The sequence below is a fragment of the Erpetoichthys calabaricus genome, chromosome 8 (genome assembly GCF_900747795.2).
Source record: "Erpetoichthys calabaricus chromosome 8, fErpCal1.3, whole genome shotgun sequence".
NCBI classification, from domain to species: Eukaryota; Metazoa; Chordata; class Cladistia; order Polypteriformes; family Polypteridae; genus Erpetoichthys; species Erpetoichthys calabaricus.
The window spans coordinates 62,244,936-62,317,024 of record NC_041401.2 but is presented as its reverse complement, the minus strand read 5'-3'; the positions used below and the strand labels follow the sequence as shown (position 1 = coordinate 62,317,024).

Here is a 72,089-nt window from a genome sequence, read left to right as displayed (position 1 = left end):
TGATATGCCGAATGTAAGTTCTTCCTGTGAAATTTCTCTGTAGCCATTGGGATGTGGTAGACATCAGGCAGAAAAGCAGCACATTTATGAGGATACAGAGTGAAAGGTGCTTTATAACCAAGCACATCTCAAATGGTGTGTTCTTTTAATTTTGTAGCAAAATGGGTATAATGTGTGGTTAGTGCCATTCAGAATTGATTTTGATACTGCATTTTTTTTTATTTGTATTTATTATATATCCACCCATATTGTCACCCACGCATCCAGTTCAGGACTAAGTAACAATGGACCGTGAGCAAGGCACAAAGACCCTCATAACAGTCCATTTAAAATTGTCTAACACACACCTGTTAGGGATGCTGGATGTAAGCCAATACAAGCACTGGAAGAAGCCTGCAAAATCTGCAGCCAAACCGGAACTGCCACCCTGGGATATCAAAGTGTTAAAATAAGCAAAACCAAAGACAACCTGAAAGGCAAAGGGGAAAGTCTGGGTTTCAGGTGAGGTGTGACAGTTAACAGTGACAAAGCTAGGGAGACAACCGCACAATTAATTGGGCACCGAGTTCTTTAAACTTTGGAATTGTGAGAAGGCCAGCATCTGGCACAACGATTAGAGGTAAGCGTTGATAATTGATTAGACACAGTGGTGAGCGAGACAGCTTTTTACTGTTAGTGGGAAAGGTGTGAAGATAATTACATATCAGTCAAGCTAGTTGAGGGCCAGTAGAATCGACATTTTGGGTCCATGTTAAACCTCAGGCAGTAGCTGGAGAATGTTAATACTTCAGAATGAAGGACAATTGCAAAAAGACTAATATTAATCCAACCAATAGGAAATGGAGACAGGACAGATTGTTTCTTTATCAAAGAAGGTTAGGTAGAGTTGGACTGTGGTGGCATTTAATAAGTTATAGAACGATGTTTTGAAATCAGTCAAGAATTTACCTTAAAAGTTTACAATGTTGGCTAATGGCTCCAAGATGACTGAAGACAATGGGCTATTCATGTAAACAGGTACAATTCATCTAGAAATAGTCACGTTTTTTGATTTGAACTATCAGCTCCAAGTAAAGCAATTCAGTTTTGTTAGCGTTCTTCAGGATATCATTGTGACAGGTAGCAAACCTGTGGTAAGGTTCTGCGGTTATCTATTGACATCAATAGTGAGGCATTGTTCTATCAACAAAAGTAATTTGCGTGGCAGCAAAAACACTTTTTACAAGAACCAAATGTAGCTTAAACAATGGCTGGCTTAAAGTGTACTCTTGAATGAAGAGCACAGTGAAATCTCATGGATAGTACACCATCTGGTGGGCAGATGTGAAAATCTGACTTTCTGGGGGTTTTTGAGACCTGAATGCAGCACAATTAAGACAGATTTTATTTTCATGCTGTAGTCCTTGAATAACTTGTACATAAAGTGTTTTGAATTGCCACACTAATCACGCACAGCATTAAATTAGGCACTGTGTCATATGTGGATTGAAATAAAAAGATTCTCATCATTTGCTAAATACTAATAAATGCAACATTACCCTGAGATTTGGGACATAAACATCACTCTCTTTTAGAACTCTTTTCCCCTCGTGCCTATAAAATTTCATGATGTTTAATTAACATTGAGCTTTTAGTAAATAGCATTTAAAAAGAGTAATGTGTGAAAAATAAGGGAGACTGACCTAATCACTACCATTCAAATATTAATTTTAAGATTCTACGTTCCACCTTAGATTTCTGTTGGTAGCTGCTGTGTTACTGTAAACTGATCATTTTAACAAATTGTGTATGTTTAAAATATTTTTACCTTTTAGTCATTTACTTTTTAGTTCAGTTCAACATATTCTATATTCTTTTAGCCAGCAGCCTTACCACATGCACTTCGGAGACGGTCATCCTCCTGAAGCTAAGCATGTCCTGGCTCAGGGAGAACATGGATGGGAGACCAACCAGGAAAAGCTTGGGCTGCTACTGAATGAGATGTTGGTTAGGCCAGCAGGGGTCACTTACCCTGAGGTCTGAATGTGGCTCTCAGTGCCACAGTGTAGTGACAGGGACACTGTGCTGTCCTTCAGATGAGATGTAAAACTGAGATCCTGACTCTCCTTGGTCATAAAAGACCGATGGGCATCCTTTATAAAGAGCAGAGTATATCCCAATGTTCTGGCTGAATTGCCCACCACAGTCTAGTCATTCTGGCCCCCTAATATTCCCATTACTAATTGTCGCCCTCTCTCTTACCCCTTCACCACCCTAACAGCTAATGAATGTGTTGTGAGCGTACTGAAGTGAAAATGGCTGCCATCACATCATCCAGGTGGATGCTGCACATTAGTGGTGGTTGAAGTGGCTCTTCATTCACTATGTAAAGTGCTTTGAGTAGTAAGAAAAGTGGTATATAAATGTAAAGAATTATTATTATTTTAAAGAACATTTCCATCTATTAGTGCAGTGCAGAAAACATAGTTAAAACAATAGATTAGTTGTGTAGTTAAAATCAAATACACAGTGAAATTCAACTAATACTCCAATATAATCTGAATATAAACATGAAATATGTAAAAAATAAAATGTAAATTTTCTGTTATTCAGATACTAATAATAATCTAATTAGATTCCTAACGCATCAAAAAGAATTCTAGTCTCCAATAGTAGCTGACTTCCAAACTCACTATGCAGTTTTTTTTCTCTGCACTTCATTACATTTTAGGTAATTTCTGGAAAATTCCAGCAGGATCCCATAAGGTTCCGTCAGTTTTATCATTGAGAATGAAGTATACACAGCAAAATACACAACCAATCAGGAATCACACTAAGCACGATTTTGTTTTGTTTTTTTCTTGCAGTGTTCCTGGAAGTAACTGTGAAATTTATTTGCTTATTTGATTTCTTTTGTCTATAAAGACCTTACATCACAGGCGGCTGGCTAATGATTGGTCACAGTTTGTATTGTCATGCTGATAGAAGCCTGTACTAAAGCATTATTCCTGTGCACTTGTAACACTCACTTTAATTGTTTGGATTGGGTTTGTTATGTGCAACACTCATTTTTTGCATAAACTGAAATAGAAAGTTCATTTGACCAAAGGCAAAGTTCAGATACTTACAGCAGTGCTCTGTGTGATACCGAACAAAGTACCGCTCACTGGTAAGTATCAAAGAAAATGTGAAAGAGGACATTCTGCATAGTTGAAGGCAGAAACAAGAAAAAAAAATAACTCAAGCAAGTGTGTTAAAAAGCAGCAAAAAAGAACAATTAGAACCACAGCAATTTACTTCATACCTAGACTGTAAGTAAGAGACACAAACATTATGTTCAATGTACAAGCACCATCTCCTTTAGGGTTCTTATTTGTATTTGAAAAATATCAGGAATCAGTTTGTTGTCTTCATTATAAAGGCTTACTAACAGCCAAATAAAAAACTATTACCAAAATGAACAGTAGCTCCACTAACAAGAGTACACTCTACTGAAGGTTCCATAGCCTTGATTCAAATGTTAAAATTGATTTAGCCAGTCTAATGTTGGTCAGAAGGTTATTTGAGTTTGGATGTCCAGTCTCAGCAATTGTAGTCATCCTTTGAACTTTAAGAAGACCTGCATTTTTCAGGTTGTACTTTGGGGTATATTTATTAATATGCCGTGTAATGTAAGGCAGAAATAGAACATTTGAGGCTTTTGTATGTCAAATGGAGGACACTGACACGGGTTCTGAACACAACTGAAAGCCAGTGTAGACATATTAGAGCTGGAGTTTGATGGATTAATCAAAAGACGTTACTTTTACTGTCACTTGAGGCAGGTTCAGTGTTGGTTGTGGGGTTCAAAAATAATGAGAGGTATATCAAACGCTGGGTGTGACTTCTCATATAAATCAACATGATCTATTATTTTATTTTACAGTTTATCAACTTTAACCTATTGTACACTTTTGCAGCCCAGTGATGGACTGGCACCTTATCCGGAGCTGTTTTCTGCCTTATCCATAGTATTGCTGCTGTTGCCCCCTACAATCCAGAATTAGATTAAGTGAGTTTAATTGATGTAGCGTGGATAATCATGAAATACTTTAGAACACACACACAAATAAATACAGTATGGTCATTTTTGATACAAAACTTTTGAAACTTGGGGAGCTACATCAAGTTCAGATTCAGTTTATTCAGAACACTAGGAACAACATTGTGAGCAGGATAGTAAAATATGTTATGGGAATGCAAGACAGAGAAAGGTGGGTTTTCTGCCATGAGCACTATGGATGGATCTAAAGAGAGAGCGCTTCAGCGTGAGGGGAATCCGAACACCTCCAAACGAGGCTTCAGAATTGACAGATCCTGTTTTAGAAGGTATCTAGTCGGCTGATAAATGATGCATAGTCTGGACTGGGAACTGACAGCTTTGAAAATCAGTAACAGAAGTGTGGAAATAATTTGATATCAGACTGGAAACCCATTTCATCGTGTCAGTTCAGGCAGCTACTTATTTAACAAACTGTTGAAATATGTTAGTGATTCAAGTAGAAAAACTATTAGAGAATTACAGTAGTCTGTTTAAGAGTTCGTGCAACCATAACAATATTTAACTGTTAAAAAAATTACGTGTGGCAGGTAAAAAGATCATGGACATTAGCAACTACTTTATGAGTTGCATGAGTTGTCAGAAAAGAATTAATCTAATAATAAAGTATTATGATACTTTAGCAGTAAAATGGAGATAGTGGCCTGCAGTTGTTAAGTAAATACACATACACTGTATGTATGTATGTGTGCGTGCGTGTGTGTGTCAGACACTGACATCCGAGGTTCGATCCCCACAAGGGGAAAGCAAAGGTGTGTACACCTGATAAGCCCCAATTATGGCAAAACGTGTTGTTTACTCTTTGTATTATTTGATAGGTACTCTAAAACACACATATATATACACACACATATATATTTACTGTATATAGGTTCAACATGTGCATTCAGAGATTCTCTTCTGCATACCTCAGTTGTAACGAGTGGTTATTTGAGTTACTGTTGCCTTTCTATCAGCTCAAACCAGTCTGGCCATTCTCTTCTGACCTCAACAAGGCATTTTTGCCCAGAGAACTGCCACTCGTTGGATTTTTTCCCTTTTTTGGACCATTTTATGTAAACCATAGAGATGGTTATGCGTGAAAATCCCAGTAGATCAGCAGTTTCTGGCACCAACAACCATACCCCGTTCAAAGTCACTTAAATCAACTTTCTTCCCCATTCTGATGCTCGGTTTGAACTTTAGCAGATCGCCTTGACAATGTCTGCATGCCTAAATGCAGTGAGTTGCTACCATGTGAGGCGACTCTCTTTTTTGCTTGGTGCGTGTGAATGTATACAGTATATTCTTTGGCCTTTAAAAGTTACTAGAAGTAACGTCAGGTCTCAGTCCCACTCATCAATATAGTCACAAAATTTAATATCAAAAAGACTGAGCTTTGAATTGAAGAAGTAGACAACTTTCAGTGCCTATGGCCACCCTGTTTGATTGAAGATTTCAGTTTTATTATTGTGCTGTGAATCATTAATTGATCTTTATTCTCCCTCTATGCTTCTCTTCATTCCTCTTGAGCAAAGATTACCTGAATCAAAATAATAGTTGGTAGGATCTGGTTACTTGCACACCATTATGATGGACTGAGCTTGTCTCACAATGCATGTATATATATATATATATATATATATATATATTTTTTTTTTTTTTTTGGACTGGTTCTCTTTTGTAATAGACCATTTGGGGTTTTCAACCCCTGCAGTCAGTCAAAACATACTTTTGCTACAAAGAAGCCTTATTCACTTACTTTTTCAACTTCTCCCTTTATTTGTAGCACTTTGCTCAGGTTTATTTTTATAACTGAAACATACCCAGTAGCTCTCACCACTGAAACTTGTTTCACGAGAGCTCAGTTAAACTATTGAGACTTCCTCTCTTTTCCAGTGTGTGAAGGTTAAGAAAATAAATCTGCTCTGCTATCTTTGTGTTCATTAGAAAGCACAGCTGCTTTGGTGACCCTGCCAGCTCAGAATAGATGGGATCACATCATCCTCTTTCTTTTCATGCTCACATGGCTCCCTTTTTTCACAAATCAACCTTGGTTTTCATGAAAGGCATCTACTCGGCTCCTGTTCTTATGGTTTTTCAGGAATTAAGGTTAAACAGTGGTGCGACTTTATATTTGCTGACTTTACGCATTTTCACAGGCCAATAAAGCGAGGTTCTATTAAACATAAGAAAAACAACAGAAGGGAGATGATCTCTCTGTGATTTATTATTCATTCAATAAGCATTGTATGAAGCACTGTTTTAAAGAATGCGACAAGGCAATTAGCATTATGGTGCCACATTGCACAAGAACCCCTTAGAATGATGACAAATATAAGCATTTCTGTATCTGTGTTTAATAGGATGTTGACTCCATCTTTTTATAAAGCATTTTATTTTCTTCTAATATTCACATGTCCGCTGCCAAGCTGTCCTCTTTATTTGTGTCCCTTTGCCATGGTGAAAAATAGAAGTGGTCAGTAAATGTCAAGAGATTGAAATGTGGGTCATATCTAGAGACAGAAATGAGATTCAAGGGGCTGATAACAATACATTTAAATGTATCTTGTGTGTGTGTATCCTTGTGTGCTGTGCCAGTTTAGGATTTCACTGGAACTCCCCACTTCTGTCACTTCCTTGTGCACCAAAATTCTAACAAAGTATAATCATTGGGAAAAAAAATAATCACCTGTATTGATAAGAAAATTTTCAAGAAATGGCGATATATAAATGTATTGATGATGCTGTGTATTTATGTCCACTTGTGTAGTGGTGGCATTGAGGGCAGCATTTTTCCTTTTAACATGTTGCCATTTATTAAGAGATGTTTTTGACTGGTTACTGCTAATTAAACAGTAAAGACCTTCTTGGACCCACTCGCAAAGAATTTGAATAAGAATTAAAAGGCCACTGACCAATTGTACACATTAAGTACTTAAAAAAAAAAAAACAAAAAGAGGTTGCCAGTGTAAATTGATTGGAAGTAGTGTGTGGCGTTGTGGAGGACTGAGATATCCTGGCTGTTTAAACTTTACATGGTACCATCTGCTCCAAATTGCTTTTATTAAAAAGTGACAGTTGGCTGCCTTAGACCACAAGCAAGAACTATGGCTTTGTGGAGAATGAGGTCACTTTCACTGCGTTTGGGTATACAGTACCTATTCCAAATTAAAATTCACAATGTTGACATGAACATTCCACATATACACATACCTTTGTTTGCTGAACATCCTCATTCGGCCTGAGACACATCATTGTTTACTATGGTTGTAGCAGAAATTGTGCTCCATGCAGAACTCACACGTTCATGAAAGTGAACAATATCTTCTAACAACGTAATCAAGTGTGCTGGGAATTAACAGAACTGGGACACCACAGAGAATGTAAGGGCAGTTGCAGACCACTACATACTGACCCTCTCCCATCCACCAAGTACGTGGCCCTATGCAGCATTAACATCTTTAATTTGCTGCATACGCTGCTTTGAAATAATTGGTTTAATGGACAACTTTTATCTGCTTATCAATCTGATTAATAAAAAAAAAAAAATTTAAGTCACTGAAACAAACAGTTAACCATTGTTTAGTTAGAAAAAAATATTGTGTGGAAAACCTCAATAAAACATTTAAAAGCCTAATGTGCTACATCTGACTGTTTTATTATCCACTTTTTACATACTGCAAAAAAATGTACACTTTTATGATTTTTTGACATTGCAATAACCCAGCCTGTCACACCCTGGAAAAGATACACAGAAAACAGTCTTTGGAAAAGTTACGCATGCTGTGCTGCAAGGAGATCAGAAGTAACACGAATTGAGACCTCATTAGCACTGACTGAACTTGCCAGTCATCATTAGATCACATGTGCTACACATAAACCATGTTTTACTAATTAATGATTATGATTGCTTTAAAATGTCAAAAGTAATCATCAGTCATGCACCCCCTGCACAGTTTAGTGTGAGGCCGCTAACTCTGTTGCAGAATCATTACTAATGAAGAATACGGAGGTTTGTCAGCAACGGCATACAACTGTAAAGCACTAGGACGGCGCCTCTACTCTGTTCACTCAGCGTGTCACTTAATCCGCCAGTACTCCACATGCAGTGGTTATATAGAGACAAGTCTGTTAGGTACGTTTGAATTATAATTTAATTTGGATAATAATATCAGAAATAAAAACACAAAGTGAATCTTGCTTAATGCAAAGTGGGGAAAAAACTGCACTTTTTTTCTACTTTGATTTGCTGTAACTTATATATTATTAACGGATTTGTTTGTTAAATGCCTTATACTATAATTAATTATAAAACTAAATAAGACATAATGACAATAAAAAATATACAAATATATATTACGTATTTCCATATACCAGTATATATTTATGTATATGTTTACATCTAGATAGATAGATACAGTATACTGGTATATGAAAATATGCAAACATTTGTAATTTTTACACTTTCATTTACATTTTCGGCATGTGTTTTTTGTTTTGTTTTTTTTTTGGGGTCAATAAATGTTACTGTACATAGTCTAAACAATGCTTCAGAAAGACAGACTGAACGCTTTCACTCTTTCCTGTGCAGGTGAAGTGCCACACCGTGTTGTGCTGTTAACGTTGGCTGGATTGCTCCTGAAGAGCACTTAAAATGTCACTTTTGAGCGAGTACTGGTTATGTTTGATGTGGCATGGATTTGAATATTTACAGCCAAGTGTTCACTTCTTGTATTAGAAACCTTACTGCCAATCACTAATGTGGATATTGTATGAGAACTGTCTTCAGTGTACAGTTGTGTTTGAGAGTCTCAAATATCTTCTTCAGAACAAACTGAACTGTCCAATAAACGAAAGAGAAAAATGTCCCGAACAATATGCGAACAGAAATGCAAAAAAGCAACATGTATAGAATGTAACTTAGAGAATAAAGTAATTCGTAATATTGTTTTTGACAAGATGTTAATGTAATTTAATTTTTTATTTACTTTTTATTACATTTTACTTTTTTAGTTCTACTTTCCTTTCACATACAGTTCACAAAAATCACATTTCATAACCATGAAGCTCACTGAAAAGAGTGTTTTGAAGTTTTCAAAGTTTTCGGGAGGAAGGTTGAAAGAAACCAACATAATTTCTTAAGGGTTTGGCAACACCGTGCACCTCCCCAACCCCACTTGGACCCATATATCTCTCAGAAAAGGGTCTAGGTCGGGAAACTGTCTTTTGAAAATTTAGCATGACTAAACACAACCCACTGTGAGATAAAAAGACGTACTCATGGGTAATCTACCAAGGCAATGAAATTGTTATCCAAATTAGCGGAAAACAAAATGCCATTCCTGCAGGCTTAGATGAGGTCCTACTTTGGCCAGTGAAAAACTTTATCCACATTAAAAAAACATGTCCTTCTGTCAGCCCCAATGTTCTGCTGCCTGATGGGAAATGTAGTTCACATAAAGGTAACTGGATTTTGGATTGCCTCCACCATTACAGCCCCTCTCTCCAATACGCCACATAGCCTATAAATTAAATTGGACCAACAGCAACATGAAAATGGATTTGGCGAATAAACACCCTACAAATTTATTTGTATAGATAAGCACAAGAAGTAGAAGTAGTAGCATTAAATGAAATACTTGTAAATACTTATTTAGAATCAGAATGGTATTTTTATTAACACTGTAGATTTTAATGAAGCTAGCAACATTGTCAGAGTTTCTTCTGTGCAGAGGATGTGAAGTAATAAAACCTCTGGAAAAATGCAACAGAAACAGCAGTCTGGCACATGAATGAAAATCCATATTTTTACTGCACTTCAATTGGTCCCTAAGTGTGCGGAGATGTGGTTGTTAAAGCAAAAGTGCAAGCAAACTGTTCAGGAGACTTGGACTTCACTGCCTTGCTGTGTTCAGCAGCTGCCACATGGGAGCCCATAAAACATCAACAGTTATTTATTACCAGTTTCCTTGCTTATTTTTTGAATAGTTTTCTGGGGGTTTCTTGATTTTTTTTTTTCTCTCTCAAATCAGTCAGGCCGCCAGTTCTCTGCCTCAGCATGCACTTTTACTAATAAGAGATTCAAATTCCTACTCTTCAATTCAATCCATTGTGTAGCAGATGGCTGAGTAACTTTGTATTTTTTTTCTGTATGCTGTTTAGCATCAGTGCTATCACCCATATAAACTCTTGAGGAGCCAACCAGGGAGTCCTCCTCTTGGCACAGTTTAAGTCGGAGGAAGCGATGAACCCCTTTGAGTTATGGTCTTTAACCTACAAAGCTGAGCTGATAGGCAACAAAGGACCCATTGTGAATCAACGTCTGAGCTGAGAATTGGCTAATCCCTCAACTACATATGGATCACCCGCTCTCAAAATGAACTGCTTTAGTGACACAAATAGGATTTCAACTGGCGACTTCATAGTTTTACAACATCCTTATCAGCCGGAGGAAAAAGTACCCCAAGAGACATTGAGGGAAATTTGGATTTCCTGCGTCCGCATATTTTCCTCATAATCCTTTACTGCCGGTTAAGTTTGACTCTACGCTTCCTCCTTTACGAAAGGAATGACCTGTAGTCAATAATCCAACATTAAAGACAGCATTAATAGGAGCGGAATTAAAGATGGCCAGCCAGACAGCAAACTGAATTTGTTTTACATCTCCATGCTGATTTTTGTTTTTTTTCTCTTCTTTTCAGGATGATATGACTGATTCCTTGAGAGATTACACCAATCTTCCTGAAGCGGCTCCACTACTCACCATCCTTGATATGTCGGCCCGGGCCAAATATGTTCTTGATGTGGAGGAGATTACACCAAGTATTGTAGAGCACTTTGTGGATGACTTTTTAGCTGAGAAACTAAAACCTGAGCCCATATAATTCAGACTGTCATCACCCCCTTCCACCCAAGCCCTTCCACATGCCAGCGTGACGACAGACTGTATTTCAAAGTCAGCGCCTTGCTTTAGTCTGTTCTTCTTATGTGTTCTAACATAAAAACAATAATGCAGCACCTGACATGGATCTGTACGTTTCAGTTAGTGTAAGTAGGACCACCAGCTTATTTTAGAAGATGCCAAACTGACCGCAAGCCACAGGATCTCCCTTTCATTTTTTTTTTGTTTTTATATTTTATTTTATAAAGAACATTTTTTTCACAAGAGATTTGATTTGGCAACAAAAGTAATAAATATGTTTTTTTAAACTTTAGTCTTCTGAAAATCTATTGTGTTTTTCTGCTGCTGGAAGCACCAACTGTTCTTTGTGGTCTTTTAATAGGCACAGTGGTTTTTATTCAACATTACAATTTGGAATATCAGCTTTTCTTAGCATCCCATCTTGGCCAGAATACTACAAGTATGCCACCATGTTGTGTGGTGTGGGCAGCATGACTTAAACTGTAATACACAAATGTGTCCGTATAAACTACTCCATGGACTCACTGTGAGACGGTGAGCATGTCGCTTAAACTTCCAGTGCTTTAACATTTACAACTTTGCAAATGATTCATAGAAAGTGATTTTAAATAAAGCTGTCTTTTAAATAAATATTACTGTACCACTGATGTTCAATGTCTAAATGATAGTTTTGTGGTGCTTTAAAAGCAAAAGATTTCGCTGTTCTGCCATCAAAATACAAAATTTCACTTCCAGACTCTGCATTGATTCCTGGGAATTATGCTCTCTCCTCTTTAGTCCCTCAGGATGGCGCTACACAGAGATGGACTGCAGCTGAACAAGTAAGGTAAAGGCTTTTAACACATAATTAAAATGGAGAGATTAGATGTCATGTTATTAATGATCAGAGGAGGGGCTATGGTGGCCCAAGCTCCTCCCTCTTTCTCCTGATTGGCCCGAGTTCCCTTTCCTCCACTGGAATTTAATTGATTGCTTCTTATAATGAAACAGAGAAAAAGCAGCAATATGTGACATGCCATGCTACTCTCTACTAGACCATTGTTTATTTCTATAAGGGATATTTAGTATTAATTCCACAAAAAATGTATAATAAATGTGTTCTAGTCATGTTTAAATGGCTGGATAGATAGAATATTATTAATCTGAAAGGATATTGCAAGGTTACAGCAGCAGACAAAAAAGGTGCAAGTATACATAGAATAAGAATTATAATCGTATTGAGTATGATAAGGTACAAATATACATATTGTATAAAAATAATTGTGTATACATATTTTAACAGTGTAGTTGTTTAATAAGTGTAAAGTGATTATAATTGTACATACTTGTACTGTAAGTTACAATTTACAGTAAATGATGCCAGTCATTGGCACAGCATATTACACATGTCGTCATTGTCCATTAAGATGTCTACTAGAGCTGCCCAGTCCCATTCAGCGCACAGGAAATAGTAACTCCTCAGCTGCCGAGGGGTCCTGAGAGGTCTTTCACATTCCCTATTTGACTAATTTTTTGAATAACATAACCTATATATACTTCAAAACTTACTGACTTAAATGTTTCTGGCCAAAATATCATTGTAACTGTTTAATTTTTTTTCTGTGTAGGGCTGAAATGAAGATGTCACAAAACTGGTGATTTGATGTCAAAAGAGTGTCAATGAAGTATTTGTTTCCTAAAAGAGAACCTGGCCAAACAAATGTATCAAATGTCAGGTACATTAGATGGTTTGTGCCCGTCCCACTCTACAGTCAAAAATTGGGTTACTTGGTTTAGTAAGGGACGTTTCAGCACAAAATACAAAGGACGTCCTGGTAGACAAACTGAAGTGACAATCCTGGAAAATGTGGATGCCATTCATTCCATGATCTTGGAGGATCGAAGAATATCTGTTAAAAAAAAAAATAGTCGAGATCCTACAGACATCTTTGGAAAATCTCCTCAATGTCATTCATGAGATCATAAGATTCATGAGTAGGCCCAGTGGCCGCAAGCAAGGTGAAGGCTTCTGTCTGGCCAGTTGGTCTCCAAGGATGTTTTTCATCTTTGTGACATCTCCACTTCAACGCTACAGAGAAAAAAAGTTAATAAAAATGTACCATACTGACAGCTTTCATGTGTGATATAGGTTAGGTTATTAGAAAATTAGTCAGATAGGAAAGCCATAGACCTTTCAGCAGCCCCTGTAGATCCTGATGGCTGGGGGTAGAAAAGACCTGACATGAAGTGCTCCTTGGAGTAATGCAGTTGGCATCATCTGTACCAATGCCAGTTTCCTCTGCACACTACAGCATAGAAAAATCGGGAGTGGTCTCCCCTAGACTTTTTCGTATACTCCTATATGGGGATGGATATTTGAGGAGTAAACCGCAAGACAATAATTATATTTTTACTAGCCAGCCGCATAAATTATATATTGATGGGTGAACACTTCCTGAAAGACACAGTTATCCAAATGGGGTGGGTTTGAGGATACGAATGTAAGTGAATGCAAAGATGGAACTCTGGAGAGAGGGCGGGGAAGCGGGCCCGTGAGGTTTCGGGTCCTAACCGTCCAACGACGGGTCGGTACAACCAGTAACGATCCTTGTTAGGACATTTACATCCTCTAGATAGGCAAGTTCGATCATCTGACGCCCATTCCGCCCCCGCCATTCTAGTCTGCCGATTTTTTAAGTCATCTCTTAGTCATCGTTCAGTACGCACTGCCTGCTCATATGTCCGCTCCCAACTCCTCAAATGAATTGCTTTCGTCTGTGTACAGTCCACATTCACTTGTGAGTCACGTTGACTGTTCATTTTCCACACACCGCCTCAGTCGCATGCACCTGTAAGCCACGTTCGGGCCGGGTGAGGTCTCCAGTGTTGAGTCCAATTAAGCCAAAGGCTCCATACCTGGTGGTGCCCTTCCGTCAATTCCTTTCAGTTTCAGCTTTGCAACCATACTCCCCCCGGAACCCAAAGACTTTGGTTACCCGGTTGGCTGCCCGGCGGGTCATGGGAATAACGCCGCCGGATCGCCAGTCGGCATCGTGTATGGTCGGAACTACGATGGTATGTGATCATCTTCGAACCTCCGACTTTCGTTCTTGATTAATGAACACATTCTTGGCAAATGCTTTCGCTCTCGCGCCATTGTCGGCTGTTTAGTGAATTCTTGGTGGGCGGGGTTCTGAGTTGGCAGGCGTGGCTGTCTTGCGTACGTCTTGCTTGCCATGGACTTAGTAAATTATATATATAGATACTATGTACATTAAAGAACCATCAAAAACAAATTAATAATATATTGAACAATTATTACAAAAGTTAAGTTGAATAAAACGGACTCTACAGCCGCATGAATAAACAAGTACCACTTCCGGTTAGCGGAAATAGCCCAAAAGTTAATAGAAATCTAAGTTTTGTGCCTAATACTTGTATGCAAAATTTGGTTGACCTAAGTGAAAGCATACTCAAGTCATCGTGTTTATACACACACACAGACACAGAGACATAATTCCAAAAGCGGTGTTTTTGGACTCGGAGGGGTCTAAAACGTCAAGATCTCGAGGTCAAATTTTTTGGACGATTACAATACTTTCCCAATATACTTCGTACACATATACGAGAAAGTAAAAAGACACAGGCCACTACAGACTAGTAGAAAACGTACATGAGTACCCTGCATACACCCAACAAACTCAGCCACTCTGACCCTTCTTGTAGACGGCCTCTGTGTTGATAGCCCAGTCAAGCCTGTCATTCAGATGCACCCGGAGATATCGGTATGTCGTCTGCACCATCAAAGAGAACCGGGGGCAGAATGAGCTCGACTGCCCTGACGTCTCCAGTAATCTCCTTTGTCTTGTACTTTGTACTGAAAGGGAGCCAGTACAGTTATAATAATAATTCATTACATTAATATAGCGCTTTTCTCAGTACTCAAAGCGCTATTCAAACAGGGAGGAACCGAACTCTCTTTGGAGGCCCTTAGCTACTCATGACCACGCCGGATACACAGTTCTTGAGTCTCACTTACTGTGCTCTGCCAGTTTAGTAGTCCATTATCCAAGACACAGAGACAGCATCAGCCTTCATTGATTGTTGGGCTGTATGGCGTTGAACAGTCATTGAGAGGTCAGCAAATGGCAGTACTGTAGGTAGGCTCAGTTAAACATATACTGTAAATGACAGCATCATCCACTCCTATGTGGTTCATTGCATGTTCTGACCAGGGGTTGAGCCAATATTAGCCTTCCCAAGGTCTTCATGATGCGAGTTCAGTGTCTTTGTATTACATTATGATGTTTAATGTACCTGTGTCAACAGCAAAAGATGTTGCTTCATCTGATCCCCTGTGAGATTAGAAAGGACAGTGAAAGGTGATACGACATTGACGGTCTACATGTGTATTGGTGTCTGCGCACACAGACTCCCTTCGCTTAGAACTTTTCTAGATGTCTTGTTACGGTTGTTGGGCACCCGATTTATAAAATAACCGTTCTCCACAGCACACGGTACTTTTCTACCTATCCAGTCAAGCACAGGGCACTCCAGCGATAAGCATCAGAACAGCGCGGGTGTCTGTGCCAGTCTGAGTCTGTGTCTGCTCGCGCCGGCCCATTCTGACGGCACCATTTCCTTCTGCAAGCATCTGCGGAGGAGAGTCCGCGTTTCAGTTAATGAGAATCGATGCCACGTTGCAACCGCTGAATAAAGTTTTTTCTTAGGTTAATTTGGTCCAAACGCAGAAATCAATGTGGACAAGAAAGGCTTTTTATCTGCAATATTAAGAGAACCATGGAATCTAAAAGGAAGATTTTGCTATAAAACCCAAAAGCTGATAACACCTTAAAAGCCAATGAATACATTATTTTTCTGTTTCCTTGAGATCCTAATTACATATATCTAAAATGTCTGAACACCGGGTTCTGGAACAGATCATGTCCCGTGAAGTGCCCCTTCTCTAACTTTGAGCCACTGCCCACCAAAATGTGATTGCACGTTGTCGTTAATGATTATAATCTTAATATGTTAATATATTATAATTATAATGTTAATGATTATAATTATAATTTTTTCTATTAATGTTTAGCCCATCCAAGGATCAATAAAGTGCGTACTTAGCTATCCAAAAAAAAAAACAACTTTCATTAAACTGAACTGCTGATTTCCTTGACATTCTGGTACGCTCTGGATATACAATCTTTCTCCCTTTGTAACACATCGCCACCTTGTGGCAGAATCGGATTATGCAATGACTGTGACGTATGCACAACTAAATACAGTCTCAAGTATCTTCGTTTTAGTTTTAGTAAGTTTTAGTAAAATCCAAAGCAAAATTGTTCACACTAAATAAGAAAAAAGTGATGTTTAAAAAAGCATATTAAGACATTTCTATTTAGGGCTTACATTTCTTTAAGCTTCTATCCTATACTTAAAATACTGTATGCCATTGTTCTATATTTAAGCAAACGTCACAGTTCATGTTTCTGTGGTAAGTGACTATTTAACATCCAGTTATTACAGATACGGCCTGAGAAAGTTCTATTACGTGTTGGCTTGCTGGGGTACAAATTTCGTAAGTAACTATATTTTAAACGTTCAGATTGCTATGTATCATCCACCTCGAACCGGGTCTTCAGTGTGTTATTCTGCGCAAAAATCTTTACTGGAAGGAATTTGAACAAACCGTGTGATATACTAAGAACAAGAAAGAGCACATGTAACTGACTCAGCATGCGAGAAACCACTGAAGCAACTCATGAATGATGTGGTGGAGTGTCACTGCTCCCAAGTATGGAGGAATAATACCATCCATCCATCCATTTTCCAACCCGTTGAATCCGAACACAAGGTCACGGGGATCTGCTGGAGCCAGTCCCAGCCAACACAGGGCACAAGGCAGGAACCAATCCTGGGCAGGGTGCCAACCCAACGCAGGACACACACAAACACACCAAGCACACACTAGGGACAATTTAGGATCACCAATGCACCTAACCTACATGTCTTTGGACTGTGGGAGGAAACCCACGCAGACACGGGGAGAACATGCAAACTCCACGCAGGGAGGACCCGGGAAGCGAACCCAGGTCTCCTAACTGCGAGGCAGCAGCGCTACCACTGCGCCACCATGCCGCCCATGGAGGAATATTTCGGACAAAAAATAAAGAAGTACTCAAATAATTACAAGTAATGTGAACATACATAAATAATAATAACGCGAAATACGAGTTTAATTAAAAGTGTCACAAAATATATATTTGTTGTTTAGTTCTTTATGTGTTTATTTAATCATACCTTCAGGGCCGGATTTTCCTATAGGCTAACTAGGCTTCAGCCTAGGGCCTCAAGATCAAGAGGGGCCTACATTCAAATTGTTAGCAAAATTAAAATTACGCTATTCTAAAAACAGTGAACACTAAAACACTGAACCGACAATAAGGAGAAATTCTACGCATATGACTAATAAACAAACATAAAAATGTATTGGTTAAGATCAACGCATATTACGTATTTTATTATCTCTCATGTAATTTACAAACTTAAAAATGGAAGGTGAAAGGGCCTCATAAGTGGAATAGCCTGGGGCCTCTTTTCATATAAATCCGGCCCTGCATACCTTGATGGAACAAGATACAAGCCCTGAAATGAAAACTGCCACTTTCATTCATCAGAGCCAGGAGGGCGGATTCTAGCGAGTACTGATTTTTGATTGGTGAATCGCCTGCAGTGTCCAGTAAGCTGCATGTGCTTTATTTAATTCGCGTCAGAAAAGAGTGTAACTAAAGCCTGCTCATAATTACTGTGCGAAGCTGCGACTTCCATCCAATAAACTCAAAATTCTCCATTAGGAGTTTGTGTCTGATGTGACACTGGATGACAGGAGGTTTACATCCATGCTACTGAAAATTTACCAATCAAAACATAGTACTTGCTAGAACCCACCCTCTTAATTTTGACGAGTGAAAGTGACAGTTTTCATTTCAGGGTTGTTTCATGTCACGTGGGTGTCACTGAAATAAAAAAAAATGAAGAAATAATTAAATGCATAATGAAGTAAGCAACAAAAATATATTGTGTTCAAATTATGTACAGTAATCCCTCGATATATCGAGCTTCGACTTTCGCGGCTTCACTCTATCGCGTATTTTATATGTAAGCATATTTAAATATATATCGCGGATTTTTTGCTTTTTCGCGGATTTCTGCAGACAATGGGTCTTTTAATTTCTGGCACACGCTTCCTCAGTTGGTTTGCCCAGTTGATTTCATACAAGGGACGCTATTGGCAGATGGCTGAGAAGCTACCCAACCAGAGCGCGTATTACGTATTAAATAAAACTCCTCAAATATATTGTGAGCACGGGGCTGTTCGCACCCCTAGAGGATACGGCTGCTCCTCAAAAAACGCTGAAAGATTACCTTCACATTGCTCTCTTTCTTGCTGGGCTTGCATATGGCTGATTTGTCAAGCGATATGCTTCCAGCACGGTGCTTCGCATACTTAAAAGATCAAACAGCACGTATTGATTTTTGATTGTTTGCTTTCTTGCTCTGACATTCTCTGAGGGGGTGTGAGCAGGGGAGCTGTTCGCACACCTAGACGATAGGGACGCTCGTCTAAAAATGCTGAAAGATTACCTTCACGTTGCTCCATTCTGTGCAGCTGCTTTATCAAGCGACATGCTTCCTGCACGGTGCTTCGCATACTTAAAAGCTCGAAGGGCACGTATTGATTTTTGATTGTTTGTTTGTTTTTCTCTCTCTCTCTTTCTGACATTCTCTGCTCCTAACAAAGGGGGTGTGAGCAGAGGGGCTGTTCGCACCACTAGACGATACGGACGCTCCTCTAAAAAATGCTGAAAGACTACCTTTACATTGTACCGGCGGTGCTTCGCATACTTAAAAGCCAAACAGCCCTATCGATTGTTTGCTTTTTTATCTCTCTGACATTATCTGCTCCTGACGCGCACTCCTTTGAAGAGGAAGATATGTTTGCCTTCTTTTAATTGTGAGACGGAACTGTCATCTCTGTCTTGTCATGGAGCACAGTTTAAACTTTTGAAAAAGAGACAAATGTTTGTTTGCAGTGTTTGAATAACGTTCCTGTCTCTCTACAACCTTCTGTGTTTCTGTGCTAATCTGTGACCCAAGCAAGACAATATAAAAATAACTATATAAACATATGGTTTCTACTTTGCCGATTTTCACCTTTTGCGGGGGGGGTGCTGGAACGCAACCCCCGCGATCGAGGAGGGATTACTGTACATATATTTCATGTTGTCAATATTTATCTTCACATATCCCCAATAAATAGTTTCATATTTATTTATTTTACCTGAAATATTTTTCCATACCCAACAGTCCAATGACTTCGATAATGTGGGTGTATTTGACGCTCAAGTATTGGGGCCGCCAGTGTGTATTGACAGGAACTTTTTTTCTGCCGACCTCTGCTCAACGTGTGTCATATTGGCCAATGGGGATTGGGTGTGTTAGGACCAGGCTTAGTTCGAACTCTGATCTCCAGTCTGTGAGACGCAATGCTATCTCTGTGCCACTGAGCCTCCTTCCCCTAATGCAGAAAATGACATTTGAGAAGGATTTCATTCACTCACGAAACTGCTGGCAGAAGAACACTGCATAGCTAAAGCACTACACTTTGAGTTTGTTGAAAAAAAAAAAAAGGTTGTTATTGTCACACCAGACAACAAGTTGGTTCCCTTCCTCTCTGTAGGCTGAATCATTATTGTTTTGTCATGCCTGTTACACCAGTCGTGAGTCATAAAAATGAACAATGGAGGGCTCAGAACACAGCCCTGGGGGACCCCCGTGTTCATGTTAATGGTCTCAGAGACGTTTTTCTCCACTACGTACTGTCTGGGGTTTGTCTGTGAGGAAGTCCAATATCCAGTTGCATAATAGGGTGTTGATGCCTCAAGTTTTCTTACCAAGTGCTGAGCGGAGAGCTAAAGTTAATAAACAAGAGCCACACATAACTGTTCTCATTTTCCATTGGGCCATGGTGAGTATGGAGTGTTGCTGATATAGTATCATCAGTGGATCGGTTAGGACAGTATGCAAAATGAAGTGGATCGAATGTTGCAGGGAGTTTGGATGTTATAGGTCCTGGACCAGCCTTTCAAAACACTTCATCATGATGGGGGTGAGAGCTATAAGGTGATAGTCATTGAGCGTTGATGCTGGTGACTTTTTTGGCACTGGTATGATAGATAGATAGATAGATAGATAGATAGATAGATAGATAGATAGATACTTTATTAATCCCTAAGGGGAAATTCACATACTCCAGCAGCAGCATACTGATAAAAATACTCCAGCAGCAGCAAAATACTGATAAAACCAATATTAACTAAAGGGTGATAAAAACGTAGTGCAAGTTAAAAAATGCAAGGTGGAGAGTGCAAGACAGGTATAACAGTCAATAACAATGTATAATGTTACCGTTTACCACACATGGTGGAACTGAAGAGTCGCATAGTGTGCAGGAGGAATGATCTTCTCAGTCTGTCAGTGGAGCAGGACAGTGACAGCAGTCTGTCACTGAAGCTGCTCCTCTTTCTGGAGATGATATTGTTTAGTGGATGCGGTGGATTCTCCATTATTGACAGGAGCCTGCTCAGCGCCCGTCGCTCTGCCACAGATGTCGAACTGTCCAGCTCCGTGCCTACAATAGAGTCTGCCTTCCTCACCAGTTTATTCAGGCATGAGGCATCCTTCTTCTTTATGCTGCCTCCCCAGCACACCACCGCCTAGAAGAGGGCGCTCGCCACAACCGTCTGATAGAATCTGCAGCATCTTATTGCAGATGTTGAAAGACACCAGCCTTCTAAAGAAGTATAGTTGGCTCTGTCCTCTCTTGCACAGAGCATCAGTATTGGCAGTCCAGTCCAATTTATCATCCAGCTGCACTCCCAGATATTTATAGGTCTGCACCATCTGCACACAGCCACCTCTGATAATCACGTGGTCCATGAGGGGCCTGGGCCTCCTAAAAACCACCACCCGCTCCTTGGTTTTGTTGGTGTTCAGGTGTAGGTGGTTTGAGTCGCACCATTTAACAAAGTCCTTGATTAGGTTCCTATACTCCTCCTCCTGCCCACTCCTGAGAAAGTACAGTCCCCTGCGGCACTCCTGTGCTGCTGACCACAATGTTAGACCTTCCGTTCCCAAGATGCATATACTGAGGTCTGTCTGTAAGATAGTCCACAATCCATGCCAACAGGTATGAATCTACTTTCATCTCTGTCAGCTTGTCCCTAAGGAGCCGAGGTTGGATGGTGCTGAAGGCACTAGAGAAGCCCAGGAACATAATTCTTACAGCACCACTGCCTCCAAGTGGGAAAGGGATCGGTGTAGCATATAGATGAAGACATCCTCCACTCCCACCTTCTCCTGGTATGCGAACTGCAGAGGGTCGAGGGCGTGGCGGACCTGTGGCCTCAGGTGGTGAAGCAGCAGCCACTCCATGTTCTTCATCACATGTGACCAGGACGTGATATCTTTGGGACTGGGGTGATGCAAGATGTTTTCCAAAGCCTCGGGACTCTCCCGTTTCAGGCTCAGGTTGAAGATGCTCTGTAGAGGATTCCCCAGCTCCAACGCACAGGCCTTCAGCAGTCATGGTGATACTCCATCTGGACCCACTGCTTTGCTGGCACGAAGTCTCCTCAGCTCTCTGCGTACCTGGGCTGCTGTAATTGTGGGTGGGGAACCTCTCTCCAATGCTGGTATCAGCAAAAGGATGGGTGGAGGGTGCAGTACTCTTAGGTGAGAGTGGGTTAGGGTGGTCAAACCTGCTAAAAAAGTTGTTCATCAGGTTTGCTTTCTCCACGTCTCTCTCAATGGTGGCACCCCGCTTCGAGCTGCGGCCAGTGATGATCTTCATCCCATCCCACACTTCCTTCATGCTGTTATTCTGCAACTTTTGCTCCATCTTCCTCCTGTACTGCTCCTTCGCCACCCTGAGCTGGACTCGGAGTACCTTCTGCACGCACTTGAGCTCATGCTGATCATCACCTTTAAAAGCCCTTTTCTTCTGGTTCAAAAGGCCCTTGATAATCCATGCAATCTGCACTTGTAATCCATGGCTTGTTAGCATAGTACTGTACTGTTCTTACTGGTACTACAATGTCCATACAGAAGTTGATGTAGTCAGCAGTGCAGTCAACAACCTTCTCAATGTTCTCACTATATGACCCCTGCAGGATATCCCAGTCCGTAGTTCCAAAGCAGTCTCTCAGAGCCTGCTCTGCCTCAAGGGACCACTTCCTGAATGAGCGTGTGGTTGTAGGTAGCTCCCTCACTCTGGGTTTGTAGTGAGGCTGAAGCAGAACCAGGTTATGATTAGCTTTCCCAAGCGCAGGCAGCGGGGTGGCGCTGTATGCGTCCTTAACATTTGCATACAGTAGGTCAATAATCCTAGTTCCCCGGGTGTTACAATCCACATACTGGGAGAAGGCAGGTAATGTTTTGTCCAGTATCACATGGTTAAAATCTCCAGAGATTAGCACAAGCGCCTCGGAGTGCTGTGTTTGTAGTTTAGCAACAGCAGAGTGGATGATGTCACCCACTATCTCCATGTCCGCGCGAGGAGGGATGTAAACAATAACAACAATGGCATGTCCAAACTCTCTGGGCAAGTAATAGGGACACAGACTTACGGCCAACAGTTCAATGTCCCTGCAGCAAGTGGAGATTTTGACTTTTACATGTCCAGGGTTGCACCACCTTGTGTTCACATAGAGAGCTTGTCCTCCTCCTTTCCGCAGGTATTTGCATCTCTGTCCGCTCTAACTTTGCTAAACCCAGGTAGCTCCACGTTAGCATCTGGGATGCTAGATGGTAGCCACATTTCACAAAAACACAACAAACTGCATTCTGGCTTACCTCAGGGAGGTACTATAAATGTCTGTAAGGATGTGCATCAGTTGGTCAGCACATTCCCTGAGTACACACCCTGGTATGTTGTCAGGGCCTACAGTGTTTCCATGGGCTGACCCTGCACAGTGTCCTCCAAACATCAGCTTGGTCAAGACAGAGTGCTTCATCGTCCAGGCTGGGCAGCTTTTATTGTTGTTGTGTTGTTCTTTTCTTCAAACCAGCAGAAGTAAGTGTTAAATATATTGAGGAAATTAATATTGTCATCACTCAAGGAGTCCTGTAGTCTGTGATCGACTGTATGCCTTGCCACAGGCGCCTGGGGTTTTGAATCATTGAACTGACCCTTAATTTTCTGCTACTCTCACGCCCAGGTTGGCTCGTGCTGATCGAAGGGCATTTTTGTCCCCAGACTTGACTCTGCCTGTCTCAGTGTCTGTCTGTGTCCGTGCTTCTTTCACAGCTGCTAATTAAGGAAAGACAAACAGCTAAGGGGTCTGAGTTAAGTTAATTAAAACTAAGGCAAAATAAGTTAATTAGCAGCAAAAACTGGTCACTAAGAAGACGGTTAGAATAAAAACCTGCAGCCACCAGAGTTGGACACCCTTGCACCCTGGCATGTGCAGATCCATAGCTGATATCCAAATGTGCAGCAACAGCAGACTACGTGATCTGTTATTCTTCTCTGACGAAAGCACTCACCATGTCGATGTGGACTTGTGCAAGTAATGTTGACAGTCGCCCAGCTTGAGCTTTGACAGTTACACTTGTTATAACACACCTTTCAACCTTTCTACCCATTCTTAAACTTTTCGTTGGGTCATGCTGTTTTCACTTCCATGGAGAGCCAACATCCTTCAGTGAATTTCTACAGGTTTCACTCCCTCTGCCCAAAGAAATCTCACTATGGTGCAGTCCTGCGGCAAACCATCCAAGTCCATTTGAATTTAACATCAACTAAACATGGGATCAACCGAAAGAAGAAGTAGAAACTAAAGGCAGAGCACTGCACTGTGTGTGTTTGGACTGCCCATAACCCATCTTGAGCATGTTGTATTGCATCAGCTTTGATTCATTCTGGTTACCACATAATTTTCAAATTGCCTTTACTTTTATATTTTACATTTCATCCTAAATAAAGAAGAGCATCAAAAGTGTCATTTATTTAGTCAAATGAAATTAATTACTACTACTAAGTTTAAAAGAGTTCAGCACTGTCCAAGCTAAAAACAAAAGCCTTATCATTAAACTAACACAACTATGTATCACAAATCTGAGCCCTTTGCCTGCACTCTCCTGAAAGGGGTGAATTGTTTTTTGATTGGCAAGCTGTAAAGGCACTAGAAGCCTCGCCAACATACTGTTTCAGCTGGGCACAGTGGTTTTTTAGGATGGTATGCAGTACGATAGGTACAACTAGTATTTTAGCTCAACAATCCTATTATCCTTAATTTCCTCTTTTTCCATACACTAATGTCTAGTTCAGTTTATTTACAGTACTCACAACTTGTCTTGCCACTGTTCTTCATAAAGAGCAGATCCCGGTTAATTTTCTTATTTACTAAGTAGCCACTTGAAGCAAGTATCGCTTGGCTGCAATTAAAGAATAACTCCTGGCTCATTTATATGTTTCACAGTGCTAAGATTTCTGATGTAGTGTGTGTTGACAACTGAGCATTACTGGCAAAGCATTTAAGGTGAGCATCAATCCAAATAATAATTATATCTAACATTTTTTGAAGATCTGCAATTGCATTTGCCCTTTTCTGGATATTTTCTATTTTTTGACTTGGAGGATTTAAGACTGCATCCATCTGAGCAATGTGCAGTAAGACAATAAGCTGTAATTTAAAGTTACTCCTTCACTCAGTTTTTAGAAAAATTGGACCACTACATCCTTGTTAAGTATCATTATGTTTTATGACAGTGCCTATAACAGGCAAGTAGTCAACCCTCAGGAAGTCCAAGAGATGTAAAGAAGCAGTGACACGTACAAAAGGTGAAACAAAAGAATTCCAAAAAAAAGATTAAACAACCAGTTAAGTCTATGGCAGCTGGCAATGAGACTTTAGTTGTTCTTGTTTTGCCTTCAGATTGTGCTGTCTTTTCCCTTCAAATATCAAGATACTAGCTGCCACAGCTGAATTTAAACTGTCCATTCCTGGAACCATTGGAATAATAAGCCGCCTTCCTCTGGTCGTTTCTGACAACTGGAGAGCTTCCAGGCTAAGTCCATGAGTCTCGCCACCAATCACAACAGCAAACTCGCCACTGGCCCAGTTCTTATGATATAACTGTGATTCCACATCTGGTAAGGTAAACCTACCCATGTCTGAATCTGAATCTGAATCTTCATCTTCATCTTCTTCGTAATGCATTTTTTGTTTATTCAGTGTGGCTTTTCTGGGCTGAGGTCGAGATTCAGGTGGACGGCTACAACTGTCAGCGACATGGACAGCTATTGTGCTTGGAAGGTAGTTTGGAATCTCTTCCCATGCCAGGTTTGAAATTACAGGAATTCGGAAATGAGCACCCATGGCAGCCCTCAACACTTTAGGCTCCCAAACATCCACACATCCTAGAAAAGAAAAATAAATAAGTCAATACATCAAAAAAGAAGCATAATGAAAACCTACATTATATCCTGTTATATGCCAGTCTTTGGTTACAAATAACAGAAGAGGGCTAAATTCTTCAAAATATGAATCAAATTTGTTTCTGTTACAATGAAATGATTTTTGTAATTTTGTGCAAACTCCATTGCTGAAGCTGACCTTGTTTTTATAGTGATACTAAATGATTTAATAGAAGGAATCCCATATGAAACTAATGGTGAAAAAAAAGATCTCTCTCTATTATATAAAAAAAAATCTTGGGATGTGACGAGACGTTTTCAGAGAGACGAGACATGTTCAGAGAGATAATTTCACGTCCTGAGAGACAAGACTTTGTGCCAAGAGATGAATTGAAAAACTAACAGGTCCAAGCGGGGGTGGAAATAAAAGACAAACAGTAGAAGAAGAAAAGAAAAAGAGAAGAAAACAAAGTAGAATGTCGTAAAGAGGTTCAAAAACGTTGGTGCGATACACATGCAGAGAAAGTACTAAAATTTGAAAGTCTCAAAAAATGGATAGTAAAAATCGCATTAGCGCTAACAAACGGAAATTATTACTTGGTGAAATAACGGAACAGCAAAAAGAGATTGAATATATAGACATATGTGATATGACAGAGCTACTACAAGTTTCATTTCAAAGAAACCACAATTTGGTCAGGTTTATATTTATGATCACAGAGAAGCAATGCAATATAGAATCGAACAAGTTAAATGATTAGACGTATTAGAAATTCTACAGCCAATAATGGATACAAATCCACACGTCCAAAAGTATCACACTTTACACGAAATGTATCTGAAAAACATGGACAAAGAAGTTTCCTTGGATTTCTATATGAATCCGAAAGATCACGCTCGCATATATAATAAACCAACATGTGACGAATTGTCAGCGATAATAGTTCGAAAGACGGAGATACCAAAGACAGAGTTGATATTCGTCAGTAAATGACTGCACTGCACACTTGATAAACTGATTTAGCAGAACAAATATTTTGGATAATTATGTGTCCATTTAAACTTGAAAATAATTGTCTTCTACCTTATGTTAGGTAGAATGCCCAGTGAAGGCTGGGTGGTCTCGTGGCCTCAGAACCCCTGCAGATTTTGATTTTTTTTCTCCAGCCCTCTGGAGTTTTTTTTTTTTTTTTCCCTGTTGTCCTGGCCATCGGACCTTACTTTATTCTTTGTTACTTAGTATTGCCTAATCTTATTTTTATAATTTTTCTTTCTTCATCTTGTAAAGCACTTTGGGCTACATAATTTGTACAAAAATGTGTTATATAAATAAATGTTCTTGTTGTTGTAATTTAAAGGAAAATGGGGTGTGCAAAAATGTAATGTATTTTTTATATAATTAATTTTCCCAAATAACAACGCTTCATGTGAAATTAAACTGCATATCTCTATGTCAAACTTCATACTTGAAAAATAGCCATATAGAGAATGCTAAAAAAAAGAAAGAAAAATATTCAGATTGCAGTTTATTAATTTCATCTAACACAAACTTTTTCCTGTCTTGCTATGAGTTTAGCCTCAATCACCAAGTGTTTTCAAGTAGAAAATGTTTTCAGAATTTGGACACTTTTCAACATAACAGAACAATCTGATTTATGCAATGCTTCCTAAAACACCAAACACGTACATTAAAGCCAAAGACATAAAAAGTTAATCAACGGCAATCAAACGCAGTTTAAAAGTAGGAAGCTGATAATAGAGAGTGTTCTGAAAGTTAATGCACTTGCCAAACAAAGCAGCATTAAGTGCTCATTTAACAGAGTTTTGCAATCAGTGTAAGTCGTACTGCCAAGTGCAAAGTGCCAAGCTTGCCAACTTCTCAAGTACTACTTGCAGAAGTCCCACTGCAAACTAACTTTACTCAGATTGTTTCCATGAAATTAACCTCAAGGTATTGTGACGGATGGCCGGGGCCCATGCCTGGCTGGGACGACCCTGCAACATATGTACCGGGGAACAAGGATGGGAAACCCAGTATCTCCCCCTGGACGCTAGATGGTAGTCTCCCTGGGTTGCAGCGGTGCCTCAGACTCCCCCAGGGATTCATGGGGGTTGGAGATCTGTGCAGACCTGTTGGGTTCCGCAGGCGTCGCCAGGGGGTGATGCAGCAGGAGCTGCTGGCCCTTTTTGGGAAACTGGTTTCGCCACACCCGGAAGTGCAGCTGGATGTCAGCAATCAAGCACCTGGAGCACTTTTGGGTACACAATAAAAGGAGCCAGCAAACACCACTAGCAGCCAGAGTTGGGTGGAGGAGGACAAGGTTGCCTGGGTAGGAGAGAGAAATGTTTTGGTTGGTGAATTGTGCTTGTTTGGGAATGTGTTGTGCCTGTGGGGTTCACGGGGAAGACAGGTGGAGAAAAATAAACATTTGTTTAATTTTTATACGTGCATCCATGTGAATCTGTGTTGGGGCAGGTGCAATATAGCACCTTTCTTACAGTATATACAGTGCATCCAGAAAGTATTCACAGCACATCACTTTTTCCACATTTTGTTATGTTACAGCCTTATTCCAAAATGGATTAAATTCATTTTTTTCCTTCTGCACACAACACCCCATAATGACAACGTGGAAAAAAGTTTACTTGAAGTTTTTGCAAATTTATTAAAAATAAAAAAAACTGAGAAATCACATGTACATTAGTATTCACAGCCTTTGCTCAATACTTTGTTGATGCACCTTTGGCAGCAATTACAGCCTCAAGTCTTTTTGAATATGATGCCACATGCTTGGCACACCTATCCTTGGCCAGTTTCGCCCATTCCTCTTTGCAGCACCTCTCAAGCTCCATCAGGTTGGATGGGAAGCGTCAGTGCACAGCCATTTTAAGATCTCTCCAGAGATGTTCAAGCGGATTCAAGTCTGGGCTCTGGCTGGGCCACTCAAGGACATTCACAGAGTTGTCCTGAAGCCACTCCTTTGATATCTTGGCTGTGTGCTTAGGGTCGTTGTCCTGCTGAAAGATGAACCGTCGCCCCAGTCTGAGGTCAAGAGAGCTCTGGAGCAGGTTTTCATCCAGGATGTCTCTGTACATTGCTGCAGTCATTTTTCCCTTTATCCTGACTAGTCTCCCAGTTCCTGCCGCTGAAAAACATCCCCACAGCATGATGCTGCCACCACCATGCTTCACTGTAAGGATGGTGCCAGGTTTCCTCCAAACGTGACGCCTGGCATTCACACCAAAGAGTTCAATCTTTGTCTCATCAGACCAGAGAATTTTCTTTCTCATGGTCTGAGAGTCCTTCAGGTGCCTTTTGGCAAACCCCAGGTGGGCTGCCATGTGCCTTTTACTAAGGAGTGGCTTCCGTCTGGCCACTCTACCATACAGGCCTGATTGGTGGATTGCTGCAGAGATGGTCGTCCTTCTGGAAGGTTCTCCTCTCTCCACAGAGGACCTCTGGAGCTCTGACAGAATGACAATCGGGTTCTTGGTCACCTCCCTGACTAAGGCCCTTCTCCCCCGATTGCTCAGTTTAGATGGCCGGCCAGCTCTAGGAAGAGTCCTGGTAGTTTTGAACTTCTTCCACTTACGGATGATGGAGGCCACTGTGCTCATTGGGACCTTCAAAGCAGCAGAAATTTTTCTGTAACCTTCCCCAGATATGTGTCTCGAGACAATCCTGTCTCGGAGGCCTACAGACAATTCCTTTGACTTCATGCTTGGTTTGTGCTCTGACATGAACTGTCAACTGTGGGACCTTGGTGTGCCTTTCCAAATCATGTCCAGTCAACTGAATTTACCACAGGTGGACTCCAATTAAGCTGCAGAAACATCTCAAGGATGATCAGGGGAAACAGGATGCACCTGAGCTCAATTTCAAGCTTCACGGCAAAGGCTGTGAATACTTATGTATATATTCTCAATTTTTTTTATTTTTAATAAATTTGCAAAAACCTCAAGTAAACTTTTTTCACGTTGTCATTATGGGGTGTTGTGTGTAGAATTCTGAGGAAAAAAATGAATTTAATCCATTTTGGAATAAGGCTGTAACATAACAAAATATGGAAAAAGTGATGCGCTGTGAATACTTTCCAGATGCACTGTACATTAGTCATATACCAGTGTTATACTTTATCAACTTTAAGAAGAACCAGACAATTTGCTCATCACTGTAAGTAATACAAAAGTCAGTCCTATTATGCACTGCTGTAACCCTTAAAGAGCAAACAAATGAAATGTATTTAGATCATACTGAAATTAACTACTTAATTTATCTTTGTTGTTTTCAGTAAAGAGGTAATTACTATGCCAATAGGGACAATGAATATTCAGATATTTAAAAAAATGCTGTATGCAGGCTGTAAATTATAAAGATTGATGCGCTGAAAAAAACAAAGCCTACAGTAAATCCCACATGAATGAACACAATTTATCTAGAAATACTTAAACAAATGTATAAATATATACTTAGTGGACAATTAGTCAGGTACTTCCACCTAAATAATAAATTGATCGCCCTTTAACGCTTAGAACCAACTGATTTTGTGAAGTATAAACTCAACAAGGTGTAAAAAGTATGGCACAGGGAAGATAGTCCATGTCATCTTCAATGTACCCCATAGCTGTCATGGATGTACGGATTGTGTGTTTGTAGTATAAAAAGCTAGTGCTTTCATCTTACTCGAGTTACTATATTATGATTAGTTCACTATAATGCCTCTGGAACCATTCCAAGACTTTTCTAGTTTAATTACATGGATCATCATTCTGCTGAAACAGCCCACTAGTTAATAAAGACCACCGGTTACAAAAATGTTTACATATCTTATTGTATTTTTCCCTAATAGGGTTTTTTTTGGGAGTTTTTCCTTGTCTTCTTAGAAAGTCAAGGCTGGGGAGCTGTCAAAAGGTAGGGCCTGTTAAAGCCCATTGCAGCACTTCTTGTGTGATTTTCTGCTATACAAAAAATAAATTGTATTGTATTCAAATACTATTCTTCTTGCAAAAAATAGCTAACTTATGACATGGAAACTCACCCAATACTGCCACCACTCACTCTAAATTGTTAATGCCTGAAAGGTGGCCTAAAGGCACCTTGTAATTTCTCCACACACAGATGTGGAACTCTGTTGAGTCAGCCATTTATATACACAGTCCAAAAGAAGTTAAAATGAGTTGTCCATTTCAAAACCATGATCCACACATTAACAAACCACAGCCAGTCTGTAACTTTGCACAAGTCACATCTGCCTCTGTCAGTCGTCCCTTTCACCAACAGTTAGTTTACAGCCATAGGATTTCAATTAATCCAGGACAATAATGTGAAAAATCCTCTGCTAAGTGTGTAAATTTGAGTAGATAAAGTTATCAGCTAGACTTTCAGATAATTGTTTCATTTTGTATGTAGAGATTTCCACTCATGTTTAGACAGGCCATCAGACTTGCCAAAGTAACACTGCAACAATAGAGTAATTAAAAAAAATCTAGAGAATGTAAAATAAAATAAACTGAAAAAAATGAAGTACTAATTTCATCCATTCTATGCTGTTTTTCCTTTTTGAGTATACCTTTTTGCAGCTTTAACACAGATGAAAAGTCAGCATAAGGCAGTGCACTTGAATGTTGGTAAATTCAGAAATATGACATATTTAATTAAAGTACAACATGCTGCATATTTAACATATTCTCACCTTAGGTGGCACATTCAAGCAAACTGATTAGCACTGCCATTTTACAGATCCTGAATACTCCGTTCAAATCCATCACCCCATTGTCTGTGTGGAGTTTGCATGTTCTGCCTGTGCCTTCTGTTTTTTTATCTGGGTACTCCAGTTTTCCTCCCACATTTCTAAAGCCTTGACGGTTTGATTAAACTGTCCCAATTTGAGTGTGGATGTGCGCAGGAGTGGACACTGTGAAGGACTGGTACTTGTCAAGGGCCTTTTCCAGCACTTTGCCCAGTACTGGCAGCATAGGCTCTCGGTCTCTGCTACTGTGAATGGCAGTACTTGGGTTGAAGAAGTATTATTAGTTTGCCAGTGAACCTATTTACTTAAAGGTTACCATAAAATGTTGCCAAAAGCATACCTTGGCAGATTTTAAGAGAAAATAAGGGTGAATTATGGTATCATAGGTAAAAGCAACCTAAGAAGTCCTCATTTTTATACTGAAATGTCCATTTTTTTAGATTTAGAGAAATGGCAGCCTTAGTCATGGGTATATTTCTGAATTTCTTTTTTTTTATATTTTATTTTATTAAAATCAAAAAACATTCCATACATGCAAGTCCAGTTTAACAAAACTGGTTTGAAACAAATCGACCCCCACCCATGAAAAATAGACCTAGGTCAGCAGAGTAGCACTTTAATAATAGTAAAAATAAATAAATAAATAAATAAAGATAGATCGATAGAATAGAAAAAGAGGGGAGAGAATCCACTTCCTCAATTTAAGTTCTTATTCTAAAATGTTATTTATCAGATCCTGCCAGGCTTTGAAAAAGTTTTGTACAGATCCTATAAGTGAGAATTTGAGTTTTTCCAATTTTAGATAATATATAAATAACATCAGTTATCCACTGACTTAAAAGAGGTGAGTTAGGATTAGGATTTAAATTTAAATATCTGAATTTCTAAAAGGTTTTCCTTGAGCATTGTTTATCTTTTGTGTGTCGCTAATTTTACCTCTCAGGTTAGATTTAAGAGCAAGCAGTCAGTCCAGCACAGACATTTTTAAAGATATGATGATTACGAATGTCTTTATGTTTAGCTACAAAGATGACACACATTGGTAGTGGTGAGTTCATCAAATAAAAAGAAATGTAACTGAATACGAATTTGCTAAACAAAGTCAATTTACTGAATTTTGATGTGTGCAAAAATATACTTCAGCCTGTTTTTAGCCATCATTTTAACAATGTTTGGTTGAGTTTCTTCTAAAGTGCAGTTTAAACAAAGGGCATTGCGTGCTGCCCATGTCTTCCACTTCTACACTTCACTGAACAGCCAATCAAATTAACAAATCCCACAGCTGCACACTCTGGGCGGGAGCAACTGCAACAGGTAGGTGGCAACCTGTGAATGTGATCTTAAAAAACATACAATAAACAATGAACAAAATTCCTAAACAAATAAATAAGGAACAATTACAAAGTAATTGACTATTCTTGCAACAAGCAAAACAGATTGCTTTCCAAATAAATATGTGCAGGAAATGCATGCATTAAAAATCCCAATGTGCAGGATACCCATGATCCCATGCTGAATTTCAAGCCCTGATATAAAACCTAAAATTGAATTAAAATCACATAAACATTATTTCCTAAAGACTGGAAGCTAGTCATCATTGTACCATTACAACTGTATGCCAGGTGCATTAGTGTGAGCAATTACACAAGATAAACTACAAAAAGTAGCAGTCAGTCAGTAGAGCTTTAGACAAGAAGAATGTTTAACTAATCAAATATATGTAGACATAACTCTTTGGAAATTCAAAGCTGAAATCTGTGACTACTAGGGGGCTCCGCCCCCTGCTCGCTTCGCTCGCCAACCCCTGGCGTTGGGGCATGACAAAGAGTGAGATGTGTGAATTAGATATAGAATAGTGTGCAGGTTTGGATGCTGCTTTTATAAATAAAAAATAGAGTGTTTGTCATATATTAATGTTTTATTGGAATATTTCTTTGTATACAACATTAGTAGTAAAGATGGTGTCTTGTCCTTGAATGAGTCTTCCTTGGCACGGATCATTTATAATTTTAACTTTAACGTCAGATGAACGTCGAACGCGTGAGAAGGCAACATAAAGTTGTCCATGTCCAAAAACGGTTTCAGAGAGGTAGATGCCAACCTTGTCCATGGTTTGTCCTTGTGATTTATTGATGGTCATGGCAAATGCAGGTTTAATGGGGAACTGTCTGCGTTTCAATGTAAAAGGTAATTCTAGGTCAGAACTCGTAAGGTCAATTCTAGGAATGAGAACAGTATTGTTAGCATGTAATCCTGTAAGAACTGTTGCTTGAATAACATTGCGTGTCATGGTGTTGATGACTAATCTTGTGCCATTGCATAAACCCTGTTTAGTGTTAAGGTTTCTTAATAGCATGACTATTGTTCCGTTTTTAAGGGTAAGGTTGTGTTGTGGTAATCCCGCTGGGTTAATAGTTATAAGCTCTGTGCATTGTTTGTTTTCATGAAGGTTCATTCGTTGATAGATTGCCTCATCTGGATCTAGGATGTAGATTTGTGCATATTTGCGTTGTTGATTTGTTTCAGGGTGCACTGTTCCAATGCGATGCAATATTTGTCCAGATATGCGAAAGCAGTATGGGCCATTGCCTTTTGGTGGTCTGATATGTACTCCGGTAGATGCAAAAGCAAATGAACTATTGTAGGATCTAATGCAGTTCATAAAGTTTTTACTTTCAGGCACATCGTTAGTTAGAAGCTTCTTTAGATATTCAGGATATGAATGTAAAGGAGGCAGTCTAATCTGACCCTTTTGACAACAACGTGTAAATTCATAATTTGTATTGCCAGTTGTTTCTTCTGGGAAGTTAAGTGAATGACAATGATTGCAAATGACATTCATTAATCCCAATGAATTTTCCTCAATAGTGGATTCATTATTGAAGGCGTTTTCAGCCATTTGGCTTAAGCGTTTAACATGTGTCTGGCGTTGATGTCCGCGACGTGCATGTTTTGCTTTTGGCGTTTGAGTGCCGCGTTGTTGCATGTCCATTATTTGTGACGCGCTATTTTTTTTCTTTTAATTTATTTGCCTCCGCTCTGCGCAAAGTCCGTTTCAGTCTACGTCGTGCATTGTTTGTATCGAGCCTTTTCCGTTTTTGTATGTCGGTCATTTGATCTTTCTGTTTTTTGAGTCTTGCTTTCTTTTTTTCTGTCAGTTCATTTGCGCATTGTAGACGTCTGCGTTCATTTATTCTGTCTCTTCGCTCCCTTTTTTGTATGTCTGAGTCGCGAGCTCTTTCGGTTTGAACTTGTGCTTGTTTCGATGCAGCACTTTGAGCCGCGCGCTGTATGCGTCTACGTTCATTGTGTCTGTCCATTTGGGCACGTCTCTGTAACGGTGTCACTTATGCTTTTCGTTTTTTGATCCGAGACATTTTTTATCCCGGAGTTTCAGAAGCCCGTTTTATGCTCCGCCGTCTATTTTGTTGTTTCTTTCGTGTTCGTGTGTTAGTTCCCGTTATCCTTTCCGAATCGTTTTGTACCCGTGACCGTGTATTCATGACTTGTTTCTTTCTCAGCTTGCGAAATATGGATGAGTAATAAGGAGGATCGCACTCACTGTTAATATCTTTCCTTTTCTGCAGTTGAACGGTTAATAGTGCTTTATTGTAAGGAGATCCACCTATGCTGACACCTATGCTGCCTAGTGTGAAGGTGTTGACGTTCACTTTAGAATATGTGGCTTTGGGTGTCACCTCTTATGGATGTGTAGGGGGGGGGGGGTTAGGATTGTTGTTGCGCGAGCGTCTTCTTTCTTTTTGTGTTCCTGTGTCTTGTTCAATCCCCCTCTTTGTGTGTGTCCCGTCCCTTGCTTGTAGGGTCTGTGGGGTGGTTTTGTGTTCTTTTTTTTTGTATTCCATGGGTTTGTTGAATCCCCCTCTTGGTGTGTGTCCCGTCCGGTGCCTGTAGGGGGGGGGGGGGGTGCCTTCCTGTTGTGCGCGAGCCTCTTCTTTTTTTGGGGTGGGCTAGTTTCGTGTGCAATGTGTTTCGTGCTGAGCCTGCGTTTGACTACTTTTTTATGTGCCTTTTCCTTTTTTCGGTGCTCGTTGCGACTCATTTCTTTGACTCTTTTCTGTGCTCACTCCTTTTTTATGTGGTCTTGTCCGCCTCTCGCTGCTCCTCATCCGCCTCTCGCGGACTCTTTTTCCACCTGCGCAGTACGTCTTTTTGCGGCTACGGCCTCTCGCGGACTCTTTTTGCGCCTGCGCATTACGTCTTTTTGCGGCTACGGCCCATGGCTGGATGTCCCTGCGTCCATCCGGTTTAGCATTCTCGGTTAGTAATATGGATAAACTTAACACTCACGTCAAATCAGCCTACTTAATTAGTTAGGCAACTAAAAGGATGAATTTCTAGGGAAAGAACAACTGGTGGCATAGGTGCTGCTCTCACCACCTGTTACCCTACAGATTTTCAGATACCCTTTCTTGACCTGGCCAGAAACGAGTATGACCATAATCTCATTTTTGTAAGTGTTGATGGACTAACCTATGCCCCAGTTATCACTGAAAAGGCGGACCCTCAATAAAAGGCTTGAGTGCCTTATACAGTAAGGGAATTTTAGGACTAAAACATCACAATTAAAGTAGTCGTAAAAATCTAATTTAATATTCAGAATGCAGTAAGACATAAACTTGTGAATATATACTGTCAGTGCTAATAATAGCGCAGTATGATGTTTCATAGATTAAGTAGCAATATGAGAGTTGAATTATATTAAATGGCATTTGCTTAGTTTGAAGAAATGTCAGAGACTGAAATGTCATCTAAAAAAATCCACTTATGGTTTGTTTATTGTAATTTTAAGGTATACATTTTTATCCTGAAAGCTTTTAATGATCTGATTTATTAATTTTTAAACATCACAATCCAAAAACATTTAAAGCCACCATACTCCCTATGACAAAGACTTTTAAATGTCCCTCTTATTATGGGCAAAAGAAAGATTTTCCTAGAGACCCTTAGATAAACATCCAAACTCAGAAACTCAAATATCAGCAAAGAGAGAAACTAATCTAAAATGTGTCTGATATTAGGAGGTCACCAATTTGAACTCCAGTACAAAATGTTTATAACGTTTTTTTAGTCATGTTGTAAGACCACATTTTGAATGGCATACGCACCCTTTGTGAGAAGCACCTTACTGCAGCCAGCCCCAGCTGCAGATCTTAAGATGGTGCCCAGGTTCCCTGGGTCTCGGATGTTATCACAAATTAGTGACATAGGTAAAGCATGCTTCAGCTCCATTGATGGGTAGGTCATCTTTGAGTGGTCTGGTTTTGAAAATATTGCTGAAAAGAGAAGGAAAAATACTTCATATTTTTGTTAAATGGGAAATGTAGAACTGACAACCATCCACATACTCAAAACCATCCTGCTTTTAGTTAACTGGCCACTAAAACTAAACCAATTAAATTAGTAAAATTGATTAATAAATCCCAGCATATCTAAAAAGATGGCTCTGCATCATTAAGTGTTGGTATGTAGCATATGTGGTATGTGATGAACCGGTAACCTTCCAAGGCTGGTTAATATATGGCTTCTATGACTCTGAACTGATTAAAACTGGTTGAATAATTAATGCTAGGTATTTTACTACTTCAGAACATGGACTTGCCATTCAGTTCTCCAACAAAAGACTATGCACTTATGCAAATAACAAAGATATATTGTATCAGACAGCTCTTTTCATCCCTTTGGATTACCAACTTTGATTTTACATTTTTTATTCCTTGTATTTTATATTTTAAAAAACACCTTGTATTAATCTTTCACTTTGTTTTTTTTAATTTCCTAGGTATTCCAAACAGGTATGAAGGAAATACATTTTCAATCATTTTAACTCCTGACAGCCCTGTTCTATCTTTCTCAGAATACAGTGGCCAGTACCAAGTGGTAGACCTATCACTTAGCTGGTGATCAGAATCGAGCAAAATTCCAATGAGTGCACTTTACAATCGTATTTTTTACAATTTAGAAGCATTCACACATAAGTTTGAATATTGTTACTACTCCACTTCCTAGCTGTTCTGCGCACTGCATGAATACACTTGACTTGATCATTCATAGTTTTCATACTTTTTCTCTGTACGTTTAGCATTTGTTTCCTCAGAGGTTGATGCACTTGTTGCTTCCTGAGCAGCTCTTCTTTTCTTCACCCTAGTGGCCCGCTTCTTCTCTTCTTCCGTCAGCAAATTTTTGCGTTAAAACTGATTAAGTCAGTTTTTGTGTTGAAATTAGTTAGTGTGGTTTCTTTAATTTTTCACCTAAGCTGGCACTTAAGTCTTCAATCTGCCTTAAGAATGATTTAAGATATGAAGAGGTAGGGGAAGTGATGGTGAAGGTGGTAGGAATGAGAAAGGCGCCCATACGCATGCACTGAACGGCCGCCATGCTGGCCTCTGCCGAAAGTTGATTCTACAATAAAATAAAATAAAAATAAAAAGGGTAATAACCTTGGAGGTCAATCATCACTCAGAAAGCGGATAGCAGACATCACATAGTATATGTGTACCAATTTCAGGTCAATAGGTCAAACGGTTTGCAAGCTACAGGTGATTTAAAATCCTGGACATACAAATGGACAGCCACAGTAGCCTATTATATAAGAAGATTATGCTCTAAAGCCCACTTCAATTAAATCTTAGAGTAGCCAATCAAACTAACCTGCAGTTCCTGTCCAGAACCTTGGAAAGAAAAACCCATGGAGACACAAAGGATTAAGTATAAATTTGACACTGACTGTGTCTGCATTGGGATTCTTATCCAGAAATCACTTTGGAATGTTTGATTAACATTTAATGCATAGTATCAAAGTGAATATGTCTCCAGTGTCCACATCAAACCTGAAGCACAATGACATCGTGAGGACTCCCACTCAAATGTGTCACTCTTGCGGTGTAGACTGGGGTGTTTATTCGTTGGTTGCACAGGGCATTAGTTTGTTACGAACTTTGTATGTGCTTTGATCTACACAATCACAAGTGAATTTAAACCTTTTCTCTTATGTGGTCAACTGTTATCTGATCATGAGAGAGTAGAAGAAGCTCTGAAGCTGATGTAGATACTAGGGTTAATCTAATGATGATAAAAAAGAAAGATTAATCTGATTGAATGGTACTTGTGCAAGATGTTCTATACAAACATCTATGTACAGTATATGTATTTTATGTCTAATTACCGGCAGAAGTGTTTCCTGCAATGCACAGTATTCCCTGTAGTTAGATCAGTTGGTCCTTTGCCAAGTTACATTCAAAACTGCCATTAACTGCTTCAGGATTCGCTTGGTACAGTGCCAAGACCACTTTTTCTAAAGATTCTCAGCCTTGATTCTTTGGTCCACACTACACAGCACAATTGGCATGTTCACTTCTATTTAAACAAACCTGACTACTGAGAAAAATCACTCCAGAGCTTGAACAAAACACCCCAAAGGAACTAGATTTGAAAACGTCTTTAATGATTTAAGGGCCTAAAGACAATGATGCTTCATCTTGATGCTGCTGTTGAAAAAAAATTGTACCATACCACATTTAAAACAAATGTAGGTTTCCTGGATGAAGCACACTGACATCAACATGGCTAAACCACAGCTAAAATGTATCCATCCATCCATCCATGAATTAATTTCAGAGTTGTGGAGAACAACAATGAAAAATCCACCAAATAATACTAACGTTAAAAAATGAAGGATATTTTAGTGCCAACTGAGAAACATGAACCTAGTTAAATCTAATATGGCTGAATTAATTTGCTTAATTATTACCCTGGACATCTAGCCATTCCTTAAACAATATTGCAATGAAAAATACTAGGATACAGTAAATGAGACATAATATGAAGCTGAACACTTCATATAGTACTCTTTTATATGTTTTAGAAATTTCTTTCTACTCACCCATAAATCCTTGTGGTGTCACCAAATCAGACCAAGTTTGAATGTCTTCAAACTTGACTTTAATCAAGTTTGCCCGCTTCAGTTTCTCTTGTGGGAATTCCTTTAGTTGATCTACTGTACTGAAGAAAAGGGTGTTCAACACAGCTCCTGAGGACAGGGCATCAATGATCAATCTTCGACCCTCCAACAAGATCTTGCCATGCTGATCTCGAAACTTTCTGGATTTTGCAATAGTTATCACCTTCCTGGTTAAAGCATTAGGATAGAAGCAGTAACATTAATTGAAAAGTGCATTCTCCCGTACGTTATTTAAAACCTGAAACACCTGAGTTAACCTGCAGTAAATAAAACCACAATCTATACATATTAATAAAAGGCAAAGCCCTCACTGACTCACTGACTGACTGACTGACTGACTGACTGACTCACTCATCACTAATTCTCGAACTTCCCGTGTAGGTGGAAGGCTGAAATTTGGCAGGCTCATTCCTTACAGCTTACTTACAAAAGTTAGGCAGGTTTCATTTCGAAATTCTACGCGTAATGGTCATAACTGGAACATATTTTTTGTCCATACACTGTAATGGAGGAGGCGGAGTCACGTATTGCGTCATCACGCCTCCTACGTAATCACGTGAACTAAAAACAAGGAAGAGATTTACAGCACGAGTCAAACGTGGGAAAGAAGGTAAATGACGTTAATTTTTGACTGTCTTTTAATACTGTGTAAGCATACATATTAACACATGTGCAATTAAACGTGTGCATTTACGGGGTGATTTCTCAGGCTTAAAAGCTCGCCTTTTATCAAACGCGGGAACAAAGGTAACTGACGTTGTTCACTGTCTTTTAATACTGTGTAACCATACATATTAACACATGTGCAATTAAACGTGTGCATTTACGGGGTGATTTCTCAGGCTTAAAAGCGCGCCTTTTACTAAAAAGGTAAATGCAAAACTATTTTCAATCAGTTTAATGAAACGCTCCCGTTAAGGATTGCAATAACATATTCGCGAGATAAAAGAATGAAGTAGGGGGAAATGACGGAAGAGCCGCAAACAGCGAAGAGCAAAAAATTAATTAAACAATTGAGAAGGGAGCAAGTGAAGCATACAAGCATGTTCATAAGGGAAACAAAGCACGGTGTAAAACGTAAGTTTAAATTAAGTTTATAGAAACGCTCCCGCTGCGGATTGCAATAACATATTCGCGAGATAAAAGTTTAATGAGAAGACACGAGGTATAAACGAACCACACGCCGTGGCGCAACGTTAGGGGCAACAGTTTCAACCATTCTATGATCTGCTTCTCGCAACTGAAAGACGGCACATGGCGGATGTTAGCCGACTTGCTGACCGCAACGTTAGGGGCTTCAACTCTGGCGCTGACGCCACATCTCAGTGCCAACACTTTGCAGACTCTACTTAAAAGACACGCCCTCCTCACTGGACAGTTAAAAAGACCAATCAAACTAACGATGACATCAAGTATTACCCAATCAAAAGTAGGAAAGGAGGCATCTTCATAAAATGCGTGTGGGATGATTTGCATGAGACGCTGCTTTAAAAAAAATGATAAAAAAAATACGGGACAAATCCTGTCCAGTATTGATTCAAAACGGGACGCGCAATTTCATTCTCAAATGCGGCACGATTCCGTATTTTAAAGGACGGGTGGCAACCCTACAGTGCCAGGTAACCACCCATACAATCAGATTGTGATTCAGACTAGGAATGCAATGAATGTAATTACCCCGATCTACATACAAGGCGAAAGTCTTGCAACATTCAAAGATGATGGTTTGGGATAAGTACACCATACAACATAAAAGAGCTTATGAAGCCTTGAACCGAAAAAAGCAACATCTCAGAGATCGTAAAAAAAAAAATAGGAGGTAATGTCGTTTTACTCGCTGTAGATTTTAGTCAAACATTACCAGTTATTCCACGAGGGAGACCAGCAGATGAACTGAACGCGTGTTTAAAATCCATGCTTCTCCCACGCTCGGTTATATGTCGCGTGTTCTCGGGTAGGTACACCAAAAAATGTATACATTTAAGCATGTAATGGGCAAACAAAAAATGAGGTATACCCGAAGGCACTGCAGTAGTACTTAATCTAACTTTACTTCTTAAATGTTAATGTTTTACTGTTTAATAATTTATACGCTTCTTATATGTTGTTCAAATTCCTTTATCAAAATACCAGTGACAGCGCAATGCACGATAACATGGAGTGAATACACCATACGCATCCGCCCACGGCCGCCCTGGTGTGCGCAGATAGGAGTTGATTCTACAATAAAATAAAATAAAGATTAAAAGAGTAATACAATCATCACCCATAAAGCGGATAGTAGACGTGACGTACTATATGTGTACCAGATTTCAAGTCAATAGGTGAAACGGTTTGCGAGCTACAGGTGATTTAAAATCCTGGACAGACACACAAATTGCCACGGTAGCAAATTACAGAAGAAGATTTTACTGTTTAATAATTTATATTTATATGAAATGTGCTTCTTATATATTACTTCATATTCTCATATGATAATGATGTTAATGTTTATATTGATTTCTATGTTATTGAAACTGCATGTATGTGTGTATATATATATATATATATATATATATATATACTAACAAAATACCCGCGCTTTGCAGCAGAGAAGTAGTGTGTTAAAGAGGTTATGAAAAAAAAAGGAAACATTTTAAAAATAACGTAACATGATTGTCAATGTAATTGTGTTGTCATTGTTATAAGTGTTGCTGTCTTTTATATATATATATATATTATATATATAATATACACACACACATAAACATTTATATACATATACATATATATACATATCTACATATACACATATCTACATATATATACACACATACATAAACACACACATAAGACTTATTGACTGAAACGGGCTTTCACGAAAAAAGTTAGGGCTTTGCTACAGGATACACCCTCCACAAGTTAACCAAGTAAAAATAAAATATATATTTCTGTTTTATTTAAACCTTTTAAGTTCATATGCATAGCCCCATTTGGCTGTTTAATTTTTTTTTTCTTTCTTCAGTAATATTTAATCTCCTTAAAGAAAAAGAACATATCCATTTTACTTTTTTTGTATCTCTGTAGTAATATTTTAGTGTAAAAGAATAACCAGTATTTAAACCTTTTATGTTACTTTATACATTTATTTTACACAATGTTGAAAAATTAATAAGAAAGCTACATATTTTGGCAGCTGCTGCTTTCTTTTTCAATGAAATGAAAAAAGCTCTCCAAGAGAAAACGTCAATGAAGAAGAAACAGTTTGCACTATCTAAAAAGGAGAAACCCTCATTTATAAAAGTTTGCTGCAGATGACTTAACTGAAAATAAATGAATAGTTCCTATGTGTATAATACATATTTATCTATTTGACTTATGCCTTTATTCCAGCAACTTACAACATCTGAGGTACAATTTGTTACATTACTTTTGTTTTTTGCAGCACAGGCAGGTGAAGTGACTTCCTCATGGTCACACAGTGGTGTCAGTAACACGATTTGAACTGACAAGCTCCGGGTTTGCTGAAATATTACTGAAGAAAGAAAAAAAACGAAAACGGGCAAATAGGGCTATGCATAAAAATGTCCATCCATCCATTATCCAACCTGCCATATCCTAAATACAGGAGCCAATAAGTAGATATGTATATATACAGTATATATATATGTGAATGTATGTATGTATATATCTATGTCTATATATATATATATATATATATATATATATATATATATATATGTAAATTTGTATATGTATATATATGTTTATGTGGATGTGTATATACGTATGTATATGTAGATATGTGTATATGTAGATATGTATATATATATGTATATGTATATATATGTTTATGTGTGTGTGTGTGCATATTATATATATATATAAAAGACAGCAACACTCATAACAATGACAACACAATTACATTGACAATCATGTTACGTTATTTTTAAAATGTTTCCTTTTCTTTTTCATAACCTCTTTAACACACTACTTCTCCGCTGCGAAGCGCGGGTATTTTGCTATTTATCTCTTTATATAAAGGAGAGTTGGGATCCGAGAGACTGTGTTTGTGGAGGGATGGAGAGTTAAGGCGGGTGTTGGAGTCACGTGATCATCTCCCCTCCCATTCACCTCATTTCATTCACTTCATTTCGCTCGAGCTGAGCTCCGCAGCTGGCGCGGTCTTGCTGTTCTTGATTTGCTTTTCACATGGCCAAGTATACGTTGCATGCTCAAGAGTAAGCTCAGCGCACAACTTGGTCATATTACAACCGGAGGGGCGAACTGACAACATGGTATACAAAGAGATCCTTAACAAATAATTATTGGTATAATTTCCCTCAGTTTATTATATAAAATTTTAAAGCAGTACTTTGCCGCTGCGAAGCGCGGGTATTTTGCTCTATATATATGTGTGTGAATGTATGTATGTATGTCTATATTTATATCTATATATATATATATATATATCTATATATATATATATATATATACATATACATATGTATATGTATATATATATATATATACATATGTATATATATATGTATATATATATATATATACATATGTATATGTATATGTATATATATATATATATACATATGTATATGTATATATATATATATATATATACATATGTATATGTATATATATGTATATATATATACATATGTATATGTATATATATATACATATGTATATGTATATATATATACATATGTATATGTATATATATATACATATGTATATGTATATATATATATATATGTATATATATATATATATATATATGTATATATATATATATATATATATATATATATATATATATAATGTATATATATGTATATATGTATATGTGGATGTGTATATGTATATATATGTATATGTAGATATGTGTATATGTAGATATGTATATATATGTATATATGTTTATGTATATATATGGTTACATAACCTCTTTAACACACTACTTCTCCGCTGCAAAGCGCGGGTATTTTGCTATATATATATAAAAGACAGCAACACTTATAACAATGACAACACAATTACATTGACAATCATGTTACGTTATTTTTAAAATGTTTCCTTTTTTTTTCATAACCTCTTTAACACACTACTTCTCCGCTGCGAAGCGCGGGTATTTTGCTAGTATTTTATATTACTCAGTTTCAGATAAAAAGACAACACACCAGGGGTCAGGTTTATAAAACTTGCATACATACAAAAAGAGGCCTGACATGTGCATATACAACTTTAAACACAAAAGTCAGGATTTATATAAGCAAACTTGAGGGGTGAATGTGTGTATATTTATGGCAACTCTGACCCATTCATACACATTACGGAGAAAGTAGGAAATGATGACACCCCTTGATCAAGTACGGAAATGCAGCCAAACCAGCAAAATATTGACTTGCACACATAATAATTTGTATCACCAAGCCATTATTATAATGTATTGTACATTGATATGACAAACATATTAAACGTCAAATGTGACAAATATGAGATACAGATTCTATTTTAGTTCCCTTTTAAGAGGGCCAGTGCTACATATTTGTACTGAGGTTTGGTTTTCCTCAGCTTACATAGGCCATCTTTTGTCACTTATCAGGATTAGAAACCAATGCAATGACTTGTTGTCAATAATTGTATCAAGTAAAAACACAAGTATGATTCACTACCAGTGCTTAAAAAGTTATAAATCTCATGGCCTATGCATACACTAATAGTCTGACACAACATTGCTTGTTTGTCACTGCTAGAAGACTATGCAAATGGTCATATACAAAGGGAACAAACTTTTTTGGACTTGCAAAATTGTTTTTTTTGCTCCCGATGATGACTGGCCGATAGCTGATTTAAGCTGCCAAGAGCCATTATCTTGGAACTATGTGTTGAATTGGGCCTAGCATTAGAAAGGCAGACTGCCCAAAAATCTGGTAATAGTTGGGCAGCTTTCTGCAAACAGGCACCTACCAGAGGAAACTGGCCGACAGGTCAGGAACTTCTCATTCAAGCTGCAACTCCCTCATGCCAAATGTGCGGGAAGCCATAAACCAATTAATGAGGAACCATTTACAGTTTCTGAATGGCGTGGATGTACAGGCCAATATAAAAAGGCAATTTGCAGTATTGTCCAATTTTCCTAACGGGGCAATTGGCTGCATTCATATTAAAAAAATGGCACTCAATAAGAATGATGCTGTTTTTCTTAACCAGAAACAGTTACTTTCTATTTATGTAAAAATCATCAGTGACACCAAAATGAGACTGAAAAACATTGTTGATCAATGGCCTGGGTCAATACATGATTCATTTATTTTGAGGCAAAACAGAGTTGGCAGACGACTTGTTGATAATGCTGTGCATGATGACTGGCCTGTTGGTTTTTCATGTGGCCTGTACTATTCATTGTAACAGCAATCATATCATTACATGTGCCCACTCAGATGCTGGCAAATACCCCTTCTTTCCCCTACCCTCTGCGCACAAAGGAGAGGCACCACAATGGCATGCGTGCCCTTGGCATTCTAAGTTGTGAAGCGCACTATAGGACTCCTCAAATACAGGTGGCAGTGTCTGGCTGCATCAAGTGGGGAGCTGCTCTAACAGCCATAAAAGTCCTGCACCATTGGGACTGCATATGTGCGAGGTTGATTAGTATCATCTGTATACAGTACAGTTGTTTCAGGGTGGCAGTCGGGTGGGGTTTTGGGCAAGCTCATGTATGCACATTTACAAGATGATTGTGATTTACAAAGGGTAAATTGTGTACAAATGTGCACACGACAGGTTTTATAATTTGGACTTTTTTTCCCCAATTATTTTGGGGTATGCATACTTTTATCCTCAACTCCATGCAAAATGAGATTGCAGCACATTTGAATTTACTGTGACCTTTAGTAGCATAACATGTCAACAGCTGGGCATATCTCGGAAATTTAAACTATTCCAAAACTTATACAACAATTTATTATGTCACCATGACTCACAATAAAATACCTAGAGTATCTAGGTAGTTCTTCAACTTTTCACAGCACAAGTAAATACAGTTTGCATATAGACAGCTGCCAGTCTGGGGAGAATGCAGCAATATCTTTTCTGCAGATCACACAGAATCCTTGACAACAGGGTATAGTGTATCAATACCTTCAAATATCTTAAGACATGTTATTAGCTTGAACACCAATAACAACAACATTCTGCACATTCACAAAATATGGACAGAATGAGAAATTATCCATATAGTGCCATGAAAAGGTATTTGCCCCTTCTTGAGTTCTTCTATTTTTGCTTATTCATAACACTTAAATAGTCTCTTTCCAGCAATGAGAAGTTGGGCAAAAATTGTATCCATAGGAGAGCTGCAAGGGGAAAACCACTGATAAACAAAAGGAACATAAAGGTTCATCTAACATTTGCCAAAAAACATCTCGACTACCCTGAAAAATCTTTGGGATAATGTTTTGTGGATTCATGAATCAAAGTGGAACTTTTTGGAAGACATGGCTCCCATTTCATCTGACATAAAGCTAACACAGTTTTCCACAATAAGAACATCATGCTCACAGTCAAGCTCTCTCTCTCTCTCTTTCTCAAATTCAAACTATCCCAAAACTTATGCAATAATTTATTATGTCACCATGACTCACAATGAAATAACTGAAGCACCTAGTTTTATATATGTTATATAAATAAAAGAAAAGAAAATCTTGAGACAAAACAAGACTATTGCCAAGAGATTTTTCAAGTACCGCCCTCCTCTCAACCATTTACGGTTAAAGGTCCACGCCCACAGACCTCTCACCTCTCATTCGTTTGAATGCTTTTGTCAGACACAGTTCCTGCGCTCTCAGCTCTTATAAATTTTTACGTTTTCCTCACTTTAAGTTCTCAATAAAAGACGACTTATTATGTCCAAATCTTATTGAAGAATTTCATCCCGAAGTGTTATCAACAGAAGAAATGAGTACACAGGCAGTCCTAGCACCGAGAGACGATGAAGTCAAACAAATTAATGTGAAAATTGTCGATTGGTTACACAGCAAATTGATTAAATGCGTATCAATAGACTATACTGAAACAGTTGGTGGTGATAGTGCGGTAGATGAAAACATCAACTTACATTATCCCATAGAATATCTACAACCGTTAACACTGTCCAGTCTTCCACAGGCTGAATTACTGTTGAAAGAAGGATGTATCGTAATGTTATTGCATAATTTATGTATGAGTGATGGGCTATGCAATAGGACAAGATTAGCTGTATTCAAAATTGTTCAAACAATTTTAACAGGCGACAAGTAAGGTAATGTAGTACATCTTCCGCGGATAACATTAGACTCCAAAGGAGATCTTGATATGCCATTCGTATTAAAACGTTTACAGTTTCCCGTGAGAACAGCTTTTGCTATGACAATTAACAAATCACAGGGACAAATATTCGAAAAAGTCGGTTTATTTATTAGAGAGAAAGAAACGATATTCACTCACAAGCAATTATACGTTGTGTTGTCATGATGTAAATCCAAACATGGAATCAAAATTCAATGCGATATTGACGAAAAGTTAATTCCAAATATTGTTTTTACTGAACTTTTACAGTAAAAGTGTAAGTTTAAAAAGAAAGTATTTGCGTGTTCATTTCAAAGCCAAATAGAACGAAAACGTATAACATAACAAATACCTCTAACGCAACATGAAACATAATTTTCTTTCAATTTATTACGTTTTACTATGGTTAATTACTCGCTGTAATGTAAAATAGTTAGTTCCATTATGCATATGTAGCAATTCCCATGAAAATAACAATGTTTAAATTGTACATCCGCTTCATCATACGCAAGCGGCAGAGTCACAAAGTTGGTAGCACATGACACCCACCTTGGGGTTGGTGAGCGAAGCGAGCAGGGGGCAGAGCCCCCTAGTGTGTGTGTGTGTGTGTGTGTGTGTGTGTATGTGTGTATACAGTGGACTCTTGTCTTACGAACTCAATTCGTTCGCGAGGGCTGGTTGTAACTCAAGTTGGTTGTAAGTCAAGACTATTTTTTCCATAAGAAATAATGGAAATACCCATAATGCGTTCCGAACCTCCCACAGCAAAACTTACTTAACCTTTTCATAATAAAAAAGGATTGTATAATGTGCATAATTTACCAAAAACACCAATAATTTTTCTAATGTACTAACCAAAAAGTTAAAAGAAAAGTGCCTAGCCTACAAATTCATACTGTACTCACCATTTAAGTTGACATCTTTGGCTTGCAGGAAGGGAGGAGGAGGAGAATGAAATGGAAGGTGGTTATCTTTTCTTTGTAAAATTGCCGAGATTGTGGATTGCTGTACATATTAGCGAGATCGGTCACACGAACGCGACTCTCCTATTTCCTTCTTCGTTTCGATTGTGATCGCTTTCTTTAGCTTCGTTACCTTCTCTTCCTTAGCTTCTTTTCTAGCTTTTTTGGGGCCATTTTGATAGCAATTATCGAAATAAATGATATAAATCACTGCACTGACCTAAATTACGTCAAACGTGACAGACTCAGCAAGGATGACAACCATGTGCGCGATGTAAAACCAGGATGCTGGATACACCTGACAACAAGTTATTTTTTGCGCCACCATGGTACTTTTTCAATTGAGTTAACATACGGTAATTTTGAAATGACAGACCTGTACTTCAATTATGCAACCGTTAATTTCCCATGTATTTATAAATACTACTATTTACAATTTGGATAAGCACAAGAATTTTACAACCCCTTAAAAATCTGATGTGAAAAAATACGAAGGCAACTATAATCTTGTCAAAAGAACCCCTCGGCAGTAATTTATCCCACCTTTGCTATTCTGTTAAGTTTTTGCGATCAGATTTCCTTAAAGCAAACCTCAGACCCCCAAGATACTTACCCCAGCTTCTTGTCTAGGGGGTTCGCTTTTTCGTATCTTAGTCCTGGCGTCTCCCCTTGAATTTCATAAACCCGGTGGGATGTTGTAACACTTGGACCATGCGATCGCTTCTTAGTTTCATACTCAGACTGTCTTTCTGCTCCCCTCGATATTGGAGAGGATTTATTTTCGGCACTAACTTCCGGAGCCTTTATTGATTGCACTGCTTGTAGCTTTCCTGCAGCATCGGTTTCTGGGTAAAGCACTTTCACTGGTGTTCTCCTTAGAGCCCTTACACACCTTCGAGACTCGACCCTTAGTTTTTCTGAAACTGTCATAAATAGAAAAGAATCAAACTGTCGCAACATGCCTCTCATGAGCAGCGCCATGTTTGATGTCACTTTTGACCTATGCGACAGGATGGCTAATCGGTTAGGAATAATCCAACCCTGCATTGATTTAGAGACGGGAAGTCACTGTCATGTTTAATGCATTTGTGATAAAAATGTACTTTGCAAAAAATTAATTTAGCTAAGTATTTTGAAAAAAAGAAATAGTTAAAGTAGTGAATGGCCTGCAGGTTATTGGCCTGGAGGACTTCAGAAGTTTGCATCGTTGGTGGGTGGGGTTTACGTTTGCACATGACATCGTCAAACGATCACATGACTCACTCTCCACGACGTCTCTTTGGTGGCTCATGATGGCTTTGAGAAGAGCTCTGCATTTTGTTTTTAAAGTAGGGGACAGATCCCGAACGGCCACGTTTTACAGAGATGTACTTGGTATGCAGGTAGGAGCAGAATGGGGGAATATACTGCACGTTTTTTTATTAAGTTTACACTGTTGCGGTTTTTTGATAAAACGGACCCCGATCAACGTCGTGGGAGAACATGCTAATCTCGGTACTGACCTGTACGTAGATCGGTGTGATTTTTTTTTAGTAGGATTGGGATATTAGTTAGGAACCTTACACATACTTACACACACACACACACTAATGGGCTCGTTTAATGTTGCCAAATAATTTAGCCACAACATATTGCAACGTAGAGAAAAGAGTCAATGATATGTAAACTGTCCTTGGTATATATCGGCTACCTGTTGTCACTTCTAAGGGAACAGGCCGACAAGTCAAGAAAATGTCATTCAAGCTTCACTCCGTCGTGCCTGCAGTGCTTGAAGGCATTAATGGACTGGCGATGCATTACATTAAGTTTTTGTATGGTGTGGGTGTACATACTTGTTACATGTTTTTGCCAAGATTAAAATGCAATTTTCAGCTCTGTTTGGTTCTCCTGACATAATCGGAGCACTTTACTGCACTTATATTGCAGTATTAAGCTGTTTTTATTAAACATAAGCAGTTACATACCTTTAATGCACAATTCATCTGTGAGGCCAAGATGAGACTGACAAATGTCATGGTTCAGTGGACTGGGTCAACGTGTGACTCATTTATTTTGTGGCAAAGTATCTTTGGCAGATGCGATAGTGCTGTATGTGGTGGCTGGCTTGTTGGTAAGGTAACTCTGGCTGAACCTTACTTTTATATGTGGCATGTACTGTTCATTGTAGCAGCAGTCATGTCATTACATGCACCAGATAATAGTGGCTACCCTGTCAGACGCTGGTGCCTTAGAGGTACCGCATTTAATCTTGCTTGCACAGCTGCAGAGCACAGGGAGATACTCCTGATTGCAGGTGGCCGGGTCACAGTACATCAGGAGGGAGGCTGGTGTACCAACCAGCGAAGGTCTGCAGTACCTTATCGTATATATGATGTTAATTTGCGTGCACCATAGATATTTTTTTTCAGGACGACAACCAGGCTGGGGTAAAGGCACGTTCAAGTAAGCACATTTACAAGTGGATTATGATTTGTAAGGGTAAATTTTGTAGAAACGTGTGCAGACTAGGTTTTATAAATCAGATTTGATTTTGGCATATACATTTTCCTGTTTTTTGGTGTGCCCATATTTTCACACTTGAATCCACGTAAAGTTTTATAAATGTGACACCTGGAACTTTAAACATCGGAGATAATGTGTTCTCATAGAGTAGATGTCACATGATTAATATAAAATGTTTCCAAAAATGTGTATTTATACATTCGAATTCCCTGTGCCAAAATTAGAAGTTAAGTGTTCGAGCCCATACAAAATATTGTTCTGAGTTTATTGGTAGGAAAATGCTGTGTGTGATTTTTGGGTTGCTGACATTTTAAAAACTGCATGGCTATCATAGTCCTGCCAGACTGACTGCCTGGTATCTGCAGGGTCTTCAGTTGTCAGCTTTTTTAGGTGTGGGAAATTTGTGAACTCATCTATCATAAAATAGAGAAATATTCCATGCTACCTCATTTATTGGTTAGTTTACTATTCCAAATATAACTTGAAGGAGGTTACTTTATTTTGTATATTGTCATCTTTTATTTGTCTGACGGCTGCTCATGATAGCAAAATGAATACCTAATACAAGTTAGTGAAATGCCATGTGCATAACAGACACTTATGCCTGATGGTGCCTGTACAAGTGGCAGTATCATTTTGCCAAACCCCTGGCATGCCAACTCACTTTTCCTGCTGCTTGGCATTGTACCAAGTAAATTATGTGATATTCATGACTCTAAAAGTAAAAAAAAAATTAAAGGAACCTAAATTATGTAGAAATGAAAGGAAGAAGACATGAGTTCTGTAAGACCAGCACTGTGATACATTATGCATAGAGTGAATATCATCATTGAATGTTTCTTTGACATTATAATTTAGCAGCAAAACAAAGCAGCGACCAGCTATCCATTATGGTCCATTGCGGCCTAAAATGTTAGCTGAAGACTTTAACATAGATTTTAGCATTTCCATGTAGTATGTTTTTAGAAAAATATATGTTTGCAAAATATAATCTAAAATTAATCATAGACCCTCCACAATAAAACAAATAAGAATCACACATCATTCAATGTAGCTTTTACGTCACGTGAGTTGTACTCTGTTATCTATGTGAGATAATTCCGCCACCATAATTTTATTTGGGAGTCTTTTTTAACTACGTGATATTGTAAAATGTTATTTAAATACAATTAATTACATTCCATTCACACTATTGATTATGCCTCACTGCTGCAAAAAAGAAATAAACAAAAATGTTAAATCTCTGTCTTTGATGTAGCACATAAACCAAAAATAAAGATGTTTCAACTTTCAAAACAGTTAAGCAAACCCCTAAATACACTTGAATGTCACACAATGTGTAAAGTTTCTAACTTGTTTACTTGCGGATTTCTACTTGAAGAACCAGACATGTGCACACCTTGTGATTTCTTGTTTATGACTTCTCTGAATTCATGACTTTGCTTTGAGGATTTTCCATTAGTTCCTAAATATACCACAAATTAACTGGTGAATGTTTGTCCAGAGTCTGGCCTGCTTGATGACATGCTCATGAATGTATGACTTCAAAGGCACAATTGCTTAAATAAGCTGGTTTAACTTCCAGTCAAATGCACTCCTAATTTTAAACTGAATCCTTTTCTTGGTTGATGGTTTTTTTTTCTGCCCAGAGCTTTGTAATATTTTCAGTGACTAACAATAAACTTTCATTCAAGATATTAACAAAATGCAGTGTCACTCCTCACTGTGTGGAATGAACCAGAATATCTCCTAGCCAAAGCATATACTGTATCTATTATTGATTGTTTTCCTTTGTAGTTACCTAAATATCTTTACTGGCTTTTCATGTCTCATGCCAAAGATGTACTTTACATGTTAATTTAATTGTCAGCTCTAAATTGGCCTTGTGTGGATGCATCCTGCGATGGAGGGACATTCTTCCAGGTTTAGCTCCTTTGTTGTTCTCAGTACTGCCAGTCTTGAACTGAACAAGCAAGTTAGAAAATCAATTGATGAACCTAACCACACATGAAATTAAGAACTATGTTAATGAGAAGTAATTCTATAAAGTAGTAAGCAGAGTGGTGGCTGTGAGGCTAGGGATCTGTGCCAGAATGCCCTTAACCTGCATTCGCTCCATCCTGGGTATAACGTTCCTCAGCATCCAGCTCTGCAAGCAGGTCCTCCAACTTGCAGGGAAAACTTGGGGGTTGGTGGCATTATTGGCACTCCAGCTACTGTAACAAAAACTCCCATTGTTCCACTCCATTCAAATTTGTGTGGTGCTGAGGTGTCATCCGTTGCATGGCTGTGTTCAGGTCTTAATTTGGAATCCTGAGGTGGTTCATCGTGTGATGGGTGCAGCAACACACTGTATCAGTGCATGCTAATTACATAACTACTGTATTTTGAAACCTAGACTAGATATACTATTGTGGTAACATGTGGTTTTTATGATTGTATTCCACCCCAACTTGTTACATTAATGGTATGGTAAACAAGCAGTGAAATGGCTCCTCTGTAGAATATCAATCCATTCATCAACATTGGGCACCTTTAAGAGTTGATGGGTTATTTTACATTTATGTCAGGTTTATTCTTCTAAAGTGATTAAGATTTATTAGGATTTAGACAAAGAAAAACGCTGTAAGTCATTTAAAAATTGTATACCTTTAAAATGGACTAGACCTCGTATCTGCTGTAAGCTAGAGTCCCAAAGCACAAGAAAGTCTCAAGATACTCCATATGCCAACTAGAGGGAGGATATTACTATCAACTCCAACTAGTAATAAGGGTTAACGCAGGATTTACAAAAATGATTAGTTCTTTACAAGAATGCTCTGTAATAACATGAAGCGCTGTGGAGCACAAAAAGGCAAAAAGACATTTTCAGTGAACAATCCAAGGTGAAAAAGGCCCAATATAAATTCCAAAGAGTTGTTAAAAACACAGCAAAGAAATTCAAAGATCCAATAGATCACAGAAGCACAATGCACCGAAATAATCACAAGAAATACTCACCAACTCCCAATGCATTCGAGTGAACCACAAGGGACTGTGAGTTGCCCTTTCTTTATAGGGCTGAGGACAGTCCCTTGTGATGTGCAGATGGGACCCTTTTTGGGAAACACATAAAACACATGGGGCCTCATGTGTAAACGGTGCATAGGCACAAAAATGTTGCGTACACCTGTTTTCACACACATCGTGATGTATAAAAATTAAACTTGGCATAAAACCACACACATTTTCACGCTAGCTCAATACCTGGCGTATGCAAGTTCTCTGCTTGGTTTTGCAATCTGGTGACACTGGGCGTCAAAGCAGTGCTACTGCCCTGTTTGGTTTCCCTTTAGTTTTTAGATTCACATCCCTGACACAGCTTTATCAAATGCACCGAAATTAACCACATATCGTTTATTAGTTTAAGGCATCTCATTGTAATCAACTCGTTACCATATAATGGTGCACCGAATGACGAAACTATTCTAATTACCATCACTGCTTTAGTGTTGTTATTCCCAGTGCACCACATACCCACTATATCTAAGTGTGGAATCACAGCTGTACAGCAGCTGATCGGATTATCGGTATACAGCATCTTGCACATGCTGTCTCAGCCATGTGCGCAATCTATTTGAACTGTTCCCATACAGCAAACGCTTCAGAGCCTTTCCTGTAGGGACCTCACTGTTCAGAAACAGTTTCATCCTAAGAACTATAAAGACACTCAATCAGTCCATCAATTGCTCCTGGTAGAACTGTTTGTACTTGTAAGTATAAATCACCTCACTGTAAACTTGCACTACAGTTATAATATTGCACAACCTGAGTCACTTTATAAAGCGGGTATTTGCATATGATGACGACTGGCTTCTAAGTCAATTTAGATTTCCAAGCACTATCTTCTTGGAGCTCTTGATATCATTTTAAGGATGAAATGCAGTAAAGCATGTTTATTACATTATACAGATAAGTTAAAATAATGTATATTGTTAATCAATAAACATGTGAGGACACAGTGGTGCAACGCTAGCGACGAGCTGGTGCCCCGTTCAGGGATTGTTACTGCCTCGCGCTGTATGCATTCTGGGACTGGCATGACCCTGGATGGATAGATGGATGGAATAATTAAACATGTACTACGAAGATATTTCAGTGTTTCATAAAAGTTTTGAAGAATCGGCATTCTAAGCTTACAGATGGCTTGGCATCTATTACAGAGCTGATCGTGTGGTGATTGGTTACTTGGAGAAAGAAAAGGAAGGACAGGAATTGGGGATTTGTACGTTTGAGAGAGACAGTACTGCTGCAGTAAATTATTTCATCGAAGGTCACGCACGGTGCAGCAAGCATCTTGCGGGAGACAGTAAGAATCTCTTGGCAGGGCACAAGCTCTTAACTAATACTGCGACACCATGTCCCCATGTTTAATACCCATGTTTTAACCCTTTATTTCCTATCATTATGAAAATGATATCAAGTATACATCTTAGTATTTAAATTATTCAGAGAGCTGTAATATCATGAATGTAATGTATTCTGTGTCCTGTCGGCGGAAGAGAAAGCTTGTTTAAGAAGCACGTAGTGATTCACACACATAGAGCACATTAAAGAACATATAGAAAGAAGCATTTAACATGCTACTTTAGTTACGATGGGATCTGCGAAACTAGTAAATTAAACGATTTTAAGATGAAGTTTATGACATTCTACTTTGATGACAAAATAAAGTACATGATTAAAGTGGAAATTTCGAGATTAAAGTTGACATTTGGACATTTTTTTCAACTGTGTCCCTATTTTGTTTTTCTTTTCTCTGTACCCCAATATGCTTCCATATGACACTCGGACAGTGGGCTACGACTCGCTGAAATTCTTCCATTTTCCCACCTGCTTTTGCCATTGTCTTTTCACAGAACACTGAACTTAAAGGCTATTTATATTGATTTGCATATTAAAAGAGGCATAATTCTGGGAGGAGTTGGGGAGTGGTGGCAGGTGTGTGCACGTGCATTACTTTTCACGCTGACCGGAATTTATGTAGTGGAAGAATGTGGAAGTTGGTGTACACACAAATTTATGCATCTGGATTTTTTTTGTGTACGCACATTTCCGCTTTGTCTGTACGCCATGTTTTAGTGTGAATTCTACGCACGCCCTTATGCATGAGGCCCATGGTACCCAAGACAAGATGCTTAAACAAAACAAAACTACATAATCAACAATGTTAACATATTATAAAGTCACTTAAGAGCAGGAAAGCAGCAGGCCCTGATGGCTACACTGTCAATTTTTATAAGAAATTCTCCACTCAGCTAGCTCCACTCTTATTAGCAACTGTAAAAGACCAGGCCCCAGGCACAGACAGACAGACACCGTATGTCTTAAAACACAAACGTTTTATTTTCTTCACCCACAGGCAATACACAGTCCCACAAAAGCACAATTATCACCACAGCAACATTCCTTTCTCCTTTTTACCACCACTCCTCCTCAAGCTTCGTCTCCTTCCTCCCAACTCTGGCTCTCTGAGTGGTGGTGGCTGGCCCTTTTTATAATCCACCCGGAAGCATTCCAGGTGCTTGACCACCTGGTTCTAATTGCACTTCCGAGTGGGGCTGAAGATTCGACCAGCCGGGCTGCAGACTCCATGCAGCTCCCCCTAGCGGCCATCCGAGCCCCCAACCAGGCTGTGGAGGACTCCATCTCCCATGGAGCCATGCGCCAGGTTGGGGAATCATTGTTCGCCAGGGAGGCTGCCACCAAGCGTCCTGGGGGAGGTATTGAACTGTCCATGGCCGCTCTCCCGGAACAGATGCAGCAGAGGCGTCCCTGCCGGGCATGGGACCCGGCTGTCCATTGCATTGCCCCTCCCTCAGATGAGGTTTATGGGGCTCATCGGCCTGCCCCGCGAGGGCCAGTCCTCTCCAGGACAGGGAGTCAGGATCCGTGGCTCCGCGGCTGCGCCTTGTGAAAATATATTTAACAGGTCTGGGGGTGCTGCCACTCGGATGTTCTCTCTGGACAACACCTCCAGACGTGGCCACCGCAGCCGCAGTTATAACACACCCGAACCCTCCAGTTCGACCCTTGCGGGAAACTCCTGCCCCTTCGCCTGCTCCGAGGAGGGCTCATGACGGTTCCGCCCCTCTGCAGCGTAGCCCTCCTGCACCGTCAAACCAACAGGCTTACGCTGCACCTTGTTGGGAGTTCCCGACCTCTTTATCCGGGTCCTCCTCTTTCTTTGGGGTGCACTGACGGGCTGGGTCCCCTTCTGGGAAGAAGGGAGACCCTGTGCCATCTGCAGCCCTTTAGACGGCCATAAGACAGGCGCGGGCAGTGAGGGCAGAGTTGTTTGGCAGCTGCCTCTCCGCACGCTCTTCTGCCACGCCATCTGTCATCACGGCAGCGTCTTGTGTAGTGGATGGAGCGGCCTGGCAAGCAGTACTGATCATAACTGCAGCCGTTGTGCTCCGCCCCTTTCCTCTACGGTACCAGTAATACTCACCTGTACCGCTGCATCGGACTGGCTGGAGAGTCCTACGTCACGCCAGCTCAACCACCCCAATACGGATCTCAGGTGCGTGTCCGCAGTCTCCTCCAGCGTCTTCATTATGCCCTTCAAGTCGCGCATAACCTGTAACAGAGGCTGCACAGGACGAAAGACTTTCTCCAACTCCTGTACAGCCCACAACAAATCACTTATGCCAGCCGGCGGTGGATTCATACTTTTCTCACACCCACCTGTCGGCTGCGAGTCACAGAGCCGCTGCGCAGCTGGCGCAGACTCAGTCGGGTCTTCCTCAGGCTTGGGATTGACGGACATTGGTCCCGCCTTCAACCTATCAGCGGCGGTCACCCGACACGAGCCGTCCAATCCCTCACCTCTCGCCAGGAGGTCTGTCCGGTCCTCCACCGCCTCTTCCAGCCTTGCCTCAGGCCCTGTGGGAAGATGAGCTGCCAGGCGCTCTTCACCAAGCAGCGATACCTGCTCCTCTTCCGTGGCCGTCTCGTTGTCGCTCCACGGGTCGGCATGCTTTGACCACAGCTGTGGATTCAGGCAGTCCCCTGCTAAAAAACAAGACCAGGGGACGGAGAGGTAAGCTCCACCAGACCGATCGTCCCCAGGCGCGAGACTTACCTCTCGAAATCCGTCTTCCGGAGCGAGCTGCTTCCGTACGGCTTTTCCAGCCACTGCACCAACCCAGGTGTCCTCGACGATGACGCATGTCTAGAGATTGGCCACTTTTAGGGTTCGCTTGCTCTTCTTCCCCATCAGTGAAACGGTGCCTCTGTGGACCTCTGGGCTCTCCGATTGCTGTTTGTGGTAGGGTGTGCGTGTTGCAGCGTGTACACGCTTTCGTCTGCTGTGCCGGCCTGTTTTTACAAATTATTTATGAAGGGATCCCCACTTTTTAACAGGTGGAGGGTCCCATCTGGGATGCCATGTAAAAGACCAGGCCCCAGCCACAGACAGACAGACACCGTATGTCTTAAAACACAAACGTTTTATTTTCTTCACCCATGGGCGCACGTCTTCCCTGTGACCCACAGGCAATACACAGTCCCACAAAAGCACAATTATCACCACAGCAACAATCCTTTCTCCTTTTTACCACCACTCCTCCTCAAGCTTTGTCTCCTTCCTCCCAACTCTGACTCTCTGAGTGGTGGTGGCTGGCCCTTTTTATAACCCACCCGGAAGCATTCCAGGTGCTTGACCACCTGGTTCTAATTGCACTTCCGGGTGGGGCTGAAGATTCGACCAGCCGGGCTGCAGACTCCATGCAGCTCCTCCTAGCGGCCATCCGAGCCCCCAAACAGGCTGTGGAGGACTCCATCTCCCATGGAGCCATGCGCTAGGTTGAGGAATCATCATCCGCCAGGGAGGCTGCCACCAAGCATCCCGGGGGAGGTATTGAACTGTCCATGGCCGCTCCCCCGGAACAGATGCAGCAGGGGGCATCCCTGCCAGGCATGGGACCCGGCTGTCCATTAAACAAAATTTACAGAAGCTAGAGACAATCAAATTCTACCTCAGACTTTTCGCCAAGCATTAATCATTGTCTTTCCTAAACAAAACAAGGACTTATTACAATGTGCATCATACAGACCAATTTCACTTCTGTATAATGATGTTAAGATACTCTCCAAAGTCCTAGCTAGAAGGATGGAGAAAGTGCTGCCTTTGGTAATATCACAAGATCAAACTGGATTTATTAAAGGCTGACACTTAGCTTCCAATCTCCATCATCTGTTTAATGTAATATATTCACCTGCAAAGTCAAACACCCAGGAGATATTATTATCGTTGGATGCAGAAAAAGCATTTGATATGATTGAATGGAACTACCTTTTCACTGCATTAGAGAAATTTGGGTTTGGCCCGAATATTTGTGCATGGATCTAACTACTGTATACCAATCTAGAAGCTTCAGTTTGTATTAACAACATTTGCTCAGATTACTTTAAACTAGAACGTGGTACCAGACAAGGATGCCCCTTGTCACCACTGCTATTTGCAATCGCCATTGAACCACTGGCAGTTCACTGTCGAAATGCTTCTCAGATAAAGGGGATTATCAGAGAAGGACTGGAACAGAACATTTCTCTATATGCAGAGGATATGGTTTTGTATATATCAGACCTACAAAATACTGTGCCTGTAGTCTTAACAGTACTTACAGTATTTCAAAAGATCTCTGGTCTCAGAATTAATTTGAATAAAAGTGTGCTCTTTCCAGTGAATTCTCAAGCATACGATATTAGATTGGACACCTTCCCTTTTATTATTGCAGATCGGTTTAAGTACCTAGGGGTAAATATCACAAGTAAACATAAAGCTCTTTATCAAAAAAATTTCGCCATCTGTATGGAAAAAATTAAGAAAGACTTGCATAGATGGTCAACCCTCCATCTTACTCTAGCTGGAAGAATTAACGTTGTTAAGATAAATATCCTTCCTAAGCTTCTGGTTTTTATTTCAAAACATTCCAATATACATCAATAAGTCATTCTTTAAGCAATTAGATTCAACCATAACCTCATTTATTTGGAACCTTAAACATCAACGTGTCCAAAAAGTGACCCTACAAAGACCTAAGACAGAAGGTGGCATGGCTCTACCTAGCTTTCAGTTTTATTACTGGGCAGCAAACATAAAAGCTATAAAAACCTGGACACAAATAGATGAACATACACAGGCTTGGTCCGCAATAGAAATATAATCCTGCTGTACTTCTCTATATTCCCTTCTTTGTGCCCCAATAGTTATCGTCAATATACTAATAACCGAATAGTGCTTCACTCACTCAGAATATGGAACCAATGTAGAAAGCATTTTAAGATGGAGAATCTTTTATCTGTGGCACCTCTGCATGGGAACCACCTTTTTCAATCCTCGCAAACATATGTAGTTTCTAATATCTGGAAAACATTTGGGATTAAATTGCTTAGAGATCTTTATATAGACATCATCTTTGCATTCTATGAACAATTACATTCCAAATTTTCCAGCAACACATTTCTTTCACTATCTTCAAATTAGAATCTTTGGCAAACTGAACTTGCCCGATTTTCCTCATCTCCCACCTTCCTCTATGCTGGAAAAAATATTGCTCAGTTTCGAGGACAGCATTTCTGCAAAATATTAAAATATTTTACAGTCCCTTCCTTTCAGAGATCCAAGAGGACAATGAGAAAAGAAAAGGATCTCTCACTCAACATATCAGAAAATGAGTGGAAGATAGCAATGCAGAGAATTAATTCGAGCTCCATATGCGCAAAGCATACAATTATTCAACTCAAAATTATATATCGAGCACATCTGTCTTGCTTGAAATTGTCCAAAATGTTTCCAGGGCAAGATCCAACCTGTGAACGCTGCAATCAAGCTCCAGCCTCACTGGGTCACATGTTCTGGGCCTGCACCAAATTAACATCATTCAAAATTTTTAAGTGCCTTTCAGACAGTCTTGGTGTCACAATCCCTCCTAATCCACTAACAGCTGTGTTTGGTGTTCTTCCAGATGGGCTTAAAGTGGAGAAGGACAAACAAACTGTGATTGCCTTCATTACACTATTGGCATGCAGACTTATTTTGCTAAACTGGAAGAATCCTAACTCTCTTCTTTTAAGTCAGTGGGTAACTGATTTTTTTATATTATTTGAAACTGGAAAAAATCAAATTCTCACTTAGAGGATCTGTGCAGAACTTTTTCAAAACCTGGCAGGATCTAATCAATAATATTTTAGAATAAGCTCTTAAAGCACTGAGGAAGTAGATTTCCTCCCCATTTCTTTATCTTCTCCATTTATCTGTATCCGCCTATTAAACTCATCAATTTATTTATTTTTACTATTTTTAAGTTTTATTCCGTTGGCCATGCTCTCTTTCTCACGGGTGGGGGTTGATTTGTTTTCAATCCTATTTTTTTGTAAAGATTGATCTATTTGTACGGAATGATTACAATAAAATAAAAAAAAAAAACCAATGTTAACGTAGGTAAAGGAATTGAAAATAACAAGACAGACATAAAAATTAATTTGGACCCAAGCCAGGGGAGGAACCCTAGCTGAAATACAACAATATCCTCTGCAGAAGAGAATTTGAAGAATATGTTCAGACAGAAGTGAAAAACCACCTTGAATCCTAAAATCTCATTCAAGTAGTGAATCACTGAACACTTGTGCTTCACAGCAATATTGCCATAAGATAAATATATGTAATTTAAAAAGACCATTCAAGTCAGTATTTCAAAATAGATGTGTCATTTAGTCATCATTATAATTATGTTTTGTCATTTGCCTGGTTAATTTTCCAGTTCCATAACTCTGATTACAGTTTTACCTAATCTTCCATTTATATGTTTTTTGACCCATTTATTCAATTCATGGTCGCTGGATGATATGCATAATTTATAGGTAATGAGATTAACATTACAATCAAATACAACATATCTAAACTAATAAATAAAGAACATTTAATTTGTCATGACAAATTTATTATCTGTTTGTAGTGCCAAGGTTAGCGCTGCTGCTTCAGAGCTCCATGGCCTTACTTGCAAATATCAGCCCAGTACCTGTCTGTTTGGTGTTTACATGTTCTCTCAGTGTCTGTGTGGACCCCACCCCCCACAACATCCTAACCCCTACTTGTTTAATTGCCTATGTACGTGTGTGTGTGTGTGTGTGTGTGTGTGTGCATGTATGCATTGTGATTGACTGCCCAACCCCCTGGCCATCACATGAACACACACATAATTTGTGATGGACTGACTGCCTGTCCAGGTTTGCATCCTTCCTTGTGCTCAATGCTGCTGTGCTTGGCACTGGATTCTTAACCTGAAGTCAATAAGTAGGATAGGAAATTGATAATGGATAGTCAATTAATCTTCAAAAACCATTTTATAAAAAGGTAGCAAAAATAGTGTTTCTTTAAATGTAACACAGTATGACTTTGTAAGTAAACATCAAATTATAACTGTCTTTTTATATACAAATTGTAATGTCTGTTTTTTAGACAAAGATCTGTTATTTCTTTTCATTGTATTTTTTATACAAATAAAATTGAAACTGCTAGTGCTGCAGTTTTATGAATCAAGCATTTTGATCTTGAATTATGCTCCTCAATGTTGTTTGTGTGAAGTTTGCATTTTCTTCATATGTCTCCATGGATTTTCTTCTCACATCCTCAAGATATATGTGTCAGATTAATTGGACATTCCATATTGGCCATGCGATGGACTTTCTCAATATTCATGGTCATTTCTTGCCTTAGTGCTGCCATGGTAGGCTTCTGTGCCCCATGATCATGAATTGGGTTAAACACATTTGAGAATGTTATGTTATGTTTTGATTTATAAGGCCAGAGTGATTTAGACATTTGCAAATACAATGATAAAAATACAAAGTAACATACAATAAAACACAAGGAATTCCCCGCTAAACACAAATAGCACTGTGCAATATATGCTGTACATAGAGATGTACCTCTATATTTACATATATCTGTTGAGATTTATTGTTTTTATTAGGGTCTTTAAACCTCAAAATATCAATAAAATAATATAAGGTGAGCAAGCAAGGGAAAAATAGTACAATAACGTTAAATTCTGTAATAACAAAGGCAAACCTCTGGGATCCTTACATAAAAATTCTTATGCTGTCTGACAAAGATATTGGGAGTGCGACGCACCCCTTTCCAGTGACCTCATGACCTCCCATGCTCTCCCAATCTGTCTACTGACTTCATAGGGAGAGTCACAAGAGACATGAATGTCGCTGCCGAGGTAAGTAAACCTCTTGACAAGGTCAACGCTCTCTTCGCAGACAGACACACTGCTGATGGCTGTGCCCAAGAGGTCTTAAAGGCCTGGATCTTGGTTTTTATCCAGGACACTCACAAACCCAGACACTCAGACTCCTCTCTCAGTCTCTCGAGCCCTGATCAGGGTCTCCATTAACTCGAAGCTCATAGCATCATCGGTAAAGTCAAGATCACTGAATCTTTCTTCACCAATAAATGCCTCTCACTCCCTGGACCCCATGACCCTGCCCAATACTCAGTCCATGCAAGTATTGGACAGAGTAGGTCCAAGTCTTTAGAGTCCTGGTGCTTTCTGATTTGCTATATGGTCACGAGACATGGATACTATCAAGTGATCTAAGACGAGGACTGGACTCTTTTGGTACACTGTCTCTTCAGAGAATCCATGGGTAGCACTGGTTTGAATTTGTGTCAAACGAGTGGTTGCTCATGATTCCTGAATGTGGCACGTTAGCTGCATTGTGAGGGAGCGTCAGTTATGGCACTACGGCCATGTGGTACAATTCCCTGTGGGTGATCCAGCTGACAGGATGCTCATTGTTGAGGACCCAAGCTATTAGCCAGGCGAAGGGGATGCCCATGTAACACCTGGCTGTGGCAGATAGATGGTCATTTCCAGAGGGTGGGACTGGACCATGTGTCTGCCTGGGGGGTTGCCAACCAGGATCCTGAGCTGTTTTGTATAAAATATTAAGAATGGGAAGACTTAGTAGCAGCATTCATAGTAGTTTTCATAATTACCTGAAGGTAATGTGAATAGCCTCAGTTTAACAAGAGTATGCATTGGTGAAATAATGGTCTTAGTATAATTATTCTTTTTATTTGTTTACAACTTTAACAACCAGTCAGATCATGGACCCTACTCATTTGTGATATATTTTCTTTTTCAGATTTTGCGACACGAAGAATTTGAAGAGGGCTGTAAAGCTACATGCAACGGGTGAGGAAGTGTGCCCTTAGCTGAAACTTTCTTAAATAAAATTTCTGAGTCACAAGTTTTTCAAGTAGGCATTGTGACATTGAGGTAATTGGCTTGGGACTGTACTATTTGGGCATGATGTCATGGTGCAGTGGATAGATTTGGAAGACTGTATTTAGATCCTGGTCTGGACACTGACTATGTAAGTGGTAGAAAAATCATTGGATGTGAGTTTACAGAGGTAGATCTCTTTTTTGAAAAGTAAAAAAGAGCTATTTTGATTTTACCATCCCAGCTTTTATAGAAGAAACTGTTTCTCATTGTCTTAAAATCAATAAAATGTTGAATACAGGAAAAACAGTTTAAGATTCTGAGCCATTTTTATGCTTCTTGACAATATAGATATACTTACTTTTCTTTTAATAAGAGGGCATCTAATTAGGCATATTTTAAGGTCCATATCTGTACAGATGAAAGATGTCTGTTGAGTGAGAAATGAATGTGGTTTTTGGAAGAGTTTCTTTTTTTGGAGTATGTGTTTTCCCCAATTTCAGTAAAGTATCTTTTTGTCAGGCCTTATGATGGAAAGTGGAGTAAATCCATGGTAGGATTTGGATCTGAAGATAACCACTTTGTAGTTGAGCTCACCTACAACTATGGGGTGGCTGAGTATCGGCTTGGCAACGATTTCTTGGTGAGTATTCCTCTGAGTGAGTGTTATTTTACTAAACAGATAATAAGAAATATACAGTATAACTTAAAAATTTTTTTATTTTGATCCATAATATTCATAGGGTCTAACACTACAGTCCAGCCAGGCGGTCAGTAATGCCAGGAGACTAGGCTGGTTGCTTATCGAAGCTGGTGAAGGGATGTTTGTAACAGAAGCACCCGGAGGCTACAAATTCTATATAGTGGACAAGGAACAGCCAGAAGCAGGTGAGCTATTGCAATAGCTGGTGTATGTTTCTTTCATGGGATAGTATAAATACTTTGAAGGAACAAACTATTAATAGTTTGATGGCATATGTGACTTTTGCTTTTCTGTGATTGTGAATATTTATGAAAGGTTTGGTATAATAAGAAAATCTAATTGAAGTCAATTTTGAAAATGTGGTGCAGTGGTTAGTGATGTGAGCTCACACCCTCATAGTGCTGAGTTCAAATTCCAGCCTGCACACTGCCTATGTGGAGATTCTTCAAACTGCCAGAAGGCCTGCATGTCGAGTTAATTGCCCCTGTATGTGTGGGTGGGTGTGCGGTTAGTTCCTACCTTGTGCCCAGTGCTTCTGAGGTCAGTAAATGAACGACTTTGAATTCACATACTTTACTAGTAATAGATATTTGGGAAAATAAACTGAGAAGGAAAATGCATTCATTTATTATACTGTGAAGTACAAGAATTGCTTATCTCTACAAAATACAATATCTTACAGACTACAGTACTGTATTTCACACAGTCTTTAGACATACAGTATTACAAGCTTTAGATTTTGTAAAACAGTAGACTTAGTAGACACCTATAAACCTATACGAGTTCCAAAAGTAAGATGGTATTCTGAAATATAGTCTTCTGTATGTTTCATTATATAAACTTACACTCAGACGTAATTGAATTTGCTTGTTATTGCATTTGAATGTTGCATACCCTTTAAGCATAAATTTGATGCAAAACCATTGGGAATCAGAGGGTTCTCTGCTGCTTTTCTGCAGGCCAAGACTGTAAACTGAAAAATATCAGAGGAAATTTTTGGAGAATTATGCAGTTCAGAAGAAGGAAAATAATTTATAATAACTGTATTGTGTACAGATCCAGTGCAAAAAGTGACTCTGGCAGTGTCAGACCTTCAGAGATCCACTCACTACTGGTCTAGCCTTCTGGGGATGAAAATCTATCAGAAAAATGCAGAGAAGAAGTCAGTTCTTCTTGGATATGCCGACAATCAGGTGAGCAAGTCTAAATCAACATGGTTTTCACATGCTGACTATTGGATATCAATGCTGTGGCCTTGTCTTGATCCATTTCTGTGTTTTGGGCTGTTGCTTGGCATTTTCTGTTGGTTATGTGGCTTTCCACATTTGATCCATTACATTCACTGGGTACTTTATTAGGTACACCTGTTCAGCTGCTTGTTAACACAAATATCTAATCAACCAATCACATGGCAGCAAGTCAATGCATTTAGGCATGTAGATATTGTCTAGACGACCTGCTGAATTTCAAACTGAGCATCCGAATGGGCAAGAATTGTGATTAAGGTGACTTTGAACATGGCTTGGTTGTTGGTGCCAGATGAGCTGGTCTGAGTATTTCAGAAATTTCTGATTGACTGAGATTTTCACTCACAACCATCTCTAGGGTTTACAGAGAATGCTCTGAAAAAGGAAAATATCCAGTTAGCAGCAGTTCCCTGGCCGAAAATGCTTTGTTGATGCCAGATGTCAGAGTAGAATGGTCAGACTGGTTTGAGCTGATAGAAAGGCAAAAGTAACCCAAATAACCACTCATTCCAACAGAGGTATGCAGAAGAGCATCTCTGAACACACAACGCGTTGAACCATGAAACAGATGGGCTTCAGCAGCAAGAGATGACACAGAGTGCCACTCCTGTTAGCTAAGAACTGGTGACTAAGACTACCATCTGGTCACCAAAATTAGACAACAGAAGATTGGAAAAACATTGCCAGGTCTGATGAGTCTCAGTTTCTGCTGCAACATTTGGATGGTAGGGTCAGAATTTGATGTCAACAACATGAATTCATGGGTCCATCCTGCCTAGTATCAACAGTTCAGGCCGCTGGTGGTGATGTAGTGGTGTAGGGGATATTTTCTTGACACACTTTGGACAACTTAGTACTAACTGAGCATCGTTTAAATGCCACAGCCTACCTGAGTATTGTTGCTGACCAAGTCCATCCCTTTATGACTGCAGTGTACCCATCTTGTGATGGCTACTTCCAGCAGGATAATGTGCCATGTCACAGAGCTCAGATCATCTCAGACTGGTTTCTTGAACATGACAGTGAGCTAGCAATTTTAATTAAGCATTACTAATGAATGACAGTAAGCATATTCAGAGTAAACGTAAAAACTAAACAAATTGATAGAAAGATTCCTTACAAGCTTTGAGAAGAATAAGTCGAGTAATATTAAGCCAAAATGGTCAGCCATTGTGTGTAAATTTTGTACTACATGTATATTATGATACTGCAATAACAGAATCTTGGTGAAGTACAATAGAAGAAAGACCTCATTGGCAAGGCAGTGGACTAAAGCACATTTGGAAACCCTGATAAAGCTACAGAAAATTCTAAAAAATGAACAGCATAATAATTCAAATAATTTAGTCCCAAATTCAGAAATCTTTGTGATTTTATTGTAATATAGTCGTTTTCAAACAAATGTTTGCTTTTCCTCAAAGTAAACATGTTTACACTTATGCATTTGATGTTGTTTGGCTATATAGTTGAGAATTTCTTGCTGTAACTGATTTTTATCTGATGGCTTCTTGAGATGTCCATCTTGTACATGCAGAGCACTATTTTTGTATATTCATATTACACAGTTATTAAAAACTTCAACAATTTGCTATTGAAATCATTGCAGGTAGAGGGTAGGCTTTTCAGTAACTAAAAATTTTGTGAAAATGACAAATGCATTTATTTAAAAAAACAGGCAAGGGGGTGTTTGGGACCTCCTCAGGTAACTTCTATGTCTTCATTCTTCCATTCATTTCTTTAAGTTGTTTTTTTCATTTTCAGTATTGCTGGGATTTTGGAACTTATCCTGACTATACTGGCCACAAGACACAATTTAACTCTGAATGGCATACCATTCATAAACATTTCCAGTACTTTAAACACAGTATGTGACACATTTTAACAGTATGCTCTTTTTCTAGTGCAAATTGGAGCTTCAGGACATACAAGATACTGTCGACCATGGAACAGCATTTGGGAGAATTGCCTTTTCATGTCCTAGAGAGCAGGTATATCTAGGTTAAACTTTTTAATTTTAGTAGGAAGATTAAAGATTCAAAACAAAATCTGATTTAATTATATGTTTTTATAATTTCCATTTCCTGAAAACAAGTTACAATTTTGAAAGAAGAATTCTAATTCTAGGGTTTTTGCATTGCACAAGATTATGTACATTAAGATTTCATCTAAATTTTTGAATTCAGCTCCATGTTTTTTCTCCCAGATGGTAAACCTTTCTGTGATAGTAGAAAGCTGGTCATTAGTCAGGATTTATTGTTCATGTTCCTAAATATTCAAATATCCAAGACACATTTTCAGCTGGGTTTGGCAGGGCCATTATCCTACCATTAATAGGGAATCCAAATCAATTAAATCCTGACACTTATGATGAGGATCAGTATGATTCATTGTGGTGTTTCCTTTTTATTGTGGCCTTTCTAGCTGCCTGCTATTGAAGCTTTGATGAAGAAAGAGAATCAGAAAATCATAACTCCACTAGTCAGTCTTGACACTCCTGGGAAGGCAACAGTGGAGGTGGTTATTTTAGCCGATCCAGTAAGTATTTAAAATGTTGCCAGGCCATCTGCAATTTGGCAGCATTGATATTTTTTATCACATTAACACATGTAGTGAGTTTTAATAGTCTGCTTGTTTAGTCTTAAACATTGTTTTGGGTTTCAGTATTTTCCCTTGTGGATATTAGCCCTTGTTAGTGCTTTTGCAGGGTCAGCAGTTGTTTCTTTTTCTTATTCAGAGGGAAAACTGGTAGCTGAAATATATTCTAGTATTGGGGTTGCTTGTATACTTGTGTGGGAAAGCTAAGTACCCAACAGTATTACTTGTAAAAGCAATTGTTTAAGTCATAGTGCTTTGCTCATAAAAGCAGTAGTAGTCTGGTTATTTTAATTTTGTTTTGCTAGGTTTCTGTTATATGTTAATGTAGTTGTGCTTAAATACTTAACTTTTAAATATTTTAGGATGGCCATGAGATCTGCTTTGTGGGTGATGAAGCCTTCAGAGAGCTCTCCAAGTTTGACCCCAAAGGAAACTCCCTACTAGACAAGGTGTGAACCCAAAACAAATAAACAAAATGTTAAAATTGCATAGTGGAGATTTTATAAATTTCTTTAGATCTGTATTTCCAAATACCACTGTGTCTCACATTTTTCAGCATTATAGTTTTGTTTTCCCTGATGTGGGTCCCTCCTTAAAGTTTATTTTAACAATTAAAAATACAGTGGAACCTCGGTTCATGACCATAATTCGTTCCAAAACTCTGGTCGTAAACCGAGTTGGTCGTGAACCGAAGCAATTTCTCCCATAGGATTGTAGGTAAATACAATTAATCCGTTCCAGACTGTACGAACTGTATGTAAATATATATATTTTTTAGTTTATAAGCACAAATATAGTTAATTACACCATAGAATGCACAGCGTAATGGTAAACTAAATGTAAAAATATTGAATAACACTGAGAAAACCTTGAACAACAGAGAAAACTAACACTGCAATAGTTCGCGCTATAGTGCTAGGAACCGCTCGTTAAAAACACTTTTTTAATGAGTTTTAAGCACAGGGGAAATAATGAACATTTGAAAAATCCGTAATTTAATAAACCACCAAGAAAAGTAACATTGCAACAATGCAGGCTACGAACCGATCACTGTAAACAGAACTGAAAACAAAAACAAGCCTTCTCTACCTTATGCGTTCCTCGCTCTCTCTCTCGCGCGCCTGTGTGTGTGCGTGCATCTCTCTTTTGCGAGCCTGGAGCGCCTGTGTGTGTGTGTGTGTGTCTCTCTAGCACACTCCTGTGTGTGCGTGCCTCTCTCTCCCGCGCGCTGTGTGTGTGTGTGTGCGTGCGTATTTCTTTTGCGAGCCTGGAGCGCCTGTGTGTGTGTCTCTCTAGAGCGCTCCTGTGTGTGTGCGCCTCTCTCACACGTGCTCCTGTGTGTGTGCGCGGCTCTCTCTGTCTCGCGCTGCCTGTGTGTGTCCCTCTGTTTCTCGAGCTGCCTCTGTGTGTGTATGTGTGTGTCTGTGTGTGTCGCACTCTCTCTCTCTTGCTCGCTGCACAGGAAATGCACAGGAGAGACTGAACATGTACAAAACCGAAAGGGAACCTGGCTTGTTCGTATACCGAGTGTGTTGGTCGTGAACCGAGGCAAAAGTTTGGCAAACTTTTTGGTCGTAAACCGAGTTGTATGTGTACCGAGACGTTCGTGAACCGAGGTTCCACTGTATATATCACAGTTCTGTATAAAGTACACAAAATTTTGTTGTGCAAGGCACATGTAACTAAGCTTGTATTTTTTAAATTTTGTAGGCAATGGCAGAAGACAAAAGTGATGAATGGTTTGCAAAACATCAGAAACGGAAAGCCCACGCATAAGTAAAAGGTGCCTGCTACATTTTGTCAACCCTATTTATGTCTCTGTCATAGAGAATTACTTTGCGGTATTTTTTGAGATAAAATGGAAATGGATATGAAAAAGTATGAGTGTGACCAAAACAGCAGGCAATGCATCAGGACAAACAGATGCAATAATTGCTTAAAAAAATTATTATTAAGGATGAAAATGTGTATAGATTTATACTTGCCATTAAAATTAGATACATAATAAACAAATCTTGCTTTTCCTTTCAATATTATTTTGGTAAAATTGGGACTGTGTATATTTCATACTGATATGCCTCAGTCTTCTTCTTTTTTCTGCTGCTCCCATTTGGGGTCGCCACAGTGCATCTTTTTCCATATCTTCCTGTCTGCTGCATCTTGCTGTGTTACATCCACTGCCTGCATGTCTTCTCTTACCACATCCGTAAATCCCTCTTAGGCCTTCCACGTTTCTTCTTACCTGGCAGCTCTATCCTTAACATCCTTCTCTCAATATACCCAGCATCTCAGTTCTGCACATGTCCAAACCAGTGCAATCTCATCTCTCTGACTTTGTCTCCCAACCCAGTATCAGTGTGTAAATAAACACAGTTTAATAAATTTTGAACTTAATTGTCTTGCACATTTTTGCATAGAAATCTTAAAGTGTGCGGTGAATATGGTAGATTATCAATTTACTGATTAGCTCCTTTTCCCTTCCTTTTCTGTTTTTAGCTATACATGGGACCACCATCTTCAGGACAAAACTCAGCTCTTCTTTCACAAGTCTTCAAATGAGTCTATGATGAATGCATTTAGTTATGTTTATACTGTGTAATAAAATATATGTTCTGGAAATGAAATAAGCAAATAGGCGCTGAAAATAAAGACTACACGAGTTTAAAACACCCTTCTGTAAAAACTTTTGTTTACTCCAAGTAGATTTTAGTAAGGAGTGGTAGATCACAAAGTTAACAGAAAACTAATCACAAAGTAAACAGTAAGGTTAGAAAAGGCACTGCTGGAGTAATAAGGCTTGTGCTCATAACAAATCAGAACAAGAGAAAATACTGACAATGGAAAGATGTCTTGGATCTATTCTGGTTAGTAACAAGTAGCATAAAAAATAACACTGATGTCGCTGACACTTATCTGTTAATATAATCTGCGTTTTGTAGACAGCATGCTCTCCCTGAAACACAGATTCATTTAATTTGCAGTCTTGGCTCAATGCTTTATTCTTTACCACACATCTCAGAATGGGCACCAGAAGGACAAAACAAAAAGGAAGTAGATATAAATAGTAGTTTGGCTTTTAATGGTGGTTTCAGTATTAGAAAAAAAACACACATATTAAGGCATGGGAAAAGAAGCACCTTTCTATGGTAAAAGTCTCGGGTTTAACAGCAAAAATAAGATTATAGGTGAGTTCTTGTCTTCTTTGCTGTGTCTAAATGATTTAGATCAAATAAATGGCCCAAAGGCAGGATGGCTTGATGAATTTCAGCAAGATAGGACTTGAATGTTAAAGCTTTGCGGTACA

The 72,089-nt window shown here is 39.1% G+C and overlaps 3 protein-coding genes across 4 annotated transcripts in view; 2 read left to right on the top strand and 1 right to left on the bottom strand.

The window, feature by feature from the left end:
• The window catches only part of nxn (nucleoredoxin), a 337,134-nt gene extending 325,505 nt beyond the window's left edge, over positions 1 to 11,629 (top strand). For both annotated transcript variants that reach the window (XM_051930854.1, XM_028806623.2), the window contains exon 8: positions 10,762 to 11,629. In XM_051930854.1, the coding sequence (XP_051786814.1) occupies positions 10,762 to 10,944 (183 nt within the window). In that variant the 3' untranslated portion in view covers positions 10,945 to 11,629. The remainder of the gene's footprint in view (positions 1 to 10,761) is intronic.
• Positions 11,630 to 24,204: 12,575 nt separating this feature from the next.
• mrm3a (mitochondrial rRNA methyltransferase 3a) lies at positions 24,205 to 49,634 on the bottom strand. Its single transcript, XM_028806624.2, has 4 exons — positions 49,072 to 49,634; positions 39,094 to 39,338; positions 36,320 to 36,487; positions 24,205 to 25,446 (listed from the first exon to the last, which is right to left on the bottom strand). Exons 1-4 carry the CDS (start codon positions 49,503 to 49,505, stop codon positions 24,914 to 24,916), a joined length of 1,380 nt encoding a protein of 459 aa, XP_028662457.1. The 5' UTR covers positions 49,506 to 49,634; the 3' UTR covers positions 24,205 to 24,913.
• A 30-nt stretch (positions 49,635 to 49,664) lies between these two features.
• On the top strand, positions 49,665 to 71,454 carry glod4 (glyoxalase domain containing 4). The gene is made up of 10 exons (XM_028806625.2): positions 49,665 to 49,840; positions 64,161 to 64,210; positions 64,763 to 64,883; positions 64,984 to 65,128; positions 66,000 to 66,136; positions 68,092 to 68,178; positions 68,612 to 68,725; positions 69,148 to 69,234; positions 70,496 to 70,568; positions 71,282 to 71,454. Exons 1-9 carry the CDS (start codon positions 49,748 to 49,750, stop codon positions 70,559 to 70,561), a joined length of 900 nt encoding a protein of 299 aa, XP_028662458.1. The 5' UTR covers positions 49,665 to 49,747; the 3' UTR covers positions 70,562 to 70,568; positions 71,282 to 71,454.
• The last annotated feature ends 635 nt before the right edge of the window (positions 71,455 to 72,089 follow it).

Excerpts from the sequence above, each read along its gene's own strand:
- mrm3a (XM_028806624.2), bottom strand. The coding sequence starts at position 49,505 with ATGCAGGGTTGGATTATTCCTAACCGATTAGCCATCCTGTCGCATAGG. Across the intron at positions 36,488-39,093 it reads GACACCACAAGGATTTATGG|CAATATTTTCAAAACCAGAC; the intron begins GTGAGTAGAAAG and ends TTCTCTTTTCAG. Across the intron at positions 25,447-36,319 it reads TAAGGTGCTTCTCACAAAGG|GATGTGTGGATGTTTGGGAG; the intron begins GTGCGTATGCCA and ends TTTCTTTTCTAG.
- glod4 (XM_028806625.2), top strand. The coding sequence starts at position 49,748 with ATGATGGCTTTGAGAAGAGCTCTGCATTTTGTTTTTAAAGTAGGGGAC. Across the intron at positions 68,179-68,611 it reads TTTCATGTCCTAGAGAGCAG|CTGCCTGCTATTGAAGCTTT; the intron begins GTATATCTAGGT and ends TGGCCTTTCTAG. Across the intron at positions 69,235-70,495 it reads GAAACTCCCTACTAGACAAG|GCAATGGCAGAAGACAAAAG; the intron begins GTGTGAACCCAA and ends TAAATTTTGTAG.